Source organism: Lolium perenne, chromosome 6 (genome assembly GCF_019359855.2).
Source record: "Lolium perenne isolate Kyuss_39 chromosome 6, Kyuss_2.0, whole genome shotgun sequence".
Classification (NCBI taxonomy): Eukaryota; Viridiplantae; Streptophyta; class Magnoliopsida; order Poales; family Poaceae; genus Lolium; species Lolium perenne.
The window spans coordinates 21,418,682-21,479,629 of NC_067249.2; the positions used below are offsets into that span (position 1 = coordinate 21,418,682).

Genomic DNA, 60,948 nt, shown 5'->3' on the forward strand with positions numbered 1-60,948 from the left:
TATATCCAATGTTCCTCCTTGCGGTAACATGTTCTCAACTCATTTATATTGAAAGTTACTCGCCCCTTTGCATGTGTTAGTTTTGTTCCTAACATGTGTTTGTATATGTTGTGCTTCCTAATAGTTTTGCTTGAGAAATCAAGTCTATGCATGTTGGGTTGCACACCATGTATTTGTGTTTGTATTAGAGTCTCTTTGCATCTTGTTGTATCTTATATGGCTCTTATGAGCGATTAATGGACAATCCCATTTTGGGGGAGTGATATTCCTTTGGGAATTTCATGATCCTAAAACAATGTGTGTACATGAGGAATATCACTTAGAATTGATATTGCGAGATTATCTAGTCGCTATGTGGTATGTCATCTTCATGAGAAATTCAAATTCTAATGTCCATTAATATCTCTTCTTGGATCTTATTTGCCTCTTGTGAAAATAAATTCCTTATCACATTATGGGGGAGTAATAAGCTTTGTGCATATTACAAGCCTAGAAAATGTGAACATTTGAGGTTGTGTCACATAGAATTGATACCGTAAATTATCTCTCTCCTATGTGGCATGTTTGCTCAAACAAGCTCCAATTTGCTTAAATGACTTCATTGCTAATATCTTTGTGGATCTTATTTGTGAAAGTTTTTCTTGGCATTGTTTTTCACAACGTGTCCCTCAATACAATTTTGGAAAACCATGTGCTTCAAGTCATACTATTAATTGCTTTGCATGTTGGTATGAATACTATTAATTGCTTTGCATGTTGGTATGAATACTATTAATTGCTTTGCATATTGGTATGAATACTATTAATTGCTTTGCATGTTGGTATGACTAATTGAAGCTTTCAAGAAACTATCTTTGCATGATGGTTAACTCTTATCTTTTACCATATGCTTTGTTTTTTGTAAATATGATCTTATGTTTACTTACAAACTACCACCGAGAAATATTTCCTAATACCTCTTGTCCTAGGACAATTGGTAATCAATTATGAGGTAGATATTTATTGATCATATCTACATTGGCTCTTGTGTTTAAATTGCCTTATTTATTGCCATGAATTTGTTGTGCTTTGACTCCCATGTGTCTTCCTTGCATCTTATGGATCTAATTTGTCTATTCAAACTTTCTTAGCATTTTTAGTAGATATAGGTAGTGTGATGATCCTAGTGTTGTGCATTTTGTATCCATATTCTAAATCCTAGAGAATGCACTAATCTTGGGGGAGCTCTCCTATATTTGTTATAATGATTAAACTTCTCTTGATCATTATCAAAAATTTGGTTTTGGGAGACATAAATTTTCTTTTTGGTACTTTGTGCCATCATAAAAAGTTTCGAGGGTTTGGTTTATTTGTTGGAACCTTGCTCTCTTGGGAGTTGGTTATCTCATTCCTTTGTGTTTAGGTTTAATTAGCTTCTTATAATGAGATAATTCTTTGGAGTCAATCTTGTGTTGATTTGATTCTTTGATATAATTTGGGCAACCATTGTCTCTTGATTTATTTTGTGTTTTGTCCAAATTGTATCTTCCTTTGGTTCTTGAAAGTATTGTGCATGCATATTTAATATATGTATATCATATGGCATGTGTTACTTTCTTTGATCCAATATATAGGGTAAACTCCATCAAATCCTAATTTGGCTAAGATGTGCATGAAATTCAATTTCATATCTATATGCACATAGAATTGTGGAGTTTGTCCTATATGTTGTAGTGTTGTTGACGTCAGAAACCCACCGGCGGGCAGCGACGGGCAACACCGTAGAGCCGGGAACAACCTAGGGCTGCGGCTGGCCGAGGTCCCTCCGAGCGACGGCCCGCAAAGCCTTCTGGTCACACGTCCGATGCTGATGCAAGGGCGTGCCACCTGACCTATACCTGGTCAGGAAGGTGATGGAGATGCCTCGCTTAGTTTCCTGCATGGCATACACGTAAACATTAAATACGAGCCTCGATCGGCTCTCAGGTTATCCTGTGAATCGGCTCAGGGAGCCGATCCACCCATGATTCGTACGAGGTGCACGAATATATGGTGGTCCTGCTTGATCAAGATAAAGCTAATGAGATCTACGACGATTTAGGGTTTTCACCGCATAATCGGATCATCCTACTCAGGATTGGGCCTCGCGGCCACGCACGGTGATCGTAGTTTCCATCCTAGACAAGGCCTAAAAACCAACACGAGGTTGATCCCCGGAACATCCTGTCTAGGACTAGCAAACGACACCCTACGTGCCGCTGGATCCTCCAGCCCCTTGTAAGGCCTAACTATTGCAGATATTAAACTAATCCTTGATGAACAAGGAGCAACCGTAACGGATCAGATCTACTAAATAATGATCAAGCGGGGTGCCGCCCCTACACCTAAGATAGGTGTAAGGGCGGCTAGACATGCAAGGGTTGCACTACGATAGCATGTTACACGAAGAACTATGCTAACCATAACACATCTATGATAACTACGTTGCTCGCCATCAACAAGGCTTCAGTACGAGCAACGCATGAACAACGTGGAGCTTGTGCTGCCTAGATCGCAAGATGCGATCTAGGCAGCATGTTGCTTACCGGTAGAAACCCTCGAGACGAAGGAGTTGGCGATGCGCCGAGATTGATTTGTTGGTTGAACGTTGGTTGTTGTTTATTCCATAAACCCTAGATACATATTTATAGTCCAGGGGACTTTCTAACGTAGACGTGCACCTAACCGTGCACGGGTAAAATTCTAACTAACCGACACGTATCCTAATAAGTTACAGATACAAAGGCAGACTAGCCCAAACTCAGCATAACAGGCCGATTCACGTAATTCTTCCATGTATACTCCTCAATTTCACCTTGATCGTGGCCCACCTCTGGCTCGGTCAAATTCTGGTGATAACACATGCCCCCTGGTTTTGGAATTGGTAATTCCAAAATCACTCTGCTTTTCCTTCGTCGGGCCATGTCGTGGCAGAACCGTTGCAGTATCCGTCATCATGATGCCTTGCCTTCTCAACTTCTCCGCGTGACCTGGCAGTTTTTTTTTCTTTTTAGGCACCACTTCCTCGGAAACTGCTGTGGCATTGAATTTCCACTATATCCCCTTTTATTTAACCGCTCCGCACAGTTTATTTCCGCATCTTCTTCGCATTAGCACTCCAAAAGCCCTCCTGTGCCACCATGTCTTCTTCCTCCTCTGCTTCATCAGATCTTTCCACCCAGTCCTCTTCCTCTCGCGAGTCGACGCCAGAGCCGAACCCGGCGAAGGTCCACGCAGCCAACACCCGCCGCGCCATTGAGCCCGGGGAGGAGTCTAGCCATGACTTCTCCATCTGGTCGGAGGATGACCAGTCCCTGACCGACGGGGAGAGGGACCTCTGCTTCCTCGCCGACGGGGAAACAGAGGAGGAGAGCGACGATGATCGCTTCTCCTGTAATTTCTCCTCCCCCGAGGAGGAGGAGGAAGAAGAGGAGGAGGAGGAGGACGACATCTTCTCCGACGAGCCGCCGGCCAAGCGGTTCTGCCCCTGGCCGGGCAACCTCAGCGACTTCGACAGCGACGATGACGACGCTGACGAAGAGGACGAGGACAATGAGGGCCCAGTCGGCGGCCATTGGAGCGACGACGAGCCCGCCGGGAGCAGCGCCGACAGCGGCGACGACGGCGACGACGAGGGCAGCGACGGCCCGTAGATAGGAACTCTAGTATAGGGCCAGTAGCAGTAGATGGGGCAATGTATCCCCTAGTACTTCCTTTTGATAGCAATCAACTCTTTATGTAAGAAATCTCGCCTATCAATGAAGAACTTTCCCCAATTTGATTTTGCCGATTTCCTCTGAGCTTAATTTAGCCGATTTCCTCTTCTACTGACCTTGCCGATTTGTCCCCTTTGCCAACGCGTAATGAGCCGATAGCAATGCATCGATCCTTTAAAATTTACCCTTCCATTCTTCAACTGATGATTTTGAAATCTGGTTGATAATGTAGAATCTTCAGGGAAGCCTTTGAATTCTTCCAACCAAACCTAATGGACTTTTTAACACTCATCATCTTGTGAAGAAGGTTGCGACGAAAGATCAGCCGATGGTACCCCAATCGGCTCTTCAACAGAGCATCCACCAGGCCTGCTGCCCCCCGAGCCTTACTCGAGGCGAGAATGTTAGAGAGGATGCACCAAAGCCGATCACCTTTCCTCCTTAGAAAGCTGATAACCCCTTCTGTCAACACGGCTGAACTAGCACCAAAGGTTGGAAATCCTTGACAAGAAGGTTCAGGAACCCGGATCGGCTCGAAGCAGCTGAAGAAATTCCCATTGTTTTACTCCCGCGAAGAAGCAGAAGGCACCACAGCTGGCCTGGATTTGGTGGAGATTCGGTAAACCTCGCATAATTGCACTAGAGTCGATGGCTGCGCATCGGCTGCTTCTCAATTCTAAAGTCGATGCCCTTGCATCGGCTGTCTAAATTTTTTTTTTTACTGGCCGATTTTCTTCTATCGGCCCCAATATTTCACTGCACACATGTCCTCCTGCATCTGTTCCCATGTTCATCGTGTTTAGGTGCCCCCCGAGCCGAATCTGTCAGGGAATGGCAGATATCGGCTCTGTAATTCGCACGTCGGCTCCTGATAGGACCAAGGACGAACACAAGCAGAACATGTGGTGAGGATAATTTTGGCCGATCGCTGGAATCGGCCTCCATATCCATTGAAGCGTTGACTGAAGGTTCTGTAATGCTCCTTCATAATTTTTGGGGCCGATCACAAGGATCAGCCTCGCCCCATTTGCTTATCGCTTCGCTTCAGCTACATGGTCAGGCCAGTGGATAAAACTAGTTTAACCCTTCCCTTCGTCACGTCGATGCGCTCGCAGTCGTCCAAATTGATACCTGAGAGGGGTTCTTGGCCTGCTGCTTCCCATGCGTTCATGCCAGCCGTTGAAATTTCGGCTGAGTCATCGGCCTGGACGACTTCTACCTCATCTCCATCCCACTGTATTATGCATTGGTGCATCGTGGAGGAATGCAGCAGCTTGGCGTGGACCCAATCTCTTCCTAGCGTAACAGCATAAGTGCTCGTGCTATCGACGATGAAGAACGTTGTAGGGATAGTTTTCCTTCCTACGGTCGGATCCACGTTCGTAACACCTTGTGCGTCGACGCTTGGCCGTTGAAATCGCTCAATGTCACGTTGGTCTTGATTAGATCTGAGCTAGAGCGTCCACCGACGTAGCATAGAGTACGGCATGATGTTGATCGCCGCTCCGGTGTCTACCAAAGCATCTTATTTACAGTGCCTCCCATCGATATAACCTCGCAAGTACGGGGGCCTTCAGATGTCTGTAGCTCCTCTCTCGTGGTTTCTCAAAGATAACCGGCCGTGGGCCGCAGTCAAGTTGTGCCACAGGTGCCTCGTCTAATCCTGGAGCACTGAACTCCGAAGGGAGGATGAACACCATGTTTGTGCCAGCCGATGTTTCATCATCGGCTTTCCTTTGCTTGGGGCGCCACTCCATTTTTCGTGGACGACCCTCTTCGTCCAGGGTTCGCTGAACTTTCGCAGCCAGATCAGGTCGTGCCTTCCTTAGTGTATGCAAGTATAACCTTTCGGCTTCCTCCAGGCCGCGCAATCGCTGAACCCTGCGCTTTTGTGAACGGCTGAGTCCATCAGGGCACCACCTTGGCCGGTGGTACCTGTCTTCTTCTTCTTCTTGTCCCTCGTCTTCGGAATCCTCGAGATCTGCCCACCGAGGGGACTCAGCACGTTTGCTTTGTGGCGGGAGAGACCCTAAGCGCCTGAACACAGACACGTTGGCTGCCTCCTTCTTCTTTTGGTTGCATTCTGGGCAATTGCCGATTGTGGGCAATCGGCTCATTCCTGAATCCCAGCAGTGTCTGAAGAAGGGGCAGTCCCAGTGCCTGTCGCTGTCGTCTTGCTCCCTTGATTTTTCTATGGCACGGCGCTCGTGCTCCTCCTCATCGCGATCATGCCGACGATATCTTCTGGCTTCTCTAGCCAGACGATCTCCTTCATCATCATAGCTGGACCGTCGGCGTTGGTCATACTGACTCACATATTTGTTGAGGAGGTGATCAGAGAGGGGTCGCTGATATCTCATGTTCTTCACTTCTCCCTCTGTGACGTAGCGCTTGCCATCATGATGGAGCCGATCGCGTGGAGCGGCCTCCTCTGTGTCTTTGCTACGAGAGCAGCTGCCCTCGTCTACATCTTTGCCAGAGTGGTTCCCAGGTCCTACCATGTTGATGCTGAACGAGGATCCCGGCTGGCAGCCTTCAGGGTAAGTGCAGTCTACCATGTTAACGGCGGGAAAGGGCTGGGTGTCGACCTTCATGGCGTACTGGTTGAAAATCAGACGCCCTTTTTCTATCTCCGCTTGGATGTGCTAACGCCATACCCTGCAGTCGTTGGTGGCATGGGAGAGCGAGTTATGCCATTTGCAGTATGGCTTTCCGTTCAGCTCTTGCACCGTGGGGAATTTGAGACCTTCAGGAATCGTCAACTGCTTCTCCTTGAGCAGGAGGTCGAAGATTTGCTCAGTCTTGGTCACGTCAAAATCAAACCCCCTGGGCGGGCCTGGTGGCTTTACCCATTTGCAGGACACGTGGGTTCCTCCCCGAGTCCATTCAGCCACTGCTACCTCTTGATCTCCCGCAGAAACTTCGTCTTCCTCTGCATCGACCAGGACTACTGCACGCTTGAATTTGTCCTGGTACAGGTCCGGGTGGCGCTGTTCATATGCTGACAGTTTCTGAACCATGTGCGCCAATGAGGGATAATCTGCTTGGGAGGCCATGTCCTTGAGCGGTGTTGCAAGGCCTGCTACTGCCAACTCGACTGCTTCTTTTTCAGTTATACGAACCGAATAACATCGGTTCCTAAGATTCCTGAAGCGCTGGATGTATTCTGTCACTGTTTCTCCACGCTTCTGACGTAATTGTGCTAGATCGGCAATGCCGGACTCGGAAGCTTCTGAATGGTACTGCATATGGAACTGCTCTTCCAACTGCTTCCAAGTCCGGATGGAGTCTGGTGGCAACGAGGTGTACCATCCGAAAGCCGATCCCGTGAGGGACTGTGAGAAGAGCCTCACGCGTAGTTGATCCGACACTGAAGCCGGTCCTAGTTGTGCCAAATATCGGCCTACGTGCTCGATGGAGCTGGAACCATCTGATCCACTGAATTTGGAGAAATCAGGGAGCCGATATTTAGGTGGCAGCGGGATCATCTCGTAGTCGTCGGGGTACGGCTTGGAATAGCCGATGGCCCTCCTTTTCGGCACCATGCCGAACTGGTCTCTCAGTATGGTACTGATCTGATCCGCTGTGCTGGCTGCAGGAGTTGAACTCTGAAGATTCGCCGGGGTGGCGTACTTAGCCAGCCATGTTTGCTTTTCCAGCTCTGAGCCAACTGCAGGAGCTGAGCTCTGGAGGTTCGTCGGGGTGGCGTACTTAGTTAGCCACGTCGCTTCTCAAGCTCGTCGCCGACGTCCCTCCTGTTTTCCCGTAAGTCCCTGATGTTGTGGCCTGGTTTGTGAGTGCCCAGTTACCACAATCTGGCACATACGTGCACGTGTACCCGTGAGGGATCTCCTTAGGCGCCTCAGGCAAGAACTGGTAGTCACTAGGGTCACCACCGATCTTGTAGACGACGAATGCCGGTGAAGCCGGCACCTCCGGTGCTGCCAACGCAAATGGCAGCGGTGGACGGACCGGAGTGGCAACTCTCCTTGATGTATCCCGAGAGCTGGTCCTGACGGCGAGTACTGGTGCCTCATGATCTCCTGGATCACGCGAAGAGCGACACGCTCCAACGTGTTTACCAGGTTTTCAGAGTGGCGGTGTAGCGAGTGAGCCACCAAGTAGTTGATCTCCTGCCGCAGGGACCTGGTGCGTTCCTCCGACGGGGCAGAGAGGTCTATCCCATCTAGTGCACCGTTAGGCGAGAACCCCTTCCACCTGATGCCATGTGAACGGGTCCTGTGAAAAGAGCCGATGAGGTCGGCTTCGAGGATGACTTTGATCTCGTCATACTTCTTCTTGAGCTCGTCGGTCAGATCCTCGTCTGTGATCGGCGTGCCGTCCGCCATCTCGGATGTAGATGGCGATGCGGTTGATGTAGAAGCTTGTCCCACCGGCGTGCGAGAATGTGTTGACGTCGAAAACCCACCGGCGGGCCGCGACGGGCAACACAGGGGAGCCGGGAACAACCTAGGGCTGCGGCGGCCGAGGTCCCTCCGAGCGACGGCCCGCAAAGCCTTCGGTCACACGTCCGATGCCGATGCAAGGCGTGCCACCTGACCTATACCTGGCCAGAAGGTGATGGAGATGCCTCGTTTAGTTTCCTGCATGGCATACACGTAAACATTAAATACGAGCCTCGATCGGCTCTCAGGTTATCCCGTGAATCGGCTCGTGGAGCCGATCCACCCATGATTCGTACGAGGTGCACGAATATATGGTGGTCCTGCTTGATCAAGATAAAGCTAATGAGATCTACGACGATTTAGGGTTTTCACCGCATAATCGGATCATCCTACTCAGGATTGGGCCTCGCGGCCACGCACGGTGATCGTAAGCCGATCCTAGACAAGGCCTAAAAACCAACACGAGGTTGATCCCCGGAACATCCTGTCTAGGACTAGCAAACGACACCCTACGTGCCGCTGGATCCTCCAGCCCCTTGTAAGGCCTAACTATTGCAGATATTAAACTAATCCTTGATGAACAAGGAGCAACCGTAACGGATCAGATCTACTAAATAATGATCAAGCGGGGTGCCGCCCCTACACCTAAGATAGGTGTAAGGGCGGCTAGACATGCAAGGGTTGCACTACGATAGCATGTTACACGAAGAACTATGCTAACCCTAACACATCTATGATAACTACGTTGCTCGCCATCAACAAGGCTTCAGTACGAGCAACGCATGAACAACGTGGAGCTTGTGCTGCCTAGATCGCAAGATGCGATCTAGGCAGCATGTTGCTTACCGGTAGAAACCCTCGAGACGAAGGAGTTGGCGATGCGCCGAGATTGATTTGTTGGTTGAACGTTGGTTGTTGTTTATTCCATAAACCCTAGATACATATTTATAGTCCAGGGGACTTTCTAACGTAGACGTGCACCTAACCGTGCACGGGTAAAATTCTAACTAACCGACACGTATCCTAATAAGTTACAGATACAAAGGCAGACTAGCCCAAACTCAGCATAACAGGCCGATTCACGTAATTCTTCCATGTATACTCCTCAATTTCACCTTGATCGCGGCCCACCTCTGGCGCGGTCAAATTCTGGTGATAACAAGTGTGTTTAACTACTTCGGACCCAATTAGTTTGGGGACCATTTTGTACTTACCTTTGTGTTAGGTACAATGGATATGCATTGGATGCTTGTCTCACTCTTGGAAAGAAGTGGTGACTCAATGGTAACTTGAGGCAAGCTAGGATGGTCAACGAACACATATCTACTACATCCACACCAATGTTATCTCGGTAACAAGTATCTTCTCATGCATATTTTTCTAGCATCCAACCATGTGGTTGCATCTTGGCATGAATCTCTTGATTTGAAAATATTGTGCTTCTTGCAAAAGTCTCAATGAAACCTCTCTATTGTGAATGTGAGTAATTTGAGATGAGTGCATTTGTTGGGAAGTATTTTAATTCATGCTCATGATTCATCCATCCCAACTATGCCTATCTAGAAATTTTATTGCATATCAATTCCTCAAGGCTCTCACGTGTGCAATATAGATGAAAGTGCAAATTTAGTTATTTCTTTTGGTATCCTCGTTTGTGATACTTGTTGCCTTTCTCAAATGCATCCCAACTATCTTCTATCCCTTGTTGATATTTGTGATGTCTTTGATGTGTTTGTGGTTGAAGTCCATGAATGTACTATAAGATAAAATTGAGCCTTTGGCCATGCTATTAAGCAAAAATTCTTATTGGTATATTGCATGAATTTGTCTTGGATATCATGCTATATTTCTTGTGTATCTATTTTGTGTGTGCATGTTTCTTTGTGGATAAGTATCTTTGTGATATTTCTCACTTAGAGAAACTTATACACATAAGAGATGATACATCTCCACTCGATATCTTATTTATTTGTTGCATGTTGATTGGTCATGCTAAGCAATATAATTCATTGAAGACTATGATGATGCTTTTTGCTCATCCATATAATAGTCTTATAATATGCGTTGTCATGCCTTTCACATATTCTCTTGGTTGAGCCTTTTTATTATGGTGCCTCTTACTTGTTGCTCAACTATTTGTTTGTTGCAAGTGTTTAGCTTACTTTTCTATCTATGATCTATTACAAATGTTTGTGTTTTAAATGAGGGAGTGAGGATTCCATGTTATGCATATTCTATTCAAATGCAACATTTTATTTTATGCATGTACCTTGGGGAGCTTCCTCATTTGATTTAGAACACTATCTTGTGGTGATCATTAGAGTTTGATTCACTTGGTATCTTTTGTTTTTGAATGATATTATGGGAGTGATGATTCCATGTTTGTGCACTTTATACTCCAATGCAAATTGTCTAGTTTTGTGCACAAACCTTGGGGAGCTTTCTCATATTATTTAGAGCAATCTTCTTGATCTTATCATAATATCTATCTTTCTTTTGGTATCTTCTTTGCGGTTCGTTTGGTTGCTTGCTTCATTTGTTGAAGCTTCTAGTCTTTGTTATCTTTTTGCAATCTTTGATCCTATCTATAGTGTGATTCCTTCCGAATATTCATCATTGGATACGTGCATTTGATTCCACTCAAATTATGAGAAATGCACACGCTATGGAGGAACTCTCACTATATTGGCCTTCTAAATTTTTCACACATTTCGGCAATTGGTGCCAATGGGGGAGAAGTTTGGAGGGTTTAAGGGAATTTGGTTATGTCTTTGCTTTGTGCTTAAGCATGTGCCTTTATTGCATTGCATCTTGTTGCTTTGCATAGTTGAATAGTTAGAGGAAACTACACTAGGCTTTGAATGCCAATATATGCAATGAAAGTCAAGATCATTCACACACGCATATATTATGGGGGAGTTTGCTCTATATATTCAACTTGTTTGTTACTTCAATTCCTTATATAAACCCTCTCAAAGAGATTGTCATCAATTACCAAAATTGGGGAGATTGAAAGTGCATGGAACCCCCATGTGTGGTTTTGGTAATTAATGACAATCCCTATGGACTAATGTTTGCATTGAGTTATATTTTTAGGAGTTGTCCATAGGCAATTCTTGAACCATATGTTGGCTTCAAGGTTGGAATAAGAAGAATTTGATGAAGGATATCAAGTGTCAAGTATGTCTTGAAGATGAAGATGAAGTGAGCCCTCAAGTTACTTCAAGACATGAACATGATGAAGAATGAAGAATGTAGTGCAAGTTCAAGATGAGCCATCTCGAAGAGATCCTTTGCTTGAGTCTTGCCATCCATATGGTGATCATGGATATGTGAAGATGCGCCGAAGAAGAAGCTCTCCCATGGTGGATTATGGGGGAGCAATCCACAAGACTTCGTCAAGCAAGCACAAGCAAGAAAGGCGTTCCATCTTGTTGAGGTCAAGATCGTCGTCATCGAGCTCAAGTGGAATGCGCAAGTATAAGGTTTGCTCTTGATATGGTTTCTTTCTCACCGGTCTCATAGTGTAGTTGGAGACCGGTTTATAGTTTAGTTGCCGTACTATCAAGAGGGATCTCGAGTGAGTAACTCGATCGTATCGTTCGGAGAGAGCTCAAACCTTTGCATCCTTGCATCATCTTTCTTGGTTGTTATTTGGACCTTATCCATGTGATGTTTTAGAGCTTGTGCTTATTCTCATGACAAGTTCTAGTTCATCGAAAACGGATTTCGCATAGATCACTTGTTGCGTTTTCGAGTTTGATTCATCATCTTTCTTGGTTGTTATTTGGATCTTATCCTTGTGATGATTTAGAGCTTGTGCTTATTCTCATGACAAGCTCTAGTTCATCAAGAATGGTTTTTGCACGGGCAACTTGTTGCATTTTCGAGATTGGAGGTTTTACCGGTATGTCTTTTTTAGATAGGTCAAACCTTTCATCATTTTTTTCTATCCTCCCTTGTTGGACTATGAAGGTTTCCTGCATGATCTTGTAGAGCTTGTTCCTAGCTTCAAAACAAGCCCAAGATCATCAAAATCGGAGTCCGGATGCTAAAGTTATGCCCATTTTAGTTTTGGTGTTTCTGCAGTTTGCCAGGCCGGATTTTCCGTGCCGGATTATCCGGGCCGGATATTTCGGAAATATCCGGCCCCCTCGAAATCGGCTAAGGACCAGAAGAAAAGCAGCTCTGGACAGGGGCCGGACTTTTGGCCAGATTTTTACCAGGTTTTGTCCCTGAGGCCGGATTATCCGCGGGGGGGGGGGGGGGGGGGATTATCCGGCCCTTACTTAGGCCGGATTATCCGGCCCTGGTTTTGCCCAACGGCTCGATTTTCTTGGGGGGTATAAATACCCCCCCTTCTTCCTCCTTGGGTTGTTTCTTCTCTCTCTCTCTCCTCCATTGTTGAACTAGAGAAGCTTGCTCTATCTCTCAATCGAATCCCTCCATGATTCTTGCCCCCATTTGAGGGAAAAGATAGAGGAGATCTAGATCTACATTTCTACCAATCAAATCCATCTCTTTGTGAGTGGAACTCTCTAGATCTTGATCTTGGTGTTCTTTGTGAATTCCTTTGTTCTTTCTCTCTTATTCCCCCAATAGCTTTTGTAGCTTTGTTGGTATTTGAGAGAGAAGGACTTGAGCATCTTTGTGGTGTTCTTGCCATTGCATTTGGTGCATCGGTTTGAGTTCTCCACGGTGATTCGTGGTGGTGAAAAGAAGAAAGTTGTTACTCTTGGGTTCTTGGAACCCTAGACGGATTCTAGGCCTTTGTGGCGACTTGTTGGGAGCCTCCAATTAAGTTGTGGATGTGTGCCCCAATCTTTGTGAAAGGCCCGGTTTCCGCCTCGAAGGAAATCCCTTAGTGGAACCGTGACCTAGGCCTTTGTGGCGAGGGTCACCGGAGATTTAGGTGAGGCGCCTTCGTGGCGTTCGGTGTGTTGTGTGAGTACCGCATCTTGGGGTGAGGCCTTTGTGGCGTTGGTGTGCATCGAGCAACCACACCTCAAGGTGAGCCTCTTGTGGCGTTCGGGAGCACTAAGCAACCACACCTCTCCACCGGAGATTAGCACTCGCAAGAGTGTGAACTCCGGGATAAATCATCGTCTCCCGTGTGCCTCGGTTATCTCTATACCCGAGCTCTTTACTTATGCACTTTACCTTGTGATAGCCATCGTGCTTGAAGTTATATATATCTTGCTTTCATACTTGCTTGTATTGCTTAGCATAAGTTGTTGGTGCACATAGGTGAACCATAGTTTATAGGCTTTGGGCTTGACAAAGTAAACGCTAGTTTTATTCCGCATTTGTTAAGCCCATCTCGTAAAAGTTTTAAATCGCCTATTCACCCCCCCTCTAGGCGACATCCGTGTCCTTTCACACGTTAATGGCGACGCCACGCGTCCCGCGGCCACCGCATGCCGCCGGCCTATATAAAGGGGGCGCGCGTTCTTCTTACACATCCACTCCTCCAAAGAAACCCTAGCCGCCACAAAGCTCGACCGTAGCGCCGTCTAGGTGTTCCTGCGACGCAGCCAAGCCCGCGACGAAGTCCATGGCCGGTCCTGGTGGCCGGCGAGGCGGTCGAGACCGCGGCCCTGGGCGCCCCCATGGCCGGGCAGGGGCCGCCGTGGTGGAGCGGCTACGGCCCCACGCTCGCCGTCGCCTGCGCCCTCCTCGTCCTCGCAGGAGGAGCGCTGCTTCGAGTTCCTCCTCCGCATCGACGATGACCCACTCGCCATCAAGCGGCTACCGGACAAGTTCGCCAAGTTCGTCGACGGCGTCGAGCCGGCGTAGTTGCAGCTACGGGGGGCCAGTTGCAACTTCTGCCGTTGGACCGTGGAGGTCCTTTTCGACGGGCAGGGCAAGATGTACCTGCTCACAGGGTGGGACAAGTTCGCCCGTGACCTCGATGTAGCGACCTCACATTTTCAAGGTGCCGATCTCTGTGCGTATCTGTGCTAGTCCCTGGATCAATCGCTAGCACACACAGTACAAGATGTAATACCAAGAAACAAATGTCTTTATTACATCGTATGATCCAAAAATTACATAATGTATTACAAATTGCATAGCACAAGACTAGCATATCATCAGAGTTTCACAACGAACAAACATGGACAGCATGGAGTCCTTCGTCTTCATGTGCCACACGCGAGCATGTTGAGGATAGACTCGTAACCCTAACCATCGTAACTCACTCGTCTTTTAAAAACATCTGCAACATGAAATGTTACAGCCACGAATGGTCAATACATTTGAATTGTATTGGCAAGGACACTTTTGTGGACTCAAAAGGCATCCTACACCTACGTGCACATCTGGCAGGTAGAGCTCAAGTTCATTTTGCATAAAGCCAATTTTTCCCTATCTTTTATCAAAACATTTTCTTTCAATCTAATTAGCAGTAACATTGGTAAAACCCCAATGTACCAAATTAACAGTAGCATTGGTAAAGCCCCAATGTACCTTCCTACCCTTGTTCACCCATTCAAATTTTATTTAAGAAATTGGGATGAGGAGATCTTCGAACAAGGACTTGTCAGTTCGCTCAAGTTGTCCATAACCGGGGACACGGCTAAGTACTTAGATTTTACACTCTCGAGAGGTTGTACACCTTTACCCACATGGCCAGGTCAATCCTTCTACCTCGATGCACATTTTGCTCAAAGGACAGGTGCAGACCGTGGCCGAGACCTTCTGTGTGCAATCACCCGAACCATTCCCTAAGGGCCACGTTACACCTACAGTATCCCTCTACCACCACCTGGCCCCTAGAATCCGGGTTCATACAACATACTTTGTCAAGCCAGAGCCATAGTAGCATGTGGTTGTACGTGAAGCTAATGAGCAAGGTTTGTCTACAATCTCTTTAAGCCTGGGTGACTTTCCGCAAGTGTGCACTAGCACCAGGGTCTTGCCTCCTGATACAGCCACCCTCTCCATAACTCCACCATTCACCCAGGTAATTCATTAAACTTAGTTGTTTTTCCTTAACCTCTATCAAAACATTTTCCATGGCATAGCAGGTAACAACTAAATTTAATGGCGGCTAAGGGAGTCTAGGAGTGGTGTAGCTAAACTACTAGGATTTAATAGCAATCAAAAAGCATAAACCCTAGACATGTCTACTATAAAAACACTACGGTGCAAGAATTAAAACTGGGACTTTTGGTGTGTGTCACTTGCCTTTTTGGTAGTCGAAGAGCGTTCACTTCTCTTTCAACAAAACACGTCGCTCTCCATACGCACTATAAGATAAAAAATAGCACAACATAAACATACCATTCATAGCAACATAATCAAACAAGACAATAATCGGAAAATCGCTCTATGTTACTAAGGTGTGGCATGAGGTTTGGCTTGCAAGGTATGATTTCCAGAGAATAAATGGGAAGAACCAAACACTTAGAAAGAAATGGATCATGCATGATACATTGGAAAGAATTGATGTGGTGCACAATAGCATGGATAATTGGAATGGTCTATGTGATTAAAATCACATAATTCTCAAAGGGTGGAATTGAAATGCCATTATGTAGAATGTGACAACACTCGTCTAATAGCATAAGTAACACTATGCTTATTTATGACGTAGTGACATGTAGAATTACTCAAATGATCCAATTTGTAGTTGAATCTGGAAAGGGATAATATGATTTGGATAGACATGATCAAGGAATATGATGAATATATCTAAATGATTTGTATAGTCGGAGAACGATATTACGGACCAAAGATATACCGCGAAAACAAAGTGGGCGAATCCGACATGCAAAATGTCCAGAATGATCTAGGAATTTTACTAATTCCAACGGTATAGAGTTTGTCGAAAACCGACGTGTAGAACTCAAGGTATGGATTTTGCGATACGCGGTTAGAATTCTAGTGGTGCTCGAAAAGTTGTTCGAGAAAGTTTCTCGGATAGAAAAACTTCCTACACGAAAGTTGTAGAGGATTTAATTACGATCTTAACGGAAGAACAACCATTCAAAACGGAACTCTAGATCTACAGTTACGAAATTTTAAACTTTCTGTACGAGAATTAGCTAGCATAATATGTGAACCGATCGATCGGTCACAGACATGCGCGTGAGCCGCAAAGTAGGCTTAAAAGGTTCAGTTAAATGGCCTAATGTAGATCCTCAGATTTAGATTTGAGAGCCTAGGATGGATCTAACTTAATCTAAGCTGTAATACTATTGCATGTTCGTACACAGGGTAATCACGAGTGCTGAAAACACAAGGCATAGTCAGGATCGTACCAGCGATCGTGAACATGGTTCGACGGACGTAGACGCGGATGCGTCGGATGCTTTGTCGTGGGTGATCTCCGGGTCGATGGATACGCACGAAGGGTGCTGGATGTCGAGCTAGTACTCCAGGACGTACGTAATGGCCCACTCGTTCGTCTCCTACGCACGAGTTGCTGCTTTGATGGCATCGAACATCGTCGGACAGTGCCTCTACGAATCGAGAGAAAGGGGCATCAGGACATGAAAGGTTTAAATAAAAAGGGAGAAGGAAGAACCAGGGCCTGAGTCCTTGATATCCGACGAAGACGACGGCGTCGTCACCGTGGCCGGCGGAACAACGGCGACGTGACAAACAGTCACAACAAGTTGCACCACCATGTCCTGGAGGTATCCCTTGATGAGGAGTATCTTATGGTGCAAGGAAACGTCATGTTGTTCACTCTGGATGACAAGATCTGGCGATGAACTCGAATTCTATGGTTGAAGATGGCATGGTCGGCATGGTTTGTACAGAGCTCCTCTCAGAAAAGTTTGAGAATGAAAGTGAGGGAGGAAGGACAGGGACACAAGGTAGACATCTCGGTTTTTCTCGGAATGGTCTGAGGTGAGAGATCGGGAGGTGAATGCCAACGAGCGGCATTGAGGGCGTCGTTTCCATTTGGGCAATTAAGTCAATAAAGAGAGGAAATAATTCCCTGAATGGATTTCTCAGTTAATACTGAGTAAATTTCGTATTTAAGCCGAGAGGAAGCAATGGCTAGAAATTAGGGAAACGATGAGACAAGGTTAACTGTCATATGTTGTTCACGGTGGAGTTTATGTACGTGCTCCAGGAGGAAGAAAATCGATGGCCTACATGGATTGGTTCGCTGGTTTTGTTAGTTGGGCCAGGCTGGGTTGGCCCAAACATATGGAGAGAGGGAGGCCACGGCTGGCTTCTTTGGGCTGGCCGTTTCATTTTTTTTTGTTTATTCCTTCTTCGATTTCTTCTCTGTTATTTGATTTGCAAATTTCAAATTGATTCAAAACCTATTCAGAAAAATATGAATAAAATATCAATGCAAAGATAATTCAGTGGAGAACACTTTGGCACTTATTTTATTTGAAAAATAAATTTTAAAACTTTCAAAATAATAGGGTAGACCAAAAAGGGTCCTTTTATGCACATTTTCCAAATTAGGGTTTTAGGGATTTTGTATTCCCAAGGAGAATATTTTTTTATATAATTTCAAATCCTTAAAACAAACTATGGTTGATAAAAAAATACTTTAAAACCAAAGGTACTTTGAAAACACCGTTTTGGGAAATATTTTTATATAACTTTAAAAAGTTTTAATTCTTTGTGAATTTTCAATCAAGTTCAAACAATCAAGCATTTAATTTATTTTTATTTTACATTCCGAAATTTGGAAAAAATCGGGATGTGACACTCGACCTCGAGCCCGGCTGCCAGCTCACCTTCCTCTACAAGGGGGACGGCGAGATGATCGTCAAGGTGTTCGACGACACAGCCTGCCGCAGGCACTACCACACCGACGACTCCGGCTCCGACACCGATAGTTAGAACGTTGAGTGTTCTTTCTTTGCAGCGAATCTGGGTACGGGCCAGACGAAGCCAGTATTCGAGGTTTCTGGATGTTCACCTCATCGGTAGAACCAACAAGGGCACCACCTCCTCCCGCTGGATTTTCCAGTTTGGGTGATTGAGTGTGCCATCGAATGTTCTTTCTTGGCAGCGAACATACGGAAATCAACACAACTGGCTTCTTTTTTTTAAAATTTTATATTTGTGTCCACCATGGTTCAAACTATGTGTTAATTTGTGTAAACCATGTTCCAAACTATGTGTTAGTTTGTGTAAAATCATGTTTCAAAATGTTATATTTGAAACTATGTTTAAATAGAGAAGAGGGAAAAAAGGAAGAAAAAAATACGTCGCCCCGCTGGAGCAGACCCCAGACGCAAACGGACGCGCGGACAAAAACGGTCATTTTTTTGTCCGCAGCGCGACGCAAACGGACGCTCGCGGATATTAAAATACGTCGCGCCGCGGGAGATGCCCTAACGCGACGACCCATTTGGTCCATGCGAGGCCTTTTTCCCCTATCTCATCGTCTTCCCGGTGGCGGAGCTATCCTGGTAAGCATGACGGGACGTCTCCTTGGTGAGTGGTGACGTGTTGCCTTTAGCGTGGGTGAACATTTCCATAAGTGCGATAGGATCCCTCAAGCGCGAAACACACACCCCCGGGGGGCATGGCATCTAGCATAAAAGGCCATGCCGTGCCGCCCTGCCTATACTCAAAGGAGACGCACTCTCCTTCTCATGGGCCATCTCCTTTCCACCATGTCTTGCTTGTTGCAGACCACGTAGGCCAAGCTGAGCCTTCCGCGTGCGAGCGGTTCCCGAGGAGAGCGAAGAGTGGACGACGAGGATGAGGATGAGAAGGGAGAGGAGGAGCTTGTCCACCTGCCGATGAGCGGTACGCGGGCCGTCCTGCTTCATTGCTTGGCTCCTTAGAAACCGTCCACAAGGAGGCGGCGCGTGTCCGCTGCCTCGAGGAAGTGAACGCTACCATTGAGTCACGCGTGAAGGAGATCTCCGTGAGCAGGTCGCGGTGGACGATAACGGCCGCCGGCTGAGGGAAGCCAAACAGCAGGCCGTCGATGACCTGGTCGCGTAGCGGGTGGAGCTCATCGCCGTGGCAGAGGCCAGGCGTCTCCTCCAGCTGGAGACCACGTGCGAGGGGCAGGAGTCAACGTAGGCGGCGGCCGCACAAAGCTGCGATGGCCAGGGCGGGCGAAGATACAGAAAGGCCACGTCATGCGAGAGGGAGGAGGCAGAGAAGAACACCGCGCACTCTTCAGAGGCCGTGGCGCATCACGCGCGTGCAAAACCAGGATGGCAATGAAGAAGACCGCAACAGCGAGGGCCAATAGGTCCGGTCCATCACAGTAGAATAGGTTTTTGTCGGCCGGAACAACACCGAGACATGTGTCTACTAGGTATGTAAACTTGAATTTTAATGAGTAGTCTAACGATCGATAATGTTGAACCCAGGTTTGGCAAGTTCAGTAAATAACGATTATACTGAACTTGGTACAACAAAATGTTGCTATCCAGTTAAACTAAGCCGTGACTCGCTAGCTAGCCGCCGCCTCCAGAGAAAAAACCCTAGCCGCCTAGGAGGAGGGGGACCCGATCTATGCATGGAGTTTTCAATAAAAGTTGTTTTTTCAGTAGTCTATCTTAGGGTTTTGGTCGCTCTTTTCTTGTTGGTTTCTCCGTAATGGAGATGGCATCGTCTGCAATAAGTGATCTTCGTCATTTCGTTCGACGATGAGATCTCCTTCCCGACGTCAATGGTGGTGTTGAAAGATTACAATTATCTAGGTATGGGTGTTCACATCTTGCTTCGCCAGATCGATCTTGGATCTTTTCTCATGGTTGCCGCGAGGAGGATTATCCTCGTAGTTTTTGTCCCGATTGCTACATCATCGACAATGGTGATTTGTACTCTCGGCTCGCCATCAACGTTGACAAGGCTGATCAATTTTTATTCCCTGACATGCTGGTGTTGGTACTCTTGCCGATATTGGTTGACTACTTTAATGGTTGCGCGCGTGCACGTAGTCTTGGTATTGCGGCTCAAATTAAAATTATGGGAGAACCTTCATTGGTATTGTAAGAGCAAAGTTTAAACCCCCATGTTTTGTGTGTTTGATGACAACACTTGAGTAATATCACCGTGTACCTTGAGTATTCTTGTTAGATTTGCAAGTGCACAGTGACCTCGCTGGACTCGTTGATACGTCCAATTTGCATCACTATTTTATATCATAATTTGCTGTTATTCATTGATATATTTCATATTGGGACACAATACTTATGTTATTTCATCTATTTTGCATGTTTCATCATTATGGGAGGATCAAGCACCGGAGCCAGGATTCTGCTGGAAAAAACACCGTCAGAATGCAATATTTCGGAAGATCAACCGTGGGAGGAAATTATACCAAAAATCCTATTTTTCAAGATAACGGAGGAAGCCAGAAGGAGAGGCCAGGAGGACCCAGGGTGGGCCCACACCCTAGGGCGGCGCGGCCCAGGCCCTGGCCGCGCCGCCATGTGGTCTGGGGGGCCCACGACCCCTTTCGCCTCCTTTTCTTCGCGAAACCCTTCGTCCCGAAGACCTAAGCCACAGAGGGTTCCTCACGAAGAGTTACAGCCGCCTCTGCGGGGCGGAGAACACCAGAGAGAAAAGAGCTCTCCGGCGGGCAGGAATCCGCCGGGGAAATTCCCTCCGGGAGGGGGAAATCGACGCCATCGTCACCGCCATCGAGCTGGACATCATCGCCATCACCATCATCATCATCTCCACCATCATCACCGCCATCTCCTCCGCAGCACCTCGTCACCGCCGTAGCAATTTGGGTTTGATCTTGATTGTTTGATAGGGGAAACTTTCCCGGTATCGATTTCTACTTGTTGTTGATGCTATTGAGTGAAACCATTGAACCAAGTTTATGTTCAGATTGTTATTCATCATCATATCACCTCTGATCATGTTCCGTATGATGTCTCGTGAGTAGTTCGTTTAGTTCTTGAGGACATGGGTGAAGTCTAAATGTTAGTAGTGAACTATGGATGAGTAATATTCAATTGTGTGATATTTAAGTTGTGGTGTTATTCTTCTAGTGGTGTTATGTGAACGTCGACTACATAACACTTCACCATTTATGGGCCTAGGGGAATGCATCTTGTATTCGTTTGCTAATTGCGGGGTTGCCGGAGTGACAGAAACCTGAACCCCCGTTGGTATATCGATGCAGGAGGGATCGCAGGATCTCAGAGTTTAAGGCTGTGGTTAGATTTATTCTTAATTACTTTCTTGTAGTTGCGGATGCTTGCAAGGGGTATAATCACAAGTATGTATTAGTCCTAGGAAGGGCGGTACATTAGCATAGGTTCACCCACACAATACTTATCATAACAATGAAGATTATTTAGCCGTATGTAGCGAAAGCACTAGACTAAAATCCCGTGTGTCCTCGAGAACGCTTGGTCATTATAAGTAAACAAACCGGCTTGTCCTTTGTGCTAAAAAGGATTGGGCCACTCGCTGCAATTATTACTCTCGCACTTTACTTACTCGTACTTTATTCAACTGATACATCAAAACCCCCTGAATACTTGTCTGTGAGCATTTACAGTGAATCCTTCATCGAAACTGCTTGTCAACACCTTGTGCTCCTCGTTGGGATCGACATTCTTACTTATCGAAGATACTACGATACACCCCCTATACTTGTGGGTCATCAAGACTATTTTCTGGCGCCGTTGCCGGGGAGTGAAGCGCTATTGGTAAGTGGAATTGGTAAGGAAAACCTTTCTTGTTGTGCTGATTTTATTTCTGCCTTGCTATAAGTCATTATGGAGAGATCTTCTCTTCAATTTTTATTTGGGAAATCTACTACTACTGCAACGGTAGTGGATGAGGCGCCAGGTGAGGAAGTGATACCATATAAAATACCTACGAAAATTATTGAACGTGTTATGGATAACCGCTATGAAGGGGATGGAACTGTCCATCCCGGTGATCATTTACTGTTTTTGCATGAATTATGCGGGTTATTCAAATGTGCAGGTATTGCTATGGATGAAGTGAGGAAGAAACTATTCTCTTTATCGTTGTCTGGTAAAGCGGCGCATTGGTATAAATTACTGGATAATGGGGATTCTCTTGAATGGAATGATATTGTGCCCCGGTTTTATTCTAAGTTCTATCCTCCAAGTGAAATTCATAAAGATCGGAATCGCATATATAATTTTTGGCCTCATGATGGAGAGAGTATTGCCCAAGCTTGGGGGAGATTGAAGTCTTTAATGCTCAAATGCCCCATTCATGAGCTTCCTGGTAATGTTATTATTGATAATTTCTATGCAAGACTTTCTTTTCAAGACAAGACCTTGCTGGATACTTCTTGTTCTGGATCATTTACACGCAATAAAGAAGAGTTTAAAAGGGACCTTCTTGATCGGATCCAAGAAAATACTGAAGGATGGGAGAACGACAAGGATAGAGAATCAGGTATAATTTATGATTATAAATGCATTGAAGCTTTTATGGATACTGATAAATTTCGTGATATGAGTGCTACATATGGTCTTGATTCTCAAGTTGCTGCAAATCTTTATAAAGCTTTTGCCTCTCATTATGAATTGCCAAAGAAGAATTTTGATAAGTATCATGAACCGTATAAGGATAAAATTGATTCATCTATTAATAAATGTGTTGTAGTTGAAACTGCTGATCATGTTATTCCTGAAGCTTATATTGAAAAAACTCCTTTCCCTGCTAAAATGAAGGAGTACTGTTATAAATAGTGCGGTTCATAAAAGTGAAAAGAAACCTGTAGAACCTGAAGAACAAATAAAAGTTGAACCTCTTTGTTGCAATAATTAAAGATCTTGTGACTGAAAATGTGGAGGATGGTCATATTATTTTCTGTGAAGATGCTTCTAATATTGTTTCACATCCTAATAAACCCAAACAAGCTAGTGTTCCTATGCTATCTGTTAGAATTGGTGATCATTGCTATTATGGATTATGTGATATTGGTGCAAGTGTTAGTGCTATTCCGTATGAGCTTTACACGGAGATTATGCACGAAATTGATTCTTGTGAACTTGAAGATATTGATGTGGTTATTCAGCTGGCTAATAGAGAAACTATTTCTCCAATTGGTATTGTTCGAGATGTGGAAGTTTTATGCGGTAAGATTAAATATCCTGCTGACTTTTTGGTACTTGGTTCTGCTGCTAGCGATTATTGTCCTATTATTTTCGGTAGACCTTTTCTAAATACTTGTGGAGCTATTATAGATTGCAAGAAAGAGAAAATTTTGACTAAATTTGCTGGTGAATCTTATGAGTTTAACTTCTCTAAATTTACTAAAACTCCTTGTAAAGCTGACTTGCCTAGTAATGATCTTAAAATGGAGCAATGTGCATCTATTGTTCTTGTTCCTAATAATCCTTTGCAGCAACATTTGGAGGATAGCGAGAGTGAAGTTTTTAGGAAAGAAAGAGATGAGCTTGAGGAAATTTTTCTTCGCCAATCTATTCTCAAGCATGATTTACCGGTGGAAGATTTGGGTACAACACCTCCACCAAAGGAAGATCCTGTTTTTGATTTAAAGCCTTTGCCTGATAATCTTAAATATGCTCATATTGATGATAAGAAAATATATCCTGTTATTATTAGTTCTAAGCTTTCAGAGATTGAGGAAGAAAGGTTATTGGAAATATTGAAGAAGCACCGAGGAGCTATTGGCTACACTCTTGATGATTTGAAGGGGAATTCTCCTTCTATTTGCCAACATGCTATTAATATGGAAGATGATGCAAAGCCTGTTGTTGAACATCAGCGTCGTCTAATTCCGAAGATGAAGGAAGTGGTAAGAAATGAGGTATTACGACTTCTTGAAGCTGGTATTATATATCCTATTGCTGATAGTAGATGGGTTAGTCCTGTACATTGCGTTCCCAAGAAAGGAGGAATGACTGTTGTGCCTAATGATAATGATGAGCTCATCCCTCAAAGAGTAGTTGTAGGGTATAGAATGTGCATTGATTTTCGAAAAGTTAATAAAGTTACTAAGAAAGATCATTACCCTTTACCATTTATTGATCAAATGTTAGAAAGATTGTCTAAAAATACTCATTTTTGTTTTCTTGATGGTTATTCCGGGTTTTCACAAATTGCTGTTAAAGCTAAAGATCAAGAGAAAACCACTTTTACTTGTCCCTATGGAACTTATGCTTATAGACGCATGCCTTTTGGTTTATGTAATGCTCCTGCTACTTTTCAAAGATGCATGTCTGCTATTTTTCATGGTTTTTGTAAAAGTATTGTAGAGGTATTCATGGATGATTTTTCCGTCTATGGGAATTCTTTTGATAGTTGCTTGCGAAACCTTGATAAAGTTTTGCAGAGATGTGAAGAAACTAACCTTGTTCTTAATTGGGAGAAATGCCACTTTATGGTTAATGAAGGAATTGTATTGGGACATAAAATTTCTGAGAGAGGTATTGAAGTTGATAGAGCTAAAGTTGAAGCAATTGAGAAGATGCCCTATCCGAGGGATGTTAAAGGTATTCGTAGTGTTCTTGGTCATGCTGGGTTTTATAGGAGATTTATTAAAGATTTCTCCAAGATTTCAAAGCCTCTTACTAATCTTCTTCAAAAAGATGTACCATTTGTTTTTGATGATGATTGTAAGGAAGCTTTTGAAACTCTTAAGAAAGCCTTAACAACTGCTCCTATAGTTGAACCTCCTGATTGGAACTTACCCTTTGAGATTATGTGCGATGCTAGTGATTTTGCTGTAGGCGCTGTTCTTGGACAGCGAGTAGATAAAAAACTGAATGTTATTCATTATGCTAGTAAAACTCTTGATGCTGCTCAAAGAAATTATGCTACAACTGAAAAAGAATTATTAGCTGTAGTCTTTGCTTGCGATAAATTTAGACCTTATATTGTTGATTCAAAAGTTACTATTCATACTGATCATGCTGCAATTAGATACCTAATGACAAAGAAAGATGCTAAGCCAAGGCTTATTAGATGGGTACTTCTTTTGCAAGAATTTGATTTACATATTGTAGATAGGAAGGGTGCTGATAATCCTGTTGCTGATAATTTGTCTAGATTGGAAAACATTGCTTATGATCCTGTTCCTGTTAATGATAGTTTTCCAAATGAACAATTGGCTGTAATAAAGGTGAGCTCGCGAGACAGTCCTTGGTATGCTGATTATGCTAACTTTATTGTTTCCAAGTACTTGCCTCCAACCTTTTCAGCTCAGCAAAGGAGGAAGTTCTTTTATGACTTGAGGCATTATTTCTGGGATGACCCACACTTAATTATATAAAGAAGGAGTGGATGGTATTATGCGAAGATGTATTCCCGAATATGAACAACAGGAGATATTGAGTAAATGTCATGGTAGTGCTTATGGAGGACATCACGCCGGAGAAAGAACCGCGCAAAAGGTTCTACAATCAGGTTTTTATTGGCCAACTCTCTTCAAAGATGCGAGAAAGTTTATTTTATCTTGTGATGAATGCCAAAGGGTTGGTAATATCTCCAGACGTAATGAAATGCCTATGAATTATACTCTTGTTATTGAACCGTTTGATTGTTGGGGATTTGACTTCATGGGACCTTTTCCGTCTTCAGAAGGTAACACTCATATACTTGTTGCTGTTGATTATGTTACTAAATGGGTGGAAGCTATACCTACAAAAAGTGCTGATGGTGAGACCTCTCTAAGAATGCTTTTAGATATTATTTTTCCTAGATTTGGAGTACCTAGATATATTATGACTGATGGAGGTTCTCATTTTATTCATGGAGGTTTTAGAAAAACTCTTGCTAGGTATGGTATTAATCATAGAATTGCTTCCGCTTATCATCCTCAAACTAGTGGTCAAGTAGAACTATCAAATAGAGAGATTAAATCTATTTTGGGAAAGACCGTTAATAAAACTAGAAAGAATTGGGCTAGTAAATTGAAGGATGCACTTTGGGCTTATAGAACTGCTTACAAAAATCCCATGGGAATGTCACCTTATAAAATGGTTTATGGGAAAGCTTGTCATTTACCTCTAGAACTAGAGCACAAAGCTTATTGGGCTGTTAGAGAATTAAATAAAGATCCTAAACTTGCCGGTGATAAGAGGTTGTTGCAATTAAGTTCTCTAGATGAATGGAGAAGTGAAGCTTATGAAAATGCTAAACTCTTTAAAGAGAAAGTTAAAAAATGGCATGATAGAAGGATTATCAAAAGATAATTTAATATTGGGGATAAAGTCCTATTGTATCGGTCTCTGCCTCGCATTCTTTGCAGGGAAATTACTCTCGAAATGGGAAGGACCATATATTGTCGAGGAGGTGTATCGTTCAGGAGCAATCAAAATTAGCTCTCTCCAAGGCAATGCCACGCAAGTGGTGAATGGACAAAGACTCAAGCATTATATCTCAGGTGATTCTTATAATGTTGATGTTGATATTATTCAAGTGGAAACACCGGAAGCCTTCATCAAAGGGCAAATTGATAGTCCGCCAGAACTCAACTTTGAATAGGTAACAGTACTGGTAATGAAAAGTACGCAATTTACTTTCCGAACAATATTTTTGTTGTTTTTGGAAAATATGAAAAATTACGAGTTCGAAACAGAGTGGAAAGGACGCACGAGGGGACGCCACCATAGGCCGGCGCGGCCAAGCCTGGGCCCGCGCCGACCTATGGTTTGGCCGCCTCGTCGCCCCTTTCCGACTCTGGTTCGATCTGGTACTTTTCGTTTGTCGTGAAATTTTTTGCTATATAATCCCCCGGACCCCTGAAGGTCCGTATATCGTTTTCTCGACGAGTTTTGTTTTGAGCTGTTTCTGCCAGGATCTATTTTCAATCTAGGAGCACCATGGTCTCCCACAACAAGGACAAGGAGCTTTCGGAGGAAGATATCCAAGACCCCGAGTTGAAGGAAGAAGTCAAGGAGGATGAAGAGGAAGTCGAGGAAGTTCCGCGAGTGCACCCGCGCACCACCATTGCAAGCATCGGGGTGGTGTCAAACCCGTTCAACGCCAAGAAGAGTGCACGGATTAGCACTGGAGGAGGAGTTCCACGTCATTACCTAGCTCCAAAGACATCTCCTCCAGGCACCTACAACCCCTTCCGCAATCTAATTTACAATAGTCAAATTGAAAGGACTCCCAAGGCAGCATTGCCTAGCAATTGGGATATAGATCGTTCTAACACTGCAGGAAGGACGAGGCCTGAAGCTGAAGAGTGGGGAAATAACTCCAAGAGTTGGGACTCGCCGTCGGATATACTTCTTAACCGCGTCGAGCATAATTCGGAGATGATCCGCAATCTCATGTACAAGATTGATGAGCTTCAGGAGCTTGTTGAGAAGCTTGTCAAGAATTCATCACCACCATCGCCAAAGGAGTAATTCATCATCGGTATTGGCATCCCCTTGGTTTGTTCTAAGCTTGGGGGAGTGCCGCGGTATCACATTATCACTACCTTTTACTTTTAATTGTCAAGTAGTGTCATATCATGAGTAGGGAAGTTATCATATAAGATGGGTTGCAGTTTGGAAGTATCTCTTCTTTAGTTGGTTGTCTATGTATCCCTTGGTGTGAGTTATCGTTATGAAATATTAATGAGAAGTCTTATCATTTACATATTGCACATCTTATTTTAGTTTGCAATCTCTACTATATGATTTATCTTGTTGTTAGTATTGGTATCACTTTGGGAGCATTGAATAAATCTATTTGGTTTTGGCAAACTTAGCATTGGTCAATAGCAACAACACTTTGAGGTTTAGTTAGAAAAGAGAAATACATATAGATGTTTCATTGTCTTTCTTCCTTGTTAGCTCATAGCTTATTATTCTGAAGTTAAAATTGTTTGTGCTTACAAGGAAGATGCATGATTGTTTCTATCACATGTATATTTGTTTGTTTCCCTCGACTCTTATGCTTGCTAATTAACCTTGCTAGCCAAAGACCTCAGATCGAGAGGGATTACTTCTCGTGCATCCAAACCTTAACCCAAACCTATGTCATTTGTGTCCACCATACCTACCTACTACATGGTATTTTCTGCCATTCTAAGTAAATACTTCATGTGCTACCTTTAAATAATTCAAAACTTAGTATCTCTTATTTGTGTCAATGTTTCATAGCTCATGAGGAAGTATGTGGTGTTTTATCTTTCAATCTTGTTGGGCAACTTTCACTCATGGACTAGTGGCTTCATCCGCTTATCCAATAATTTTGCAAAAAGAGCTGGCAATGGGATTCCCAGTCCCAAATTAATTAAACTAAATAGACACTCCTCCATGGTATGCGATTGATGGACGGCACCCGAAGGATTCGGTTAGCCATGGCTTGTGTAAGCAAAGGTTGGGGGGAGTGTCATCATCATCATAAAGCTAAAATAAAAAGGCACTCCTTCATGGTATGAGATTGTTGGCAGGCACCCGAGGATTCGGTTAGCCATGGTTTGTGAAAGAAAGGTTGGAAGGAGTGCCACACAAAATGAAAATAATATGGGAGCCGCTCTTTGAAGGTTTGTCTGGCAAGGGGGTTAGAGTACCCGCTACCAGTCGTTGACAACAACAAACACCCCTCAAAATGTTACTTTTATTCTCTTTATATGATTGCAAAACTGAAAAAGCTCTAGCACATGATTTAATCCCTGCTTCCCTCTGCGAAGGGCCTGTCTTGTACTTTATGTTGAGTCAGTAAACCTATTTCCCTCCATCTTGAGCAAGCATTTGAGTTGTTGTGATCAAACCATTATATTGTGATTCACTTCATCATGTCTTTTATTCTTCCTTGTTTAGTACAAGTTTTATCTGAATGAATATAGCTTTGCAAGTTATCAATGATCATGAAAAGACTATTATGATTGAGTATGCAAGTTGTGCCTTATAAACTTTAACATGAGAGCGCTGCTCAATGAGATAAATATAATCTGTTAATTGTTCTCTGACCAGGAACGAAGTTTGCCATCACCAATTATGATTTCTTATGCACCTTTACTTGTGATTACCTTATACTTGTTTCAAGTTGAGTTATGAGAGGTTGTTCACTATAATGTTTTGTGTGAATGAATATGATGCTTCTTGTCCGTATTTTATTTATCGACTCTTCACTCCATAAACATGTGGTCCTGTTTATCGAGCTCAGTTTCGCTTGGGGACAAGCGAAGTCTAAGCTTGGGGGGAGTTGATACGTCCAATTTGCATCACTATTTTATATCATAATTTGCTGTTATTCATTGATATATTTCATATTGGGACACAATACTTATGTTATTTCATCTATTTTGCATGTTTCATCATTATGGGAGGATCAAGCACCGGAGCCAGGATTCTGCTGGAAAAAGCACCGTCAGAATGCAATATTTCGGAAGATCAACTGTGGGAGGAAATTATACCAAAAATCTTATTTTTCAAGATAACGGAGGAAGCCAGAAGGAGAGGCCAGGAGGACCCAGGGTGGGCCCACACCCTAGGGCGGCGCGGCCCAGGCCCTGGCCGCGCCGCCATGTGGTCTGGGGGGCCCACGACCCCTTTCGCCTCCTTTTCTTCGCGAAACCCTTCGTCCCGAAGACCTAAGCCACAGAGGGTTCCTCACGAAGAGTTACAGCCGCCTCTGCGGGGCGGAGAACACCAGAGAGAAAAGAGCTCTCCGGCGGGCAGGAATCCGCCGGGGAAATTCCCTCCGGGAGGGGGAAATCGACGCCATCATCACCGCCATCGAGCTGGACATCATCGCCATCACCATCATCATCATCTCCACCATCATCACCGCCATCTCCTCCGCAGCACCTCGTCACCGCCGTAGCAATTTGGGTTTGATCTTGATTGTTTGATAGGGGAAACTTTCCCGGTATCGATTTCTACTTGTTGTTGATGCTATTGAGTGAAACCATTGAACCAAGTTTATGTTCAGATTGTTATTCATCATCATATCACCTCTGATCATGTTCCGTATGATGTCTCGTGAGTAGTTCGTTTAGTTCTTGAGGACATGGGTGAAGTCTAAATGTTAGTAGTGAACTATGGATGAGTAATATTCAATGGTGTGATATTTAAGTTGTGGTGTTATTCTTCTAGTGGTGTTATGTGAACGTCGACTACATAACACTTCACCATTTATGGGCCTAGGGGAATGCATCTTGTATTCGTTTGCTAATTGCGGGGTTGCCGGAGTGACAGAAACCTGAACCCCCGTTGGTATATCGATGCAGGAGGGATCGCAGGATCTCAGAGTTTAAGGCTGTGGTTAGATTTATTCTTAATTACTTTCTTGTAGTTGCGGATGCTTGCAAGGGGTATAATCACAAGTATGTATTAGTCCTAGGAAGGGCGGTACATTAGCATAGGTTCACCCACACAACACTTATCATAACAATGAAGATTATTTAGCCGTATGTAGCGAAAGCACTAAACTAAAATCCCGTGTGTCCTCGAGAACGCTTGGTCATTATAAGTAAACAAACCGGCTTGTCCTTTGTGCTAAAAAGGATTGGGCCACTCGCTGCAATTATTACTCTCGCACTTTACTTACTCGTACTTTATTCAACTGATACATCAAAACCCCCTGAATACTTGTCTGTGAGCATTTACAGTGAATCCTTCATCGAAACTGCTTGTCAACACCTTCTGCTCCTCGTTGGGATCGACATTCTTACTTATCGAAGATACTATGATACACCCCCTATACTTGTGGGTCATCACTCGTCAAGATCAGAAGACTGAAGAGTAGTTCTTAGGTTTTCAGGTTTTGTGTGTGTTTAGTGAGGTAACATTGTTGGAGAGAAAAAGGGGAGAAAAACCAGTTTTAGCCAGGCCGGTACTACCGGTACCAGTAGCGGTTGTACCGCTACCCCTACTGGTACCGCCCACGGTACCGCTCTGAGTCCTGCGCCTGAATTGACCCACAGTACGAGTTGCGGTACCTCTGCGGTACCTGGAGCGGTAGTACCGCTCACGAGCGGTAGTACCGCTCACGGTACCGCTCAAGTACCGTAACGCGTTACGGTAGTACCGCTGTGATACCGCCGTGGTACCGCTTTGAGTCCAGTAAGGTTTGGACCCCATTGCGGTACCTCGAGCGGTACCGCGAGCGGTAGTACCGCTCTGCGTCCACGTGGACCAGATCTGTGGATTTCGAACTCAGAGCGGTAGTACCGCTTGCCCCAAGCGGTAGTACCGCTTAGGCAAAAACTGGATATAACGGTTGGATTTGGAGGAGCCTATTTAAGGGCTCCTTCTTCCCCAACCCGATTTTATCTCTTCCCCTTCTCTCTCCTCCATTGTTGCTGAGCTTAATCTTAGAGGATCTCCCCAACCATCCAACCAATCTTGCCCAAACTTTGAGGAGTGGTGGAGGAGACCCCGATCTATAGTTCTACCGAGAGAGATTTGGCAAATACAAGCTATTCCTTAGTGGATCTTGGTGGTAGAGTTCCTATGGTGGATCATTGGAGATGTGCAGCTATGGAGGCTAGCTTGGTGATGTACTAGCTCCATAGGGTGTTGGGAGCATCCTTGTGTGTGGAGCTCGCCCCAACCTTGTGAAGGAATCACCGCCTCGACCGGTGCCTTAGTGGAAGAGGGAGAGAACCTTCGTGGAGCTCTCTCGAGGAAGAAGGTGAGGCCTTCATTCGTGGTGTGGCCGTCTAGTCTCTTGTGTGAGACTAGCACCTCCTCAACGCAGACGTACTTCCTATTGTGGAAGGAACTGCGGGAAACAAACCTCGCCTCGCCTCGTCTCCGCGCCCCCGGTTGTCTCGCTCCTTACTCTTACTAACTTATTGATTCCTTGCTTGTTGCACTTGTCCTAGCATCATTGTAGGATCACCGTTATCGCCAAAGTTATCACATTTACCTTATGTTGCACTAAAAAAATTGAAAAAGACTAAAACTTGTCGTAGCGCCATTCACCCCCCTTGTTCGCTACAATCCATTCAGGTATTTACAGGTCTATGGTTTGTTTTCTATCTTTGGTTGCCTTCAGGAAAGTACAAGATTATGTCTTGGAAGAAGAAAGAGTTTGAAGACCTCGAATATTTGCTAGTATATTTTAGATTTTATTTTGTAATCATTGGAGACAGCTCGTGTATCTATACCATGTACTATTTGTTATTATAAATATACGTGGTATTGATTGTAAAAAAAAAGCCGTGAAGGAGGCATTGGGGAAGAGTCTATTATCAGGATTTTTTTAAATAGAAGGCCTCATCGGCCCGGCTTTATATATAAATCCCCACACGGCAGCATAGCGGATAGATTCGGATACAACATACCCACCACTCATAACATAGTCACGCACATACGCATACAACACAGTTCATGCGATCACCATACCCCGGGCCAAGCCCACACTACTAACAACAAAGCTCGGAAAAAGATGGTGAAGATGAAGACGCTGTCTCGGAGCCGTCATCAGGAGTGCTCAGGCCCCGTCCGCGCGTACAGTCGCCTAACGTCGCCCACCGCCAAGTCCAGAAGCTCAATGTCCTTCCGTCTGACCAGAACCCTCCAACACTGCATATGAATCGACATTTGATAGAAGACATCAGCCTGGTTACCAATAAGTTTTCCTTCGATAGCTAGCTTGTTACGCGTGTTCCAAAGAGTCCAATATTGGGCCGCGAAGGTATAACACACTAGCCTACGAAGGGGGTTTGCCAAACCTTGAGCGAGTGCGGTGAACTCCCCTATCCAGCCGGGTTCCAATCGCACGCGAGGAGTTCCCTTACCCCCGCCCACATCATTCTCGCCAAGGCACAGGCGAAGAAGATGAGGTTACAGTTTTCCCACTCACCGCACCGAGAGCAATGGCCATTAGACGGGCCATGTCTCTTGAAGAGCTGCACCCCCGAGGGCAATCTACCTCGAATCAGCTGCCAGAGGAACACCTTGATCTTAGGTGGTACTCTGGTCCGCCAAACCTCTTTGAAAGAAGTAATCACTGTCCCTTGTGCTAGCCGTGCATAGATGGAGTTCGTGGAGAAGAAAACCGAAGGTTCAAGCGCCCAAGACACGACGTCATACTCCAACTCCCCAAGGAGGCCCCGCACCTCCCTGCAGAGGTTATCCCATTCCACAGCTTCCGCCAAACCGAACTGTCGGCGGAACCTAAGGCATCACTCCCCTGGTTCTCCCTCAAGCACCCGAGCTCCAAAAACTGTTATGGAGGGTGTATCACAACAACTAAGCAGTCTGGGAAATCTATTTCGGAGTGGTCATGTCCCTGACCACCAGTCCAGCCAGAAGTATGTTCGCTTCCCGTCACGAACACTGTGTTTGGCTCCCAACTTGAAGTGCCACTTCACCTTTTTTATGGCATTCCAGAATTGAGACCCATGAGTAGGTACCTCCACCGCGTATAGGTCCCTTCCGCAAAGGTATTTAGCCCTAATGAGGTATGCCCATAAACCCTCCGCCCCTTGGTAGAGTTTCCAGATCCATTTCACCATTAAGGCGGTGTTCATGAATCTGGTGTTCATGACCCCCAAGCCCCCTAGCTCCTTCGGTTTACACACAGTGGCCCAGTCCACCATATGATACTTCCTCTTTTCCCCGGTGCCCTCCCAAAAGAACCGGGCGCGTGGGCGGTCCATGGCCTTGTGCGTGCTCTCGTGCAGCAGGTAAAGGCTCATGGCGAATAGAGGAAGACTAGAGAGGCATGAGTTAGTAAGCTCTAGGCCTCCCGCCGCCCCCAGGAGGAGTCCCTGCCAAGGGTCCACCCGGTGTCCTATTATCAGGGTTGATTACGCCAACCGAAGTATGAAGACTAAACTTTCATCTCATTTTCGATAAAAGGAATATATTAATATCGAAATATACCAATTACATCCAGCCTCTGCAACAACGCAACATCCTAATGGTAATATGGACACACACTAATAAAAAAAGCTAAGAAAAGAAAAGTCCCGCTACAGTATTCCAGCAGCAGCAGCAATAATACAGCCACCACCATGACAACACTTGAATTCTAGTCTCTCCAAAAGCGACGCCTCCAAGAAGGACCGGTGCATAATCGTTATCATTATCCGATCAAAAGATCTTAGGTTTCACCTAAAGATAGTCCCTACTGTCAAAACAATGCCTTGAACAAGGCCATTGCAAGGCACAACCAATTAAGACCAGGATTTGGATTTTCATCCTGAGAGGTAAGACTCTGAACATCACCTGTGATGCTGACCCCACTTACATATTGTTGCTGTGACATCTAGAACACCAAGCAAGTTCCTCAACATCACAGAGACTCGAAACTCCATTGCTATTCCTTCAATCCGATCTTCATGATATTCTCCCCCTATGATCGCACCATGGACCAGAATGTCATATGATGGCAACACGGAGCAGAGCTTCGCGCCGCTCCCTCTAGAACCAAATGGTCGGAATAAAAGCATGGGTGTGCATGACCGAATACCACCCGATCCAGCAAACTTTGGGCATAAGGTGCACTGTTACATTCGCTGGTGGAGCCTTCCGGAACTCATCACTCTGGCAAGATGAAGAGGAACCGGCCTCATGAAGATCACCATCTTCGCAAAAGAAGAACCCCTTGGACAACCACCTTATTTATTCATGCCAGGCCAGCAACCCCCACGCCACTAGTCGGCCGCAGAAGAGACGACGAGCACAGAATCCGGCAAGTTGTGGAGCACCTTGCACCTCCCGAATAACACATAGCTAGCAACGCAGACCCGTAAGAGGGCCACACGCATGACAGTTAGAGTGCTACCACACAAAAGAAGGCCATCCTTTGACCCAGATCGGGCCGGGCGGGGCCGGGGGGTGGGGGTGGGGGGGAGATACAGTCGGGCGGTCTCAGATCAAGCCCGGGGCACCGCCGCACCAACTTCTGCGATCCTCTTGTCTGCCGCACGCCCGACACCCGGCGTCGCCCCAGCCCCGCCGCCGCGCCATCAGTCGCGCCCGACCAGCCCCCTTCTTGAGCTGCACCCACGCGATACAACCGCCTCGACTCCCCGCGTGAGAAGACGATGCAGTGACCCACCCACCTCCCCTTGCCGGCGCTTGCCGACTAGGGTGTCGCCATCGTTAGCACCGACAGCTGTGACGGCCAGAGAGGCCCGGCATGGAGAACCTTTGGCCGGAGATTTCATCTCATATAATAGGAGAAAACTTCGAGTGATCTTCCTACATACCCATGTTATAGATGGTCTCCATGCGGCTGTATTGGGGTCACGGTATCCCAATGACCAACCCGTGCTAAGCAAAATTCGTCTGTCTTCGGTACAAAATGTTGATATCCAGTTAAATGAAGCCATGAACACTAGTAAGAAAAGGTCTTTAGTCCCGGTCTGTGAGGGTCTTTAGTTTCGGTTGTCCATTCAAGACTACGTAATTGGGACTAAAGGCTCTCGGTTGTGTTACCAACCAAGACTAAAGACCTTCCACGTGGTCGTGGTGGAACGTTCGGGCTGAAGGACCTTTAGTCCCGGTTGGTGTGCATCAATCGGGACAAAAAGACGCGCTAGGGTTTAGGGTGTAGCTCTTTTATTTTGTGTTTTCCATTTTCATTTTGTGTTTTTATTTTCATTTGTGTTTTCCATTCAATTCTTTTTCATTTTGTGTTCCAAACAAGTTTTCATATACATATTCTACGCTGCTACTATATACTGTACACGTTGATGCATATATAATATAATTTATCTTACGATCAAGCATACATATATATACAATTTAGAATATTATCTATCTAATTACATGAAGATCACTAAATTACATGGAGGCATTAGTGGTAATGGTATTGGTAGGAGCTGATCGCGCATATTATCGCTCTTTAAAAGAATGAGATCAATATGAATATATGAGTTGTGTGTATATATATCAAATTATCACAAAATAAATTATGAATGAAACTCAATACAATTGATGGTAATAATTATTTTGTAAATATTACTTACGTACTTGAAGGAAATCAGCTATGCAGGAAATCAGCTATGCGCCGTCGTCATGCACATGTACTCGCAAACGTAGAATGCACATAAATTAGTCTTCTGTGCCTGCCTCGGCCACTTTACGAGAATATAATTCAATCAAATAATAAGGATGATAATGGTATTGAAACTAGAATTAAAGAGATACGCAGATCTACTCCTACTTACATGCTTATGTGAAAAACGCAACTCCAGTTTTCATTCATTGTCTTCCATCATAACTCATCTTTCTCCGTGCTTGGTCTAACAATTATAGCTAGGCATGAAACCGGACTGAAGCGGGTGGGTGTGCATGATTTTCGAGGAAGAGTAATCCTTCTTATTCTGACAAACACCACATGGATAATACATAAAACCATTCCGATTGTTTGCCTCTGACACACCGAGAAAATAATCCAGGCCCGTAATGAACTCGGTAGTGCGTCGGTCACCGTACATCCATTCCCGGCTCATCTGCATTATATAATTAAGTATGTATCAAAAACCATTATAGAAAATCATAAATAGAGATGTGATGTACATCGACGCATACATTTTATCAATGACAGATGGAAGAATAAAGTTGCTAACCTCTATCGAGGAGGAAAAAAAGAGGAGAAAGTTTAAGTGCGGTTCGGACACTTTATATCATGTTTGTTTTGTGTGAACTCGAGTGGCATCATGTTCTCATGCATTTCATCGAGCACCTCCCTTGTGCATAATAAGAGAAAAAACAAACCAACATACACCTCTCAAAGCTAAGTGTGGCTCACATACAAACTCGAGCAGGCATGATGATATATATAAGAAAGATGGACCTTTAGTTCCGGTTCGAGATACCAATCGGAACTAAAGGTTCTGTTTGAACCGAAGCTGATGCTGGCCGTGCCCCGTGTGGCGTCCTAACCGTTGGAACCGGGACTAATGCTCAAATTAATCTCGGTTCCAAATGCAGCTAGGACTAATGCTCCGAGCTGCTCCGAACGGAAGGCCCTTTTTCTTGCAGTGAAAAGAGGCATAGTTAGATTGGGAGTCCTGCAAAAACTAGTAGACTTAATCATAATGTAAACCGCAACAACTCCTATATTTTATTCATGAACTTGCACGTGCTCCTCATTTTCTTCTTTTGTTTAACTGGTGCGCCGAATAATTGAATATTACTCATTTGTTATTTGTGCAGCTGATGGTATACATGATGATTATTTTTTCCAAAGATAGTGCATCGTAGATACTCAGACATACGTATTTATAACCACATATATAAACGCACGTACGTATATCATATCCAATGAGCATCTATGAGAGCTTGAGTCTAAGAAACGGATCCGGCGAGTTTTAAGATTGACGAAGTCACCATAAACATTTCGCAATCGACGAAAATATCGCCTCCCACTGAAATAATATTCCGTTTTTATGAGACATCAAACTGGGCTAGTGGTATCACTGCCCTTATAACCATTAACCATAGTTTAGTTCTCGGCATACATGATGACTGTCTTTGCCAAGGTTACATATACATCAAGCTGAAAATAAGATTCACTGAAACTTATGGGCGAGACAAAAGATAAAGTAAAGTACCGATACAAGCAGTTTTGCTTATAAGTTCTTGGAATGTTTTTTTGGCAAAAGCATAAAGAACATGGAAATATTCTATTATCAGAATTGATCATGCTAATCCAAGTGTGAAGATTAAACTTTCATCACATATAATAGGAGAAAACTTCCAGTGATCGTCCTGCATACCCATGTTATAGATGGTCTCCAATGCGGCTGTCTTGGGATCATAGTAGCCCAATGACCAACCCGTGCTAAGCAAAATTCGTCCGTCCTTTGGGTCAATAGCCAATGGCGTGGTCTCCTCCGACGAATACTCCGGGTAGAACTTTGTGAGGTCTATACGATACTCCCTTAACCAGGTCCCATTATCTTCCTTCCTCATCCATATGTCAATCACGTTAATGCTCTTGTTCGAGCAAGCCACACAAAGCGCATCTTTTAGACAGATGATGGACATACGCCCGACGGGATGGTTGCACTGTGGGCCTTGAAGAACCTCGAATTCCTCTGATTGGACATTGAAGGCCACGACTTCACAAGTTGGAGAAGCCTGTTCAAGATTAGGCTCTACCAGCCAGCATATTTTTCCATTGGCAAATGTGGGTGCCGTGCTAGCTAATATAGGTCTAGGAGGAGGGTCTATTGAACGCCATTCATCTTCTTCCACATACCGGAGTTTGCACTCAAGGTGGTACTCTAGTGTTGACAGGTAAGATTTGTACTGGGCAAGCACTAGCACATGCTTGCTAGTTTTTGAGTTGTAGCCCAACCCTATACGACCAGAAAAGGTCATGTCTTCATCTTCTTCAAACCATATGTCCTCGCTGTAACCCATGATGGGATTGCAAACGAAACTTCCAATGCGGCTACCTCCAACATTGAGGCCATGACAAGGTTGTGAACAAGGAAGGCTAAGACCGCAGGCTGGCGCACCCAAATCACTGAAGAACTGCAAGTCGATGTATCCTACAACGGGGGGGTTAATGATCATCCTGATCCGTGGGCTCTTATTCAGGTTTGCATGGAGGATATGGGAACGGATGAAGCGGTCAGTCATGATCATCGCGCGCCATTCTCCGCATACCAAGCTCAAGTTGGCGACCGAGCGTGCAGGCATCCACTTGAGGATGTCAAACCAAGCCTGTTTGCCCGGCGATGAGAAGGCAATCTCCTCGATTGTCCGTCCCACGGGCACGAGGCTCTCCTCGAACAAGCCTAGCGATGGGTGATCGCAGTCCGCAAAGCTATCGGTGATTGTGTCGTCGTCCGCCTTGAATAGGGTCTCCATTGTGCCGCCATTAGCGTCCACGCTAAATGCTATGCGGTTTCCCGTCCCGAACATGATCTTTTGGTGCCCATCATTATCGTTATCAAACATGTAGAGCGGAGCTATCCAGCATAAGGTGTCAAGCGGGAACTCACCGGTCTCCATCCGTATCCGCTCAGGTTCCGCCCAGGCCATTAGATCAATGCTGCAGAGAAGCTTCCACCGCCGTGGCTCGTGATCTCCCTGCAACATCCATATACGATATAGGCCGTCGCGGTCGCCGATAATTCCGTGGCACACACATAAACTCCCGTGTAGCTCCACTATCTCGGTGGCATCATCCTGCCGAACGGGCGGAGGCGGCCGGGGCAGCAAAACCCCGAAGGTCTCATTGCCAAGGTGGAAAGTGATGATGCGACCGTCTTCACAAAGGAAGTGCAGATATCCTCCAAGGAACACGCCTGGCTTGTCCTCGAGCACGACGCACATGGGAGGAGGAGGCTGCTGGGCGGTAGGCCTCCAGTACGCCGGCTTGCCGAGGACGTAGACCTCGGAGCAGGGTGCATCAACATGGTTGTAGCTGTCGCTGAACACACGCACCACCTTGTACTCAGAGGTAACCGAGCAGTAGCCCAGGCCGTAGCATACACGGAAGAAAGACGTTGGCATCGGTTGCATCGCCGTATCGCGCCGGCGACTCATCTTCATCGGCGCTATGCTGTCTGGAAGAACCAAGGATGAACCGGTGCAGGGGTTGTAAACCAAGTAGTAGCTCTTGCTACGGACGAGGAGGAGGCCATGGAGAGGCTTGGTCAGAGGTGCCGGGTCCCGGAACTCGTCGGGCTTGGGCCTCAGCTTCTTGGCCGGACCACCACCAGCGTCATGCTGCCATACGTGAACGTACTCGTCGTCTCCGCCCCCTCCTGGACAGAAGAAAAGCCTGGGCTGGCCCGACCCGTTGGCTCGCCGGAGGTGGAGCTCGACGAAGGTGGCCGACGAGAGCGCCGCGTGCCACGCGCGCGACACGCTGCGGAGCCGGCTCACCGACTTGGCTGGCAGGTAAGGGAGGATCCCCATCATGATTGCATCTTCCGGCAACGTCGTCGACAGGAAGTCCTGCTTTTCCTTCGCCATGTTGCTCATCAGCCGGTACGATTGGGATGAGTTTAATCTCTTGATTGGTAGCGACGTGCACTTGCATTGCGGCGCATATATAGTACTCGACTGTTGTTGTAAGGGAATAAGGATTCTACCTAGTACATTAATATGTGTTTGGTGCTAGTACTACTCCCTCCGTTCCATAAAAGATGTCATCTCCACCGGCACGTTCCATAGCGGTTCCGATAGCGATTTGGTGGTCGGGAGTGTAAATGGCCTCACACCGACAATACGAGACGTGGTTGTTGTTCATCAATTGTTGCTGGTGTTTGGGCAAGCGTCTGGGTTACACGTGAACTACCGTAAGACGTCATCAACTTTGATCAGAGGATGAGAGCCAGACAAGAGCTTGATCGAGGCCATGCTACACTGCGAGATCAAGAAATTTCCGATCAGGTACCTAGGGCTACGACTTGAGCTCGGGCCACTTACTAGAACTCAGTGGCAGCCCGTGCGTGGTAGAGGGGCTTGATCGCGTGACCTGGATGGCTTATTTTGGCATAGTCTGTCATGTTGGCACGGACGGTACACCACCTGCTGATCACGGAAGCACTGGTGTGGTTGGTCGAGGAGATTGAGAGGAGCCTCAAGGGATTTTTTTGGCGGGAGTGGATAAAACCAATGGAGGGCAATGCCTCGTGGCGTGGGACAAAGATCGCAAGTGGTTTGATGGCCTGGTATGTATAGTGGAAGAGCACCACCGTGGCAAGTACATGAGGCGGTACCGACGTAGTGGTGTACTACACCATGTAAGTACGTGATGCATGTAAAATACATACATGAACCTTGTAGTTTATTGTACTAAAATCTTTATTATATTACAATTTTATTATATTTATTGAGACTAACCTATTATTGGTTTCAAAAGTGCACACGTTTTTGTTTTAAACTTTGTTCTGTCGGAAATAAGCAAATATGGAAGGAGACCGGTTATTATGGTGAAATCAGAAGTTTCCTTAATTATGTCCCTACATGATACTTTTTTACAAATCGCCCCAAATAGACCCGGAGATGGCATCAAACGAAAAAAGTGCAAGCTATAGAAGTTGTGGAGAATTTTCTGAAGTTCAATTTGACGTAAAACACGTCCCTACGGATTTCGTATGCGAAATTGGAGTAAGTATGTGAAATCGGCGCCCATTTTACTGAAGGGTATAGAGGCAGTTTTGGAAACCCGAAAATTGATAACGTGATTGACACAAACTTTTGCCATATTTGATGTATTCAGCCAAGCCACGACTTTATGGATTCATAAAGTACAGAGGGGAGTCCTAAGATGGTTTTAGAGGTGCCCAAGAGCCCTTGGATCAAAGGGGCATCAATCCCATGACCAAGATTGCATCTCCACCTCTATATATTGAGTGGAAACCCTTGTTTTGGAGGCACACATCCATTGTGACAAAAATCCTCCTCCTTGGCAGCAGCCAAGGACGGGGAGAACCTTCTCAACACCAGCATCAAGTCCAAGGAAGAAGAAGGGGCAAGGGGTCGCTGCCCCCAAGGGCAGCCGCCGCCCCTCCAGGAGCCGCGCCACCGGGATGCTGCCTGATACGTTGCAAACGTATTTATAATTTTTGATGCTCCATGCTTGTTTTACACTAATTTATATATGATTTGCTTACACTTCGTTGCACTTTCATACATTTTCCGGCACTAACCTATTGATAAGATGCCACAGTGCCAGTTTCCTGTTTTCTGCTGTTTTGTATTTCAGAAAAATTGAACATCAAATATTCTCGAAATTGGACGAAACAAAAGCCGAAGTTAATATTTTACTGTAACAAAGACGAAGTAAAAGTAAATGCTAGTTTAATTCCGCATTTGTTAAGCCCATCTCGTAAAAGTTTTAAATCGCCTATTCACCCCCCTCTAGACGACATCTGTGTCCTTTCAATTAGTATCAGAGCAAGGTCTCTCATTCTTAGGCTTCACCGCCTTGAGAGTAAAGATGTCGGTTAGGGGATTAGTGCACAATAACTTGTTTATATTTGATGGCACAAATTATGATCTATGGAAAATTTATGTGCTTAATATTTTGCGGGGTAGTTCCCCGGACATGGAGCGGTTTCTTGACTGGTAAGGCCTTTGTGAAACCATCGGCAACTTGGTCACTGCTTGAAATGAACTTGATATCCAAATTTTTACTTGCACCTCTCTCTCTCTCTGGCAAAGAAATGATAAATCCAAATATGTAGATGCCAGCAATAAAAATATTGGAAAAGAATGCAGGTGCGAGTTTGCTGAAGAAAACAATCTGTTAAAGTGCCATACAGTTTTTAACCGAGCAGATCACTTGGCACAACAGGTACCCGATGGAAGACGTGACGGGTACCCGGTGGAAGACGTGACGGGTACCCGATGGACTGGGCGCGTGGTGCTCCATCGTCAACAGCGAGCTAATCCCGCACCAGGGCAACGCTGATGACAGGCGAGAATTGCCTCAGATAATGAATGAACAACTATATATACAAACTGCCCAGGTCAACCTAATCAACTTTTGAACATAGCAGGAGAATAAGAACTACCACGCTATTAATTACAAGAATGATCAAGCTGCAGTTGCACAATACAAAAATTCTGCGAGAATTAAACTAGTAGCTAGCCGCGCCATCGCCAAGCGTCCAAAGTCTTAAGTCGCGAAGTTAATATTTTACTGTAACAAAGACGAAGTCCGGAGGAGAGACGAAGAGGGGCCACAATATCAACTTGCGGACGGATTGAGGTTACATTTGAACTCATCAATAGCCTTGACTGGTAAGGCCTTTGTGAAACCATCAGTTACTTGAAATGAACTTGATATCCAAACTTTTACTTTCAACTCTCTCTCACAAAAAATAAAAGTTAATCTCAGTATGTTTAGTGCGAGCATGAAAGATAGGGTTGGCTAACAAGTACGTTGCACCTAAATTATCACACCACAAACATGGTTTCTCCTAGAGTGTAACACCGATTAATCAAGTAGAGCCTCAACCCATATCAACTATGACGTGGCATTTGCTAGGACCTTGTACTCAACGCCTGCACTAGATCTTGAGACAGTGTTCTTGCCGTGGTATTGTTGAGATAGATCCTACGGGGGTAGCTTACGAGAGGTGGTTGACGATGACGGCGTTGGAGCACCTGGACGAGATTGACACATGGTATGATGTACCTAGGCTTGGCCCCTCTAGGTGGAGATAAAGACTTACTCCTGCTTGATTATATTGATATCTATATATTTACAGTGTTATCGACGACATATATGATGGCTATGGAAGCTACAACGGCTATGGAGGCTATGAGGATAATTGATTCCCGCCTCAATGATATCCTAGTCAAGCTTTATATTGGCAAGTTGACCGAGGTTTTTTCACTATTCCGGCGAGCTATCTAAAACCCCTAGTCAACTACCACAATTAATTCATTTGCTTCTTCTCCAAGATGGTCTTGAGTGGATCGACATGTCCTTCACGCCATATTGAGACTTGGTTAACACGAGCAAGGTGGCGACTGAATTAGGCCACCCCGATCTTGAATTTTACTCTAAAATTTAATATGGCATATCATGCTAAGGCAGCGAATAGCATGTTGATTTTTTTTATAGAACGAATAGCATGTTGATGAATTTAAATATTGGCTCGGGCCCATCCATTGCTTCAGGGCAGCGGAAAACGGGTCCACCAGCCCGCTAGGCCCATAAAGACACAGCCGCTCCCTGAGTGAGCCCGCCGTATGCTCAAAAAAAAAAAAGGATGAGCCCGTCGATTCGAGCCGAACGCGCAGAAAACTCGGCGCGCCTCGCTGGCTGGCTTCCCGCGAAGCCACCCCGTTCGCGCCAAAATCCACCCTGCTCTCCCGCCGCTTCCGCCATTACTTCTACCACCATCCACAGTGACGCCCACCCCACCCATCTACCTCCCACTCTCCCGTTCCCACCTCCGTCCGTCTCTCCACGCCCGCGCCGATGGGCCCAGCCACGCAGCAGCGCCGCCGCACCCGCGCGCGCCGGACTGCCACCAGCAAGCCCAGGCCGACGGCGGACGACGACGGCGACGTCAGGTGCGAGGCGTGCGGGTCAGGCGACGACGCGGACGAGCTGCTGCTGTGCGACGGCTGCGACCGCGGCGTCCACATCTTCTGCCTCCGCCCAATCCTGCCCCGCGTCCCCGCCGGCGATTGGTTCTGTCCCTCCTGCACCACCTCGCCCAAATCCGGCACCGTCATCCAGACCAAGATGCCCAAACGTAAGCAAAAATCCCCACCGATTCAACCATCTTTCCTTAATCGTCAGATCTGTATGTTTGCTGAACCCGATCTTGCTTTTTTCTCTCTCGCAGAATTCCCCCTGATTCAGACGAAGATCGTTGACTTCTTCAAGATCCAGCGGGGGCCGGCGGCGGCGGCCGAGCCGACGGAGGGGAAGAAGAGGAAGCGGAGGGCGTTGGTGGTGTCCAAGAAGAGGAGCAGGAAGCTGCTGCCCTTCACCCCCAGCGAGGACCCCGCGCGGCGCCTCACGCAGATGGCGTCGCTCGCCACGGCGCTCACGGCCACCGGCGCCGTCTTCAGCAACGACCTCACCTACGTCCCCGGCATGGCGCCCCGCTCCGCCAACAGCGCCGCCCTCGAAGCGGGAGGGATGCAGGTCAGACAGCCACCTGCCTCAAATTCCACCACCTAATCTCATCTCGACCAATTCCAAAACCATTTCCGTGTTGCTGAATCTTGCTTGGTGACGTTCCATCTCAGGTGCTGCCGAGGGAGGACGTGGAGACCTTGAGTCTGTGCAAGAGGATGATGGAGCGGGGGGAGTGGCCTCCCCTCCTCGTCGTCTTCGATCCGGTGGAAGGGTCAGTACAATCTGTTCACTTACCTGCTGATCTACCACCTTGTTCTATTCTATCTGTGTACTGAATTTCCTGTGGACAGGTTCACGGTGGAGGCAGACAGGTGCATCAAGGACCTGACCATCATCACCGAGTACGTCGGCGACGTGGACTACCTGCGCAACCGCGAGCACGACGACGGGGACAGCATGATGACGCTGCTCTCCGCCGCACCGCCATCCAAGAGCCTCGTCGTCTGCCCCGACAAGCGGAGCAACATCGCGCGGTACATCAACGGGATCAACAACCACACGCCGTAAGCATCATACTGACACTGCAGAATCACACCCATCTGATACTACCTTGATTGCAGCTGTGCCTGAGACTAATTTCATCGTTGCAGGGAGGGCAGGAAGAAGCAGAACCTCAAGTGCGTGCGGTACGCCGTCGACGGTCAGTGCCGCGTGCTCCTGGTGGCCAACCGGGACATCTCCAACGGGGAGAGGCTCTACTATGATTACAATGGGTCTGAGCATGAGTACCCAACTCACCATTTTGTATGACATGACCTGCTGATGGTTGTTAACCTGCATATTCGTTTATAGGAAAATGATTCTGTTGATACCCAACCCCAAGATTCAGTTAGTGCACTCACCTAATTTGTAGATTTGGATTGCCTTTAACCCTGGAATTGGTACAAGGGAAATTGTATTGTCAAACATTGTGTAACAATTTGAATGGTACTGAAGGAATGTAATGGCAAATGGGGTTTTTCTGTTCCATCTCTGTGCCTCTGTCTGGTGTGATTGCTCCTGTCAACGTTGTTATTTTAAGCGGCAAATGCTGGGAAAAGGATTAATTTTTTTGCTAGGGGTATTTTCAGTGAAATGTGCTATATGGCAAATGGAAGAATTCTGAAGTGAAACTGACATCGTGGGCTGTTGAGATTTCTGAGCTTTTTTCCTTTGCAATCTGTGGGTACTCGGCAGCTGCCTTTTTGTTCAATAAGGCTCCAGCTTAGCTCAGTAGCATCAGAAATGCAGAATCTAACACTCTACACCATCTAGCATGCTCAAATTGGTGTTGAGCTCTTTTATCCTTTCTGCATATATGCAGAGGATGTGATGATCCCCGTTCATCTTGTGATGCAAGAATTGAATGGTTGCATGAAAAGTGAGATTGAATTGAACAGCATGAGCTTGAATTGAACAGCATCACTGGCTGGAACGGATAAAAGGGGAGCTGTGTTGTCAAAATATTGTGTATCCAATCGAATGGTACTTAATTCTATCGGAATTCCTATAAGAATTTGTTAGGGGAAGGGTTATCTGTTCATGTTTGTTGTTGGTGTGACTGCTCTTGCTAATGTTCATATTGTCCTTTAAAAGGGATAAATGCCATAAAATGATCAAAATTATGGTCGAAACTTTGCTTTGTGCTAGGTGTTCTCAAGGGGAAGTCCTGAATTTGTTTGCAGAAAATAAGAGGGACTGGGCCGATGAGAACTTGGGCAGAGGATGTGATCCCAATTCAAGAATTGGACAGGTTCATGTGAAGTACCATCCACGGGAATTGAAATGTTTCCTGCGAAATTTCAAGACGTCGTTTGCAAAACTAAGAAAAAAATCACTACAAGGGCTGCGTGCTGCCTGCTTGGAAGAACAGGGAGCGAACAGTCTGAACAAGCTGACCCGCACTAAACAGAAATAACAAGCACACTCGCCAAGTCGCCATTTGTATGATTGTGCCCAACAGCTGATACATCCAGGAGAACCAATAAGCACAGTAGCACACTCAATCTTATTTGTAGAATTGAACTGTTTTTAACCTTGGAACATAAACTGGCAACGAAATGATGTCAATTCCAATTGCCGACATACGTTCCAGGATCTCAAGCCTCTTTGCTCAAGAGCCACATACAGAGATAAAGATCCAGCAAAAAGTAATTCTGGTTTTGCAAAAAACCGAGATGTTTATAGATATTATTTCTCTAGTAGTAACATACACCAGGATCCCTGCCAAAGTTAACACTATTGCAGGCCCTTTATCCCAATCCAGTGTTGTGCCTGAAATTCGATTTAGTTCGTGCACCTTTTTCACTGACAGATTGGTAATTTTCCTTCCAAGATTATTAAGCAAGCTGAGTTCTCTCCAATTGTATCTATCTTAACTATTTTAATTGCTACTCCATACAATACACTTCATGTGATCCAAGCCGCCTTAATTGCTATCTATCTTAATTGCTACTCCATAAAATACATGCCACAGTTACTCCCATGGCCTAGAAAACATTTCCTCTCTAATATACCAGAGCTCAACAACAGGTCACAAGGCTTCCTGTTGATTCTTTCATGTGCATTTGACAGAGATATGCATGGCAAATGAAATGTTGCAAATTCCTTCGAAACTGCTAAGGATCTGAAATATCTTCTACTTAAGAGCCACATACATGCGCAGGTATAAAGATACGGCAAAAGTTTGACTGGTTTTGCAAGCAACAAAGGTGTCCAGAAATACTATGGCAAGGTCCTTCACAACTTGTACCTGTTCCAGGAAGAGTAAAATTACTTTTAAATTTGTACAAGGATCTAATCAGTTTCATTCAGTAAGAACACAAACTTCAATAGCAGAGAAACAACCAACCGTTATATAGCTGCAAGAAGAGACATGGAGAGTACTGCAGCATTCAAAACCCCAGGCTGTTCAAGATCATTAGCAAATCTTTAACCCGTAGTATAACTTGGAAATTACAGAAATATCTCCTTCCTAGCAGGGTCGACCTTCCATAAGCATAAAAAATGCTATGTGTATGCAAAGACTCTAATTAGCAAATAAACTTCTCATATATAGTTGAAAAGACAATTACCAGCTCCCTCCCAAAGATCCGTCAAAAAATCTTATTTTGCAAGCAACGATGATCTTTAGAAATACTAATCTAGGATCCCTGCCAAATCCAACACGATTTCAGCTCCATATCTCAATCCGATGTTATTTCTGCTCGAGGAAGAGTAAAATTACTTGCATATTACAAGGATGCGATCAATTTCATCTCAGACAAATCAAAGTTTAAAAACAACTCAACAACATGTTCCAGCTGAAGGTAGAAACATCTAATAACTATGAATTACCACATTAATTAAAAAAGGGACACCTGCACCACTTGTTAATGGCACTGATTGATCAAATGTATAATGGAGCTGTTTCAGTTCTACGAGAAATGCCACTGGATTTTGAGTCACAATTCATAAGTTGTAAGTTGCAAAGCAAATAAAACTCGCCCCCAATATTAATTTCTTGCAATATCTAGCAGCACAAATTGCATGAAATCTAGTATTGAAGATTGGCGATCTGACACAGATGCCTGTCTTGTGGATACATTTATTAAAATTGCTACAGAAACAGCAGCTTGGTTTGGAATTGGGGATTCAGTTAAGATTTGGTGGTTGTTCCAGAAGTGTTGATAACATTTGCTCCGTAGCAACTGGCCTTTACGCTCTTCCCATAACCAGTAGATAGGAAGCGCCCAACAAAAGCATCACCTAATAAGAAATGGAGGGTAAACTAGCCTGAGAAGCCTGAGTTCAACTAGGACAAATTCAGCGACTTAACAGAAAACAACACTTGACCGTTTGTTGGTTCGGCTTGTTCTTCATGTATTATGTTGAGGTGTACTAGCATTCAATACCACATGCTGTTGAAGTGTTGAGGATCATTAGAAAAACTTGAACCTGATAGCATACCTTAAAGTTAGAGAAGCATTGAGCCTAGCCTACAGATTAACCTTTCGTAAGGATTAAAAAAAAAGATCTAATCGGCAACTAATCTTCTCATACTTGTACATATAAGTGAAAGGAAATAAAGTTAGCGACACAAGCATCAAAAACTCCTTTCTGATGCCGGGCTACAGGTAGCCCGTTATCAGGGCCACTCCTGTGTGAAGAGATTAGTGAACATCAGCGTATTACATGTTGTATTTCTCTAGTATTTGATCTCTGCTAGTTCAGGAACTCTAGCACTGGCACATGAACACCTATTCACGTGGGTGCACTGCCGCTATTCATGAATGCATCTGCAGCTAATTCACTTGTTCAGATGTTACAGTCTGAGGTTAACAAATTATTAACACATAATTCTGATGCTAATTGAATAAAATCAGCACCAGATTCCGAATTTTGATATAAACACAGATCATTCAGGCAAATTAGATACTCGATTTCAAAGTCTAACCAACAAATCATGGCAGCAGAAAATAAGCATAGCATAATTTTCCCTTAGCAATGCTAATAAAAGATTTTGTTCTTCATTAAAAAAGATGGACGTATTCTTCGTCAAGAATTGAGAAACACACCAAAATTCATCTACAGAACAATTTGCATATGCCAAAATCAAAGAAAATAAATGTTGTAAGGTTGGACACACATGAAACAGAGTGAACCAAGATTAATCTCCAAAATCAGAAGACAAGAGGTGTTTTGGCAGCTGGATTAGCAGCTCACAGTTCAAATGTTTTTTTCTTGACTTATTTGCACCCCTCCCCACTAGAACTGTCATGAAGCAAACTTATTTTGCATTCAAAATTTTCTTCTCAACTTTAAACAGGGGTAACTTCATAAGTTGCAGGAATTATAGAGGAAAGTTTGGCATGTAGCAACGGAAGACAATGGAAATCTTTAGGCATCAGCCTGTCCACATAATGAGCATAATACAGGGTAAAATCTTGAGGCATCAATCAACACTGTCTAAGGCTGTCTGAAGGGGTCGCCCGCTGACAAGTCATGGATATGCTTGCTGAGATGGTAATCAATATAAAAACAAGTAGCCCTGAATTCAAACTGAGCATCTCGAGAAGCTCTGCTTTCCACCTGTAGCAGCTTGTGCTGCTGAGCCACCAACTCACTGCTGTAGGCCGCACATACTTCAAATTCAATTTTGTTTAGCACTTGCGCATTCAAAACAAAGAACCTGGCAAAGTCAACCTGTTGCTCATAGCCTGAGTACAACTTCAACACCACTTCTTTTAGGTGGGTCTGAAGGCACTCGATTGGATGCAGTGTGTCATACTCATGCTTATCAGTCTGCCGCAGGTAGCAGTCAAGAAACTACAAAACGGAAAATTAGGCATATGTTAAAATTTTATTAACTAGACTGGTTTTCAACCAAAGCATACATCTAAAGCAAGCACAGATGAATACTCACAGAGACATAGAGCTTCTCCAAACAGGGGAGCCACCTGAGGACGTCAAGAACTGCATTCAATCGATGGTTAGAGCACCGGAGGGCCAAACACTTGATGGTGCCTATCGAGTTTGCGGAGCTGGCTGGGCTCAATCCCTGAAGAAAAGAATGAACATCAGAAGACAATTATCCGTATGTCAGAATATCGAACGCTAGCTGTTGCTACTACCTTGAAGACCTGCAAATTGGAGGAGTCCGCTGAGAACATGCCCAATACCTCCAGTTTAGGTGCCTCAATCACCCGGATAGTTAGGCAATCATCTGTGCGACAATAAGGTAACAGTAACCTTTGAAGGCAAGGAGCATCCTCGATGACCAGTTCTGTCATCGTTCTAACGGAACTAAGTTGGAGGCCAATGCTCCTAAGAGCCGGCGCGCAAACACGAAGGGCACCGGCAGAGCGAACTTCCGAGATGGTTAAGCTCTCCAAGGCTTGGCAGCCGGAGAGCAAGCCGTGGAAGACATCCCCGGGATGGAAACGTGGTGCAAGGAGAGCCGCGTGAGGAGAGGGAAACTCACGGGCGGCGCGTTCTCGTCGGGGAAATCGCAGTTGCTGACCTTGAGAGCGAGGAGGGTGGAGGCGGAGCGGAGCGCGGACAGCGGCAGCGGATGCCCGATCTTCCCGGTTGGCGCGGAGCCATGGTGCTCGTAGGCGATGCTGAGCTCCTGCAGGTTGGCGAGGGCTCGGGAGCGGAACCAGCGTTCCGAGAGGTCGCCGGCGCGCAGGCAGGTGAAGGAGAGTCGGCGGGCGGGGCCAGGGTGCTGGGAGATTATTTTGGGGACGGCGGAGGGGGGCACGGCGGAGCGCCGGAAGTCTTGGGGGCGGGCGTGGACCTCGAGGTTGAGGGGCGCTGAGCGCCACAGGTGGCGCCATCGGCGGGAGAGGGCTTGTGTGCGGCCGCCGTCCTTGGTGGGGAGGAGGGAGATGATGGTGCCTAGGGTGTCATCGGAGAGGCGGCTGATGAGATCGCCGTCGGTGTCGTCGCGGCCGCAACTCTGTGGCCGCATCGGCGTAGTTCCATGGGATTCGCGCTTCGGCTTCGCCGCCGCTGGCTCCTTCTTCTCCATTGCCGGCCGCTGGTGCGACGGAGGTCGGAGGGTTCCGGGGAGTTCGAGGTGTCCGGTCGGTATAGGGTTTTGGGCTTTTGGGATTCGGACTTTAACTTTTTTTCACGAGCAAATAATAGATACTTTTGGTAGCTTTAATAAATTTAGATAGATTTTTAACTTATATTTTAATTAAATCTGCGATGGATATTTAGGACCGGGGACTGATGGGTCTCAATTCGTGTGGGGACCACATGTCAAGGACTCGCAGTCCCGTTCCTCTGTGTTGGGGGATCCGCTTCATGTTCATGTTTGTGTCTTTTGTGATAGCTCCTACATGTGTTCTTTCTCATCATCTCATGGCTCCTTTACCTAATCCTCGCTCTGCGCGGCGGCACCACACCGCGCTTGGGCGGCCTGGGAAGATACCCTCCTTCCCCCTCTCGTGCGCCTCCCCTCCCGTCGATGCATGAGCTGTCACCGAGCAAAGCCCTGATGGCGTGGTGGCGGCGGACATCCTCGACTGCGACATGGCACGGGGGCGCGGATCTCACGGCGGTGGTGGCGTTCGCATGGCCTGGTTGATGGTGGTGCCGTGGAACGACGACAGCTAGTGATACCCGACAACCCTTCATCGACGGCGGACGACAGCGGGCGGTGGCGGTGGTCCGAGCCCGATCTAGGATTCTAGGCCATGGCTACACTTTACTGCAACATCGTCAACGAACGGCTTCACAGTGGATTTTGGGCTAGTTTCACGCCACGAGGACGCCAAGGGCAGCTGCCATCGGAATAGTGGTGTTGGTCTCCTCCTCCGTCGGAGGTCGGAGGCATGTTGGTCTCGAAGGCGAGTTGGGGAAGCGGGGATGCCAATGAAAACTGAGCCCCCCCCCCCCCCCCCCCCCAACTCCGGTCAAGGTGGGCGATGGCGAACCTTGTTGAAGGCATCGCCATTGTAGCCCGTGTTCACCTAGTCATGCCGCTCCAGGGGAAACCTAAGATCTGTGGATTGGATGATGACGATGGTCCCACATCGTTTCCCTCATGAGGGCAACATTCTTGGAGTTGTTCACGGCCAGAGGGACCAATGGACGTTTTTGGTGGCGGCTGAGCTGGATTGCATCTTTTACATCGACGTCGATGAGTCTTGACAGCGTGGTCTTGGCGACAGACCGTGTGTTGATGGGTTTGCGCTGGGAAGGGCGATGTCTGGTGTCGTGGCGACGTCGTTAGCAAGATCACCGAAGTTTATGTGGATCTTTAACCCTGAAGATTGCTCGGAGGTTCAATGGCGGATTGGCGGTGGCAGCTTTTGTGGCGTGTGCGACACGTGCCCGCTAAGAGTTTACTTATCCGGATGTAAGCTCTCGTTTCACCTAGAGTGCGTCTCATGCAGAGGCTCTAGCTGCCCCATTTCGAAAAAATGTTCTTTCTCGCTGCTTTGATGGAACAAATGCCTGAAAAGGATCCAAACAGTGTCATTTCAGTTAATTGGAACTTCAGTAACAGGTTAACAGCCGAATAATTTTACAGCTGCAAGGAGAGACATGAAGAGTGCTACAGCATTCTATCCCCTCGGCTGTTGATGATTAATATACCTTCAGAATTGCAGAAATCTCTCCTTCGAGCAGGGTTGACATTCCTTAGCTAGCATCAAACAAGTGCTATGTATATGCAAAATACTCTAATCAGCAACTAAGATTCTCATATATAATAACTGAAAAGAAAATTAGGTTAGCAACACAAGCATGTGTTTCTAACTCAGCTTCGGCGGAAGAAAACCACGATTGCATCAGAGGAGATTCAGCAGAAGGGATTGGCAGCTCCGTCCCAGTTACAATAAACTCCTTTCGCATTCAAAATTTTCTTCTGCAGTTTTTAACAGGGGTGACTTCATACGTTAAGGAACTCTGCACTATATTTAGAGCAGACATACGCCAAGGGCAATGGAATCCTCAGAAATCAACCCCGTGGTGTAATCTTCAGGGTTGAAGCATCAATCCTGTCTATGGCTGTCTGAAGCAGGCGGCCCTACTGGCAAATATGGATATGCTCGTCGACTTAGTGATCAATACAGACGGGATTACTCCTGAATTCAAATTTAGCATCTTGAGAAACTCTTATTTTCAGTTGCAGTAGTTTGCACTTTGAAGTGAGCAACCACCGATATATACATTGTTGTGTTTACCATATCCTTCAAATTCAATACATATTTACGGTTTTCTCAATCGAATGAGAAAATAGCCGGCAAAACCAAGAATTTGATTAAAAATCCATCAACACATAACCTTATCATACATGCATGGAGTAGCCACAAAATAAATAAAAATACAAGTTTAATTCTACATCATATATCGATGGGTTTGACTTTACTGCTGGGCAAAATTTATATGCTCTGCTCATAGATATGCTTAATTACATGTATAGTAATGTAGTTGAGCAAGCAAATCTTCTCTATCATGTGTGTAGGGGAGGAATACTGAGGGGTCAGATGTAGTTCTGGATAATCCCGGATACGGATGAGTATGTCCCCACGCAAGCACAGGTAACACCTACAACGATGATGAATGAGCAGGCCACAACCTGTAAAATAGTTTTTCAGTTACGCACTGCCTTCCTCTGTATATAATCTCATCATACGTACGTATCTGCTAAATGCAAGTAAGTTTATTTGAGAATATCAGCATAATATGATTTAATAACCCTTTTTCTGTTATGCCTGCATACAATAGATGTATATATATGTAGCACTGGAAATTTTGTGTACCTGATGCCAAGTCGCTTTTGCCTTAAGGATGGCCAAAAAGCATGCACATGGTAGGATGTAGGTCTGAAATCAAATCATATTTTAGTATCTCACCAATCACTGACCAAGTAGTCACATCTCAAGTAATAATCAGGGAAATCTTACCACAAGCATGGCGAATAAAGAACCTATCAGAGCCATCACCAGTGCTGTAAACATATATATCAAAAACAGAGGTCAATGGATGATTGAATCCTCGTGCTACTACTGTCCAGTGTGTCAATGATGTATTAGGACCAAAGAAAATGAACTAACCGAAGAAGGGAACCAACAGAGCAACGGCCAGGGTTGAGATCACCAGGGCTGATCTAAGCAAAATTACGTTTGAGTACTTCTGCTGGCTTCGTGGCAGCAACTCTTCCAAACTCATAGCCAGTGGGGTTATCGTTAACGCATATTTGGTAATTGGATTTGCCACCTGCAACAGAAGTCAAGAGAAAAGTCAGCATGGCTGAGAATGAGGCAAAACCTGTCTAATGTGCTCAGTACAGAGAAGTGAGCCTCTAAAATAGTGTAGACAAGAGCAATCACCGTAGCCCAAATGGCAATCTTGGAAACCACCAGATTCTGTGGTAAGTTAAGTGTGAACTGGGACTCCGTGGATTCACCGAACATTTTGTACCCCATCACCGCAGCGGAAGTAAACAAAACGGTGGAAAATGCAATGCTAAAAATAAGCACAAACCAAATATGAGTACTGAATTTCCCCAAAAAACAGCGTACATAGGTTAAAGTTAGGAAATTACCAAGTGAACATGATGGAAGGAAACTGGTTGCGATTCTTCAGAGAAGAATATATGTTTGGGAACACCCCATGCCCTGAGTAGCAATAACCATACAATCCGATTGCAATAGGGATTCCTGGAACGTTTAACGTTGACCCCTTGTTCTCAAAGCCGACGTTATCAACTACCCCAACCCAGAATAGGCAGATAACTAAAAGGACTGTTGCAACAACACCTCCAGCTGCAAAGTACAAGCAAAATATCATTGTGAGAACTGATGTGCGATACATATACATGGCACAGGGTATAGTTGAATAACATGTGGAGCATACCCACAAATCGTGATAATTGCTAATTCTCTAAATAAACCTAGGCCGAGTAGCATTAAGATAGAAGCAATAAGTGAACAGAGACCTGAAATGTAGCTCAGACAGGTAAGGTCACGGAGCCAAGTGGTCGGCATGACAACAAGGGTGGTCAAGATCGCAAAGAATACATGTGATTTTAGCGTCAAGCTCCCAATGGATATGTGTACATCGGGGAATAACTTCGATAAATTGTCGCTTTCCAATATCAAATACTCGATGCAACAGGCCTGCGAGAATAGAGTAAGAATCAGGTACTGCATTGTAAAGCTTTCAAATGTTGTTATTGCAGAGAAGCAAGAAAATATCCCGATTGAAATGGCTGGTTGTTAATGGGTACTTACATACAGTTCCACATACAGGATTATCTGCAGAAAGAGTGAAGACACAGACAAGGTAAAAAAAAAAAAAAACAAGTTAGCAGAACAGCATTTGTTGATTGAAATGTGCCTGAATAGGTAAATATGTGAAGGAGGATATTTTACCGAGATGGCTATACGACCGGTGGTGCCAAAAGCAGCATGACCAATATCCGGGTATGTCTGAAGGCCATCCGTGCTATCCAGGCAACGGCGCAGGAGTACACCAGTGTACCATGCGAGCACCGCAAATACACCTAGTATCACCAACCCGAGCCAGCCCCCTTCCTTAATAGCGTACGGTGTCGATAGGATTCCAACACCGCATAGCACATTTATTCCTGCATATTGAACAAAATGTTTTTACTGAACTAAGTGACAATAGCAGTTTATTATCAAGAGGTTGAAGACTTATGAATGATGAAAATAGTATCCTTCAGGTTCAGTAAAAATGTTACAGATATTTAAAAATTAAAAATACCGCGGGGGGGGGGGGGGGGGGGGGAGGCTCGAAGCCTGGCTGCTGGTTACGTGTGACTGCATGTCTACCACTCGGGCACAGGAGAGTTCACAATATTACATGTATTTCAAAGCAGACCTTCAAACTAGAAGTTCTACTGTTTATTTTCTGGCGACATGTTATTCTTCAGCAGAAATATATTACGGACAGTAAATTTAACTCCTTGCGTTGAGAAAATAAATAATGCAGTCATAGATCCACAATTTTTGTAAGGAAGTACTTCTGCATAACATGGTTTGTCTTGAAGCAACAGTACAGCCTCCAGATCTATCTTCGATGTGACAACCGTCACATGGTTGTGCTGACTCATCAACCATGTGATGTCCCTATTAGTATGGAGAACAGGAAGAAAAAACAAAATGGTGGATCTGTGATGCGGTGTATCGACAAAGTGAGTAGACCTTACTCAATAATACATAATTGACATTTGGTGTACCGTGTACTTGATGCTTTCTGCTTCAACTGTCAAACATTGGGGTCAGAGGAGCTTATCAAAACAATTTATGAACTAATTAATGGTTCGAGTCGATATTTAGCGGTATATAAAACTGTAAATTGGTCAAAACGTGCAGAGCAATTACAGCTACTTCAAACATTGACATACTAAAACAGCGTGATCTGAACGAAAACAGTGTCTGATATGTATGCAGATCCTTCAAAATGTAATGCTCTTAGATTTTTTGTTATTTTGGACTGGTGCATACTACGTATAGTTTTTGTCAGCATAAAACTATGGAGCGTAAAAATGTCTAACTGCAGCATCAGTACAATGAACTTGGAAATTGGTCTGTCGGACCAGGAAACGCGTCTAGGTTAAGAAACCTGATATTCAGCAATGGTACAACACAAGGATATCCTGCAGTGCCAATAACTGGGGTCCCAAATTTCTTATGCTCTACTCTTCAGGACAGCCGTACACGCATGTAATTTGTAGTTGAATCTATTGATTGATGTGCTTGTATCGACCAATGTCTCTCAGTAGCATTTCTTTTCACTTCAGCATGCAGAACACACATCCACAAAATTAATTCATATCCCTGAGTTTAGGTGCTTACCATTCATCGCTCCCTGGGTGTAAGAGCATTGCTGATAGGGAGAAGGCCCATGACCAATCACCGGCGCCTTCTGATCCTCTGGAATCTGCTGCAGGGACGGTTTCTTCGACGGCAGAAGGTACTGAGAACTCTTGCGGATATCTTCTTGCTGCTGCTGTTGTTGCTGTTCATCGCTTGTTGTCGGGCGTAGGAGCGGCTTGACGAGGTTAGAGATGACCTCGGGGGTTTTGCCTCGAAAAGAGGAGTGGAGGAAGGAGTTGGAGATTCTGCTTAGGGTTGGCGTCCCCAGGAAACTCAGGCTGGGTGATTGCACGCTGCTGAGAATGTCGATGGATTGCCTGTTGAAATACAAGAGAAAGAGAGAGGAAATGTTATTAAGATGAGATCAATTTAGCAGGGCAGAAGATGTAGATCTATCCATGTGTTTCCAAGAGTAAACAAAAGCACGTCAGCTCAGGAAGATGTAGAGAACGTTTTTAGTTTTTCCCAGACCATTTACTTAACAAAATGCCATCAAAATTCTTCCTAGAAAAGGTGTTATTAAGATGAGCTCAGCAGATGAAAGTGATGATGCAATATGAATGTTCAGTCAGCCATTCTTCTCCAGACTTCGTATTATTGCAATGGGAAGAAACAGCTATCAATATTAATACATTGTTTCAGTCGAACAGTTTTTATGTTGAACTTGCAATCATCTAAAACTACCATGCCACTTCATCATGTGCTTGCTGTTACCAACAACCGCGTTACTGCATTCTGGGAGGCAAGCAATAAAGTTAGCAGGGCAGAAGATGTAGATCTACCCATGTGTTTCCAAGAGTAAATAAATCACGTCAATGCAAGAAGATGCAGAGAACGTTTTCAGTTTTTTCCCAGACCATTTAGTTAACAAAATGCCATAAAAATTCTTCCTAGAAATGGTGTTTCTTAATAAACTAGTTAAGGCATAAATGGAAACATGGAACCACGTCACGCAAAAGCAAAGTGTTAAGTCTTGTACAATTGAAAATAAGTCTTCCTAGAAAAACAACCTTACTCTATTTATAGAAAATACTACTATATTAGCTAAGTCGCATTTGAGAATACAGCATGCAAAAGGAGAAACAGCAGATGAAACGAGGAAGTAGGTTTATGACAGCTAGGTGGTGCTGGTCCACCACAGGTCTGAGCTGGGTTGATATGGTTAAAATCTACAGCTAATGTTATGGCAGGGTGTTATTATCCCAACCAAAATTGTCGTGATGGGACAACATTAATGGAAATAATAATAACCACTTGTCTGGAGACAGGTACAGGTACTATCTGGGATGATTTTTAAGGTAAGTAATAATGCTGTTTGCGCCAAGCACAAATCCAACTTTTCCTCCACTCTGAACTGATGGGGATCCATTACTTGCCACGTCAGCAGCCGTGCAGATCCGTAGATAACGGGATTGAATAGCAGAGCTGTATTCTGCTCCGCTGAAAGAAAACATCGGTGTTTCATTCAGTGCTAATTAGTACAGTATTCCTTGTTGTTTGACCTTCGTTTCTTCATCGCAAGAGTGGCAGCCGGCTGCTCATGCATAACAAATTTGCTCGGAATGGTCGGGTCTCAATTGCGCATAGATAGAGAAGAACATGTGCAGTAAAAACGCAGATGGGGAATTTCGTACTGGAACTTTGAGTTTCGGTAGATCGAGTTCACTGAAACGCGGCAAGCAGTAGATGGGAAACGGAGGGGAGGGTGGACTGTACCTGTAGCTCTGTGGCCATTGGTTGGTGTAGGAGTTGGGGTGGCTGCCGTCCCCGCCTCCGGCGCGCGGGGTGGCGCAGGAGGAGGAGTCCGAGGAGGACCCATCGTCGCCGGCGCCGGCGTCATTGTGGGTGGGATCCTCCTCGTCGTCATCGCTCTCGATGATGAAGCTGCGCTCCTCGCCCAGCAAGCTCTTCATCTTGGAGACAGCAGGCGCAGACAGAGTACGGAGAGAGATGGGGTGAGCGACGACAGGCGTGGCAAGGGACAGGGTAGGGAGAGAGCCAAGGGGGTGAGCTGGTCGCCTTGCCTGGTTTTATACAACGGGAGAAGAGGGAAGGCAATTTTTGCTATCGGGTGCCACAACATGACAACACCCCTATATGCACCAGAAAATTTAGTAATTTTAAATAAAAATTCAGATATTTTTTGGAATCAAATATGATCAAGTATGTTTGGCCAAAGAATTAATTCCCGTTCACTGCAGACAATTTTTTTTGTATGTATACCCGTACAATACATTATTGTCTTTGATTCAGAAATTTATTTATTTTTGGCATTTTTTGAATCACTGTTTTTTTATGTATAGGGTGCGCCCTGATGTGCACCGATGTATTTGTTACAGATGTATAGACCCCTTTCTTGTATATCCATAGTGCATGTACTGACCTTTGACCCTATGTGAATACCAGTTGCCTATTCACAACAGTATTTTTTTCAGAGAAGAGAGACAATTCCACCATCGAAACCTAGGCCCACAATTTCAGCCAAAGCTTGAAAAGCCCTCCATGCCCAAGAGTATATCCAAATTGTGCGAACTTGTCATTTTTCTATCTTTTCCTTATACATTCTTGATTTATATTATTACTTTATATTTTATCATAACAAATACCTTGGCATGCAAATAAATTCAACAACTATTCAAATTGTCAAATGATAAATTTAGATGTCGTCTCGGTCCACATGAATCAAGCCTAAACTTCGTTGGTATGGGCCTATTGCACGTGACAAAGTTCAATCCTCATGTATATACGTATTTGGGTTGGGGCCCCTAGTACTCGGGGGCCTATGCGGTTGTACCGGATGCACTGGCTCAGGGTTGACCTTGATTGTGCAGACACCGGTGGCAATTGCCAATCTTCAGCACACAACGTTGCCGAGACGCTCACCACTAGAATAGGAGAAGACCTCCATCGTCGCTAGAACCGAAGAAGCGCCATTGCGATCAAGGATTTTTTAGTCGAAGGCCATGCCTACCGCATGCGGCGAGGCACAGATAGTTGTGTCATGTCGGTCGGGGATTTTTCATGTGCCTTCCCAACCCTAGATCTGCGACCTCCAGTAAACTTAGTCGAGAGATCATGCATGTCAGATCCACCCTCCACAAACCACCTTCCATGATTCAGGGTCGCCATCTTCAACCACACGCTAGCGTCGTCACAACCACGGGTCGCACCCGCTAGACGGCTCCTCGACAAATCCTCCCTCATCCAACATGCCAAGGATATCGTCCTTCGGTCCCTTTCGATGCACTGTGGAAGCCAAGGTGACGGCCTCCAGCGGTGAAGCTGGTGTTGGTCCTCCTCCTATGACATGTGGATGGCAAGGAGGCGACGGTTGTGTGCCATGGTTCAGTGGCATGTAGGCGTTTTAACCCTCCTACCATGCCGCACCCTGCTCGATCAGTTGTCTGGGGACCTACGATCCTCGAAATTATGCGTGGCTGAGTATTGGAGGTGAGGTTAGCCTTATGGTTGGCTATGCAATCCACAATGATGGTGACACCCATGGCCCATGGGTGCCTTCTTCCTCCTTGCAGGCGCCATCAAGTTAACTTCCCCTCCACACACACACACACACACATATATATATATATATATATATATATATATATATATATATATATGGAAAATAGTGGGCTACCATGGGTGGTAGCTATGCATATGCATCCAGCCATTAGATCATGTATAGAGAGCATGAATTTGCGTCGAGAGAGCATAAAATCCAAACGGAATAATTCAACACCGTCACACCGTTTGGAAAAAAAAGCATCTCCACAAGTAAAAAAAAAAAAGCATCTCCACTCCATAAAAATAGTACCACGGGATAACGAGATCTGGATGTGCTTCCCTTCCGACCGTGCCTCCATGGGCCTCGGCCATTCTCACTCCTTCTCCTCCGACTGCGGCGGCGCATCCACCCATATCCCTCCTCTCTACTTCCCCTCTCCATCTAGTGCAGCGAAACGACGGTCAGGAGAGGAGCGATGCGGGACTGGAAGCGAAGCAGTGAAGGTATGGTTTTGCGGCGGCGGCGGCCGGGATGCTTCGGTGCCGGCAGTTGGATGGGACGGCGGTCAGAGCACCCGCGCC

General features: G+C 45.3%; 2 protein-coding genes and 1 pseudogene across 2 annotated transcripts; 1 reads left to right on the forward strand and 2 right to left on the reverse strand.

Moving 5' to 3' along the window:
* Nucleotides 1-43,783: 43,783 nt before the first annotated feature.
* LOC127308655 (histone-lysine N-methyltransferase ATXR6) lies at nt 43,784-45,509 on the forward strand. Its single transcript, XM_051339538.2, has 5 exons — nt 43,784-44,150; nt 44,244-44,548; nt 44,653-44,753; nt 44,833-45,045; nt 45,133-45,509. The coding sequence occupies exons 1-5, from the start codon at nt 43,871-43,873 to the stop codon at nt 45,290-45,292; spliced, it is 1,059 nt and encodes a 352-aa protein (XP_051195498.1). The 5' UTR covers nt 43,784-43,870; the 3' UTR covers nt 45,293-45,509.
* A 3,845-nt stretch (nt 45,510-49,354) lies between these two features.
* LOC127309772 (probable FBD-associated F-box protein At1g32375) lies at nt 49,355-51,099 on the reverse strand (annotated as a pseudogene).
* A 2,153-nt stretch (nt 51,100-53,252) lies between these two features.
* Nucleotides 53,253-58,871, reverse strand: LOC127308654 (amino acid transporter AVT1C). Its single transcript, XM_051339537.2, has 11 exons — nt 58,579-58,871; nt 56,842-57,179; nt 55,393-55,607; nt 55,252-55,275; nt 54,957-55,137; nt 54,564-54,783; nt 54,349-54,484; nt 54,073-54,235; nt 53,923-53,966; nt 53,779-53,841; nt 53,253-53,594 (listed from the first exon to the last, which is right to left on the reverse strand). The coding sequence occupies exons 1-11, from the start codon at nt 58,773-58,775 to the stop codon at nt 53,499-53,501; spliced, it is 1,677 nt and encodes a 558-aa protein (XP_051195497.1). The 5' UTR covers nt 58,776-58,871; the 3' UTR covers nt 53,253-53,498.
* Nucleotides 58,872-60,948: the final 2,077 nt, after the last annotated feature.

What these genes read in the sequence shown, in the direction of transcription:
- LOC127308655 (XM_051339538.2), top strand. Translation starts at nt 43,871, where the DNA reads ATGGGCCCAGCCACGCAGCAGCGCCGCCGCACCCGCGCGCGCCGGACT. An exon ending in CCAGACCAAGATGCCCAAAC is followed by an intron (nt 44,151 to 44,243) that starts GTAAGCAAAAAT and finishes TCTCTCTCGCAG; the next exon opens with AATTCCCCCTGATTCAGACG. An exon ending in GGGATCAACAACCACACGCC is followed by an intron (nt 45,046 to 45,132) that starts GTAAGCATCATA and finishes TCATCGTTGCAG; the next exon opens with GGAGGGCAGGAAGAAGCAGA.
- LOC127308654 (XM_051339537.2), bottom strand. Translation starts at nt 58,775, where the DNA reads ATGAAGAGCTTGCTGGGCGAGGAGCGCAGCTTCATCATCGAGAGCGAT. An exon ending in CAATGGCCACAGAGCTACAG is followed by an intron (nt 57,180 to 58,578) that starts GTACAGTCCACC and finishes GTATTTCAACAG; the next exon opens with GCAATCCATCGACATTCTCA. An exon ending in CACCCAGGGAGCGATGAATG is followed by an intron (nt 55,608 to 56,841) that starts GTAAGCACCTAA and finishes TTCAATATGCAG; the next exon opens with GAATAAATGTGCTATGCGGT.